The following is a 56,583-nucleotide window of genomic DNA, read 5'->3' as shown; positions in this document are numbered from 1 at the left end:
CATGCTCTCATCCCCCTGTTAAAAAAAACTTTATTGTTGGACCATTGCCTGTACTCTTGACGATTCTTTTTAAAGGTGTCATCTCATTGTGTCTTTCCCCTGCTCAAGGCTCTTCTTTTCTTGACCTGGACTTTTCTTGAACTCCAGTTTTACATTCCTAATTGCTTGCTGAACCATCTACATGAAGAGATTGAGATTTGATAAAAACAGTAGATTTCAGGGAACAGTGAGGGACAGAGTACCTAAAGGGAGAATGGTGTGAGGGAGAAAGTAGAGAGGAAAATAGTTAGGGCTTGGGAATCCCACTGAAGGCCTGGGATGGCCCTGATTGGGTTCGAATTTCTCCCCACTTGTTCTTAACTTAAACAATTTAGAAACAATCCCCGAAATCTTTCCAGAGATGAAATGGGTACACTATAGATGTGTCTAGTAAAAATTCACTTTTAGGAAAAGTAATGGAGTCAGCATCTGAACCAGGAAGTGATGACTAAACTTTATCTCCTGCTCACACACCGATGGGCCACCTATTCAAGGTGGGCTACTGAGTTACCAGGAACATCTCCACACAGACAGTGGCCCAGCAGGGAAAGGGTTGGTGTGACATCAGCTTGGACCTTGGAATATCTTCTAGCAAATACTTGGCTATCATGTCCCACTCATTCTTCCAGGCCTCTTCTGAGAAATCCTCCCTAATCCCTAGTCCATACTGTCAAGGTATTATTTGTACAGGAAAATGCTCATCTTTACTAAAGAACAAAATTCTTGGGGACATGGACTAAGTCTAGTTCATTCTTTTATTCTGAGTTCTTGGCACTATGCTATGCATTTAGTAAATGCTGAATATACATTTGATAGATGTATAAACGTATGAAGCTTTTTGTTATAGCTATTGTGTATATGTCTTTTCTCTTACTTGAAAATATTCACTGTCTCTGGTTTTTCTCTCCCCCTCGTTGTACTTTGAACACTTTTGTGTGTGTGTGTGTGCTCATTGTCAGCTTTTGGAAATATTTAATCGGTTGAATTAGAATCTGAAGGTATTTTGCAAGAAGGTGTTTTATTTCAAGCATGTACCTGATGTCACATGAGGTGATGATACTACCATGAAAAAACGATGCTGCTTCTGCAGTGTAATTTTCAATGGATTAGAAAGGTTTAACATTGATATTTCTCCTATGATTAAAAAAATACTATTTCTTAGTTATTGTGAAGGTAAGCATCTGCCTAGTCCATTCCTGAACGGTGACAGATTCTAGAATAGTGGGATTTACTTTAATGAAGTTCTGTGGAATTCAAGAGACTCAAGCAATGTGTAGTTAATTTTGCTCATCAGAAAAATATTTTTTTAAATGCCATCAATTTGTATAAAACTTCAGAAACACCCAAACTGTTACCTTTTCATATCCTGAGTTTGAAAACTTATTTTGGTTTCACCAAGTAAAATATTCTCTAATAAGAGCATGCTATTAAGTTAGTGTGCATGCCATATTGTTCACTCAGTATGTTTTACTCGATATTTCTAATCAGGATACACAAGTTTTTATTCCTATTTTTAGATATTTTAACTTTTAAAAAAAGTAGCTAAGCCTTTAAATTTGGCAGAAAGTTTCTATTTTAAAAACAATTAAATAGCCCTGGCCAGTATGTCTCAGTTGGTTGAGCATCCTCCTGTGTACCAAATGGTTATAGGTTCAATTCCTGGTCAGGGCACATACCCATAGTGTAGGTTTGGTCCTCGTTGGAGTGTAACCAGTTTATCTCTCACATTGATGTTTTTCTCTCCCTCTTTCTTCATCTCTCTCTTAAAAATAAATAAAAACATATTTTTAAAAATCTATACTAATAAAAGGATAATATGCTAATTAGACCGGGTCAACTGGACATCTTATGGATGTCCGACTTCCTTCCGGACAAAGCCATGGTGGCAGGGGCTGAGGCAGAGGTGGTTAGGGGCGATCAGGCCGGCAGGGGAGCAAGCAGTTAGGGGCGAGATCAGGCCAGTGTGAGGGAGCGAGCAGTTAGGGGGTGATCAGGCTGGCAGGGGAGGACAGTTGGGGGCAATCAAGCCAGCAGGGGAGTGGTTAGGAGGCGATCAGGCTGGCAGGCAGGTGAGTGGTTAGGAGCCAGCAGTTCCAGATTGTGAGAGGGATGTTCAACTGCTGGTTTAGGCCCGATCCTGCAGGCCTAACATCCTCCGCAGTTGGACATCCCCCGAGGGGTCCCAGATTGGAGAGGGTGCAGGCCAGGCTGAGGGACACCCCTCCCCCCTGCATGAATTTCATGCCCCGGGCCTCTAGTGAATAAATAAAAACAATCAAACAAACAAAAAACCCCACCACTAATTAGGTGGTTGCTATGCAATGTTTTTATTTTATTCCTGTTTATTTTATTCCAGTGTTTTAATTTTTAAAATGTTTTAAAGCTTGTCAACTACTTAGCTTTAGTAATCATTTATTTAGCCAATTGGTTGAGTCTAAAACAACGCATTTCTGTTTCTTTCCATTTGGAAAGTGTATAATTTTAGTGCACTTTTATTTCAAAGTCTGAGATAGCAAAGTTAAGAAGCAGATGACAATGATTTTCTAGTAATTTGATGTGTCAGGGTACATAAGCTTCCTGAACCTTAGGTTTATCAACCAGTAAATGGATAAAATAACTCTTACTGTGCAAGCTCACCATCAATAACAAATATGAGAGGTTATTCCTAGTTTCTGGCCTAAGCTACTCTTAATACAACCAATAATTTTGAGTCTACAAGTAGTAAAGTCCAACACCACCTCCAAAAATAACTAACTTATCTCAGCATAATTTAAAAATGACTAGGCTTTTATTTATTTTTAATAGCAACATAATAATTGTTCCTTAATTTTCTCATTGGGTACTTTCAAGGGGGAGAGTTGGGAAGGGAGCAAGAGAGAATATATAGAGAGAAATGAGCCAATTTTATAGGGCCTGTCCCTGAGTTGGAATTCTTCACCTCACCATGGCTTGTTCAGATAAGAGTAGGAAGACATTCTTTCCACAGGGGTCATCAATCCCTAAAAATACACAGAACTTTCACTGTGTCAGTGCAATGACTGAACATAAAAATAAATTCCTTGTTTTTAATAAGACTTATTAGAGAATATCAGTATTATCATCACCATCTTCTTCATCACTCTTACTATTGATCTTACTAATAGTAGCTAATATTAATTGAAATCTTATCTTGAGAGTGCGCCAAATATTCCAGGTGCTGGCTAAGCATTTCTTTTTTGGCATTATCTCATCTAATCCATTTAGCCCACACTCTTTATTATTTATTTTCAACCCATTGATGAGAATGGCAGAGGGGTTAAGTGACTTGCCCAGGGCCTCATAGTAAGTGACAGACCTGGGATTGATTCCCATATCTGTTTGAATAAAGGTCCTGTGCTCATGTAGCCTTTGAATTATAATAGTTCAGCAGCCAGTTCCCCATCCCTATGCCATTTATAGAATGATCAGCAGCACTGGTTTGGTTAAGGGTTCAGATACTTTGACATGTAGTTGGAGTTAGGAGGCAGCGGGGTGGCAGTTCAACCCAAGGCTAGATTAACATTAGAAATAAAACCAACCAACAAACAAAACATACTGGGTAAGTGACTTTTTTAGAATTGTTAGTTCCAGTTCATGGAGTAAACAATGTTCCTAGGTTGTAAAAAAAAAGAACATTCTAGAAATAGGTTTATTAAAATTAGTTGATACTTTGCAGTATTTTAAATGGTTTTGCAGAGCAAGTCAGATAATGGTTCTCTCTCATTTCTTACTAAAAATGAGCATATTACAAATTGCCTAGTTTGGATAATAGAAATATTTTATATTCTGCATACATCTTATAAGAATAATTACATGTGTCACAAAAAGCAATTTTAAGGAGTTCTGTGTTGAAGAATTTTGTTTGACTTCTTTTAAGTAAACTGAAGAAGAATGAAAAAAAAACACCTCTTAAAGTACTTCGGTCACACCTTTATTTTTTTGTAACTTAAATTTGTGTAAGAATAATAATACATAAAAGAAAAAGTCTTTAAAAACACATTTGATTAACATTTCTTTTATAATACAAGTACTGACTATAATGATAAATTACACATACCTATATATCCACATTTTAATTTTTCAATAGCAGAAACATTCCTAACAATTTATCTCTTGAGTATAATTACTGAAGTTGTTTTTGGAGCCATATAGTTTATTTAGTTTCTGAATATGGAATTTCAGACTGCTTCAAACATCAATGGCTGACAGGCCTTGGGAAGAAGGAGTTTGCAGAAGTGCCAACTAGATGTTATTATAAGATACACATTCCCAGGAGCAGCAGCATTAGCAAACAGGCAGGAATAGACTAATGCACGTTATGTTCCAGCATTATCGCTCAGCTGCCAACGCTGATCACAGGGAACAGGTTCTTTTGCAGAAAAGTGCTTTGAAGCATGAAGAATTCTTTGAAGAAGAACAGATGCCCAAAGGCAGTACCCATGCGCATCAACCATAGTACAAAAACAAAAACAAAAAACACCCTAAAGTATAAACCAAGATTTTTACACCGAAGAAACATAGTTATAATTTCTTGCTCTTGAGAGCCATTATTGAAATATGTAAGTTATTTTGGGTCAAGGAAAATCTGCTGATCCCTCCATATACTGACTTCTGTGAGTGCCCATCTTGAGTTCTATTCTCCAAGACAGTGGGACAGATTAAAAGTCTGATGACAAAGTCCGCTGGGTAACATACCGTCTTGGATAAGCCTTGTTTAAATTCCATTCTATGAAATATTATACCCACTAGAATATGAGCTCTATGAGGTGACAGATTTTTTAAAGCATTTTGCTCATTGCTATAGCCCCAGCACCTATGGTACTTGGCACTTAGTAGGTACAAAATAAATATTTTTAATAAATTCATAACAAAATGAATTTCTTTTTTATTCATAACAAAATGCAAGCAGAAAATACTAAAATAAAGATCATGTTAAGGCAATAGTTTGGTCTTAAAGCCATGGGCACTGAAATATGTACTGAACATCTTTCACAGAATTTTGCCCCAACCAGGGCCTTAGCCAAGCAGCAAATTATCTGACCCAGAACATTTTACTCCACACTCTATGTCACTTGCTTATATCATGAGCAATGATATAAAGTGGAAAATGTGAAAGGCCCAAATAATTTACTTTAAGAAAGAAATATAAAGCTCTCTCCTATCACAGCTCATCACTTAATAATGTAACGTCATAGGAACCAGGAACATCTCACCTCACAACTCACATGCCTGTATACTTTACCCCATCATGCCTGGGGTATTCTGGAACAAGGTATGAAACCTTGCTTACTTCAATTTTTTTATTCTCTTGTAACAACATCTGTTGGTCCTTTCACTGCTAGAATTTAAGAGACATTCTGAGGAATTTGACAAGGATCCAAGAAATATCTGCCCTTACCCAGAAACTGGGGAGAGACCTTTATCTCCTGGAGCCAGCCCAGTTCAGATGTAATCGCCTTCAGGAGCCTGACTGACTCCTTCCAAGCTCCCTTAATCATTCTCCTCTCTGATCTCATAATACCTTCCACCTCTTTTTTTCTATGCTTTTATCTTTATTGCTGAAAGTATAATAGAGGTCCCTCCTTTCCCCCCTCACTGACCCCCTCCACCTGCTCCTGCCCCCTCCCCAGGGCTTCAGCCCCTTTAAGAGAACCAAATTGAATAGAGATGATCAGTGAGTAGCCATTCCTCCCACTAAACTGTAAGCTTCCTAAGGGGTCATGTCATTTCTCCTTAGCATTTGTCACCGTGGGGAGCACAGTGCCTAGGATATAGTAGGTGCCAAGTCAATGTTTGCTGAGCTCCCTGCTCCCTATGTTCTGCAATTATCATCTTGAATGCTGTATGTGAAAGTAGAATATTGTTGCTAGAAATGTTCCTCTAATACAATTGAAAGCACTATGTAAAAACCATAATTTGATATTCTGTTTGATAGAGGATGTTATTTCTGCTTTAAGAAACTATTGTCCACAACCCCATGATGCACTAAAATTAGGATCTCTGTTCCAGGTTTCAGAAACCCAAATGGCAAGTCAAATGAGGAATTTATTATAAAGATAACATGTCTCATAGAGGCCACAGACAGGAACAGAATGAGGCTAAACTTTGGGAATACATGTACTAGGGACTCAGACTCTCAGGAAAGTTGAATCTTATATCTCTGGTCTCTCTAATCAGCTTCCTTTGCTTTTCTGATCCACATGAGGAAAAACATGACTGCCCATAGCTTTGAAATGGGAATGACTCCAATTGGCCCAACTTCATTAAGTATTCCCCTTCTACCAGCCAAATGCTGGAAGTGGGGTCAAAAATATGGGCAGGTTGTTGGGCAGACAATCCCATAGGTATGTCTACCACACTTCCAAGTTCTTAGTTTCTAAGGAAAACATCTGGTCAGAATGGACTATCTCAAATTTAATAATGGTAGTCCCTATAAAATATAAAGTTTTTCAAAGCGTAATATTCAAATGTATTTCTCTTAATAATACCTGGTACCAATAGAAAATTCCTGAGTATATATGTGTTTTCTTTGTTTTAAAAATAAATTAATTTTATTATTTGATAATATTGACAATTTATATCCAAGTTCATTTAATATATGCAAAACAATTATAAATACATTTTGAAAAGATACGAAAATCCTCATTTCTTTCTTGACATCAGACCTACCGATTTTCAAAAGACACCATAAACATCTTAGGGTCAAAACAAAATCCCCCAGTCTGAATTGTCTTGAGAGATTCCTTTGGTCAACCAATATCAGTTCAGGAAAGAAGAAACATTTACGCCTTCTTTTTTGTTTTAAATGCTCAAACAAGCATTGTTTCAAGTGTTCTCAGTATCAAAGAAGACTGAGAAAGAGAAAGGGCATGAAATGAGTCCAGAAGACTTGAAAAGAAAACATATACAACATAAATCAGCTGTATACAATCTTGTTGTAAGAATGTCTAAGTCAGGAGAAAAAAATAGAATTAGAGACATCAGTTGTTGACTTAGCTCTCATTGATATTTGAGCTAAGTCTGTATTACATAGAAGCACAGCCTCAGTCTCTCCCCAAACACGATGTGTAATAGAAAGTGATATACAGCTTCACCTTTTCTCCCAATTCCCCACTTCACTTTATGCATGGCGTCTACCCTGTGAATAAAATTTACAAAGATTCTGGAAAAGGAGCTGCTGGGATGACAGGTGCAACAGCCAAAGTGCAGCAATTTGGGGACATCCTCCATCTGTTTTTATAAAAGATCCAGCCTGTCAGTGTTGAAACTTCCATATTCTATGGAATGTTGGTTACATGTAGATTTTGCTTCTTCAGTTGCAAAGAGTCCTTATTAAATTTACTAGGGAGTTAAAGGAGCATTTGGGAAGATGGTGTCAGGTAATAGTTGTATACACGGGATTTCATTGCAACAGCATTCCACTGAGAGCAATCATAGGTACTGCTTATTAGAAGGACAAAAACGAGCATACGGTCACAACCAGCTTCTGCCTGGGCTCTGCTATGCTGCCACTGACCATTATCCTGGGGATAACTAGATCTTCCAGTGCTATTGTTGATACTTCAGTGAACTTAACTGGGGCTTAATGACTGCCAGGCACTTCCTGTCCATAGCTCTACGCATTCTACTAGCTAGGGGGCAAATCTGTTTGCTTTACTAACCTAAAGTTTATTCATGTCTCTAAGCATTTATAAAGGAGCAAAGGAACATAATAAAAGTCAATGCTGCAGAAAGCTTCTGCAGAAAAATAGCCCCAGTATCTCAGAGTCATGACAAAGCACAGTTCAGTAGAAAATGTTGGGTTATCTAGTGAGTTAGGTTGTACCAAGTGTGAGGAGCAAAAATGATGGTTCAGAGCACAAACGTTGAATGGGGTAAATCTTGGTTCCAGTTTCAGCTCCACCAATTCCTAACTCTGAAAATCTGGGTTAGATTATTTAACTTCTTTGGGTCTGTTTCCGTATATGGGAAATAAGGATTGTAATAGATATCTCAGAGATTCTTGCAAGGATTCAAGGAAATAACATATTTCAAACTCCCAGCACATGGTAAGTGTTGGATAAATGGCGGATGTATTAATGCAACATCTAGGATCTAGAGTCCTTCCTACTTCTTTTTCTTATTTAACTGGCAATCCTGGTGACAAATCCTGGATTAAGTGGAAGTATAATAATATTCCCTTCTTAACTGGGTACTTTTTCCCAATTATTAAACGATAATAAAATTTATTATTATAATAAAAACAACAGTAAACAACACAAACTGTTACAAACAAAAGTAAATAACATTATTTAAAATTCATTTTGTTAGCTGTTTTCCTGAGACACATTCTGTCTATTTTCAGTTGAGCATTTTGTAGCTTGCGACCAGCCTGGAGGTACCTTCATAGACTGTAGGAAACAAAAAAGAGCAAGCGTTTAAAAGAAAAATGTACTATGAATACCACCTCCCTTTTTTTTATATGGCCATAATTTTTGTTTTCAATTCATTAGTGTTATCCTGGTAATACGTTCAGAGAACATTGTAATTTCTTGAGAAGCATCTACTGTACCCCATTAATCTGGGAGTTTCTGGGAAAGGAGATTCTTTGTGATGCTGGGAGATCTATGGAAAGTCACTGTCTCTCTCTTGCTTAAAGTGAACAAGAAAGCACGTGTCCCTGATTGCTACTGGCATTGGAGGAAGTAATCAAGGATGAAGCCACCTCTTTATTTTATTTTTTTTAAAATATATTTTATTGATTTTTTTACAGAGAGGAAGGGAGAGGGATAGAGAGTTAGAAACATCGATGAGAGAGAAACATCGATCAGCTGCCTCCTGCACACTCCCTACTGGGGATATGCCCACAACCAAGGTACATGCCCTTGATCGGAATCAAACCTGGGACCCTTCAGTCCACAGGCCGACGCTCTATTCACTGAGCCAAACCAGTTAGGGCAAAGCCACCTCTTTAGACAGTGAGCAGAAAGAGAGAAATCATGTTTCCCTGCGTGGGAGTCTCTGGATTGTCAGTTCATGTGCGCCAAACACTCCTTCGTTTTAAACCAGCTTGGTTGTGTTTGGCACTATCACAGCCAAACCGACCTGGTGACTGTTGTTTGCCCCCTCAGAGCCCTTCTCTGCCTGCTGTGCCCTCCAGGGGGCTGACTCTAGAGATTGCATCACAAGGACTCTCTTGCCTTTCTGGTTCTTCTTGGGTTTAGCGAGTGGAAGGCTACTGCTGAAGATCTGAAGGCAGAAGGAGAGAAAGTTTGGGTGTTTTTCTCCATTTCCTGCCCCCCTCCTTGTTTAGGTTACAGCAGTGGCTATTTCCTTCCATAGCAACAGCTCCTGCCTGGTGGGCCCTCCACCTCTCAGGGCCAAGAGAACACAACTCCAGCCCTCGTGAGCATGGGAGGGGTACAGCCTCCTGCCATTGTGAGATTCTGGAGCCTCCATGTTCCTGTGAGTTTCCTCAACTCTACTCCCACCCCCCACCCCTACCCCAGTCCCTTCATCAAAATCTTTTTATTGGCTCTAGCTGGTTTGGCTCAGTGGACAGAGCATCGGCCTGTGGACTGAAGGGTCCCTAGTTTGATTCCGGTCAAGGGCACATGCCTGGGTTGTGGGCTCAATCTCCAGTAGGAGGCAGCTAATCAATGATTCTCTCTCATTATTGATGTCTCTATTTCTCTCTCCCTCTCCCTTCCTCTCTGAAATCACTAAAAATATATTTTTAAAAATCTCTTTATTGGACCATCCCAGAGGATTTGTGATTCCTACTGGGAAACTAATTGATACAACATTTAAAGAGCACAGGATGTTGTTTGGCATGTGGTAAATGCTCAATAAATGAAGTTATTAATAGAACATTACTATTGTTATTTCCTCTCAATGTGAGATGTCTCTCTACCTGTTCTTTGTGTCCAAAAATGAGGAAGAAAAAAATATAAAATAACTACACAACTATGTAAAATTAGAAAACCGCCCAGCCGGCATGGCTCAGTGGTTGAGCATCCACCTTTGAACCTGGAGACCATGGTTGAGTTTTGGTCAGGGCACATGCTCAGGTTGTGGGCTCGATCTCTAGAAGGGGACGTGCAGGAGGCAGCCGATCAATGATTCTCTCCAGTCATTGATGTTTCTATCTCTCTCCCTCTCCCTTTCTCTCTGCAATCAATAAAAATCTATTTTTAAAAATTAAAAAAACAATTGATCTGGGTACCTTAGAAAAAGTATATGAAAGTCCTCTCCCCACATGCATGCATCTCTGTGATAACATGTGAGAGAAAGATATGAGAACATTTTATTTGACTTCAGAGTCTATGAAAAATTCTATTTATTTTTAGATGTTTTTAAACATAATCAAACTCCAATCAATGATTTATTAGATGCAATTAAAGCCCCATTTTCCCAGATAAATGCCACCTGAATAGTTTCCCATCTACCAAATTTATCACACTCACCATTAAGCAATACTAGTCTCTTGAATATCTTCATTTACAGGAGTTATATCTTTACCAAGATTTGGCATATCTTCTTTCTTTTTCCTTCGAAGGGGACTTGGAAAATGGTGTTAGAAATTAGCATGGGCCTGTTAGTTCATGCGAAGACAAAATTAATCATCAAGAAAGCCTATGATTTTATTTCTACACTTGTTAAGAGTGCATAGGTTCCGTTATTTTCCTTAAATATTTGAGGTTTTCTCTTAAATCATCTCTCTCCCTAGGCTCTGTTGATCGCTACAATAAGCAACAGTGGGATAGAGTATGGCTATAGACAGAAAGAATATGGCACCTGAGTGTTGATGCAGTTTGGTTAGCACAAGAACATTTTCTAAAACAAGTCATTTTACAAAATAGATGGATACAGCATTATTTAGTGTATATATAAGATATAATACACATTGGAAACAAATGTAAGAAAACCAAGAGCACTTTTGGAATGTTAATTAAGTTACCAGATACATTAGAAATCTGGACTGTAATCCTATTTTTTTAAAAGTATAATTCAAAATTAATGTGATAAAATAGGCCACTTCTGAGCTCTGTCCAACAGATACTCTGTCCTGAACCTGGCATTATAAAAGCTCCTTTTGCTATAAAGTAGGTAAAATAAAAAATAAAAAATAGTTTTCAATTTTATAGCTAGAAAGAATCCTACAGATTATCTGGTTTAGTCCTCTAATTTTACAGAAAATACAATTAAAGGCTTCAGATGTTATAAGAAAGTTCTCCAAAGTTTCAAAGATACTCAATGGCAGAGCTGGAACAAAAATAAAAGTCACCCTGGAGCTCTGCTTGTGTTTCTCATCCCTGATGGCTGTGAAGAAAAGGATCATGAGACGCCCTCTTCTGGTCTAGACCGCAGACCAGAAGTAATTGCAGCAGTTTAGGAGGCTGCACTAGTTTCTCAAGACAGAAAGATAGCACTGGAAGGGAAGACTTTTTAGCATACCACCTGGGAGTTCTAGTCTAACAAACCATTTGATGGGTTTCCAAAAGTAACTATCTTAAGTAATATACCAAGCCACACTCTCTCAGACAAAAGCAAGGTGTTTCTTGAGTGCCAAAGTTGTGGCATATAATGAAAAGTAAAAGAGAAGAACAAGAGTGTGATTATCTTTCATAAATTAAATTCATTATTTTGATGTGGGGAAAAATGTTTTGTTCATTTACACTGAGTGGCCAGATTATTATGACCACCCCATCAGTACTTCATTGACACTTCCAAAAAATTGAATATTGAAAACTTCCTAAGCAAATACTCTCAAGGTTTTATTATTATTATTATTATTATTTGCATAACTAATTCACTTCATTGTACTGAGGGGGTGGGTATAATAATCTGGCCGGTCATAATAACCTGGCCACTCAGTGTATTTCAATCTTTCAAAGTTAGTTTGTCATGGTGCAGTTTGAGAAAAGGAGTCTAATTTAGCCCAACAAACTCACATAAAATATGATGAACTTTAGGACTAAATAATAGTTTTCTTTAAATTAGGAAATTTATACAAATTTGATTTTAAACTATAATAATTGTGCTCGGTAAAATGACAAATAGCGTGGGTTTTGTTATAAATAGTTTAAATAAATGATGGCAAACCTGGAAAGTGATTTATTTAAATCAAAGGAAAAACAAAAAAAAAGTTAGGAAGGAGGGAAGGAAGGAAAGAATCAGGAAGATACAGTTTCTCAGATTTATTTTAAATTAAAAATACTTACTGACAGCATGTGCAGACACCAATCACCAAAATGATCAATGTCACCATAACTGCTGTCAAACAAATCACCAGAATCTGTCCTGTGTCTCCTCTCAGGTAAAAAAAGTCAACTCTCTCACATCTCGCCCCAGCATAGCCATCATCACAGCTGTTAAAACAAAACAAGAACACAAGAAGGTGAAAATGGGAGTTTTCTGAATCTCTACTATTTCTTTTATGAAGAAACAAACACTGTTTTCATTCCTTGGAATTAATATGGGACACAATTCCTTTAAAATGTTAAATAGCTGTACACCACTATGTTCATGAGCAATTTCTCTTTTCTTTGCTTTGCTGAAAATCTGTCATCAGTTGAACAATATTAACACAATGTATAACATAAATAAATAGGGATGTTGACAATTAACTAAACTTTAGTTTGGAATTTTAGATTTTGCATTTGAATAAAGAAAATGATGAAATTCCCTCCACAACATTCCCAAGCTCTTAAATACCTACATGACAACGGTTTCCCATTTCATCGCAGGGTAATAGGAACAATTTCAGTGTGCCCAGGTTCTCTTAATATAATTTATTTAAAAATTATATTGTTTCATATAATCAAAAATGGTAATGTGCATGAAAGTTCATAGAAATCTACCTACATATAGAAGTTCCATAAATATTATTCAACAGAATTCCTCTCTCTCTGTGACTTCCACCCATCAGTTCTAGTTCTATTGCTTGCATGCGTCACAGATTAGGTACTGCTCTTCTATTGCTCTTCTAGTCACCAACTATACTCCAAATAGGTCATTATCCTCTCTGGTTCCTGGTTTCTGGTTCCTTTATCTGATCTTCTAAGGCCACATTCTCAGATCTGGTCATAATTCCCTCTACTCTCTTCCAAATGGCCTCTCTTTCTCCATGGCCTAATAAAGTGCAGTGACCAGAAATCAACAAGTTTTCCCAGTGGAGTTATCACTCCCCTCATTCTCTCAGCTCTCTATCAATACAGTCCTAGGATTCACCTGACCTCAGCGGAGGCCCCAAGTCTGAGTTACAGTTAGGGGTGTATTTGACCACGCCAAGGCTTGTCTGAGCAACACTCAAGAAGCTCCAGGCTCAGTGATTTGGAGACTATTCCTGGTATTCTCTGAAGAGTGCCTGTGCTTCAAAGGTATTTAAGAAGTTTGAGGACATTTGAAACTGAAATTATATGTTGTAACATCAATTACTTTCCCCCTTTTCTCCTTAGACTCATTCAAAATGCAGAGATGTTGGTCATAATTATATACATCTGAAAAGGGGGAAATTATGCTTCTTGAAAAGACTTCTGTACAACCTCTTTTTGTTTTATTTGCTTTGCTTGATTTAGTTTTAATTTTGTAAAAAGAGATGAATTGCCAGGCTGTTCTATGATTTATGTTTGACCAAAAAGTCAAGGCAGTTAATTCCCACAAATAAGGAGATTCCCTAAATGCCAAGATTGCAGCTGATACAATGCTACAAAAATTAAACAAAACAAAACAAAAAAACAAGCTTGGCTGGAGTGGCTCAGTTGGTTGAGCATCATCCTATGCACTGAAAGGTTGCTGGTTCCATTCTTGGTCAAGGCACACACCTGGGTTGCAGGTTCCATCCTCATTTGGATGATCATAGAAAGCAACCAATGGGTTAATCTCTCTCTCTCTCTCTTTCTCTCTCTCTCTCCCCCTTCCCTCCCCTCCCCCCTTCCTCTCTGTGAGGATGTCCTCAGGTGAAGATTGAAAACAACAACACAAAAACAAGCGCAATCTCAACCCTGAGTTGAAAGGTGAGGCTCAATGCAGGCACAGGAGAAAGACAATGCCATCTACTGCACAAGGACCCCAGGACCTATGAGAGAAAACTGCTTCCTTCAAGAGAATTGGGTATCTTTGTTGCAAGGTTAAAATCATGGAAAGAAAGCTTAGAAATATCTCAAAACATCAAAAAAATCTCTTGTACATGGGCCTGGAACTGGGGGGTAAAATCACTTTTAATTGCATATGTGGGATGAAGGTTTTTAAGAGTCTTTTTTTAAAGGTCATAATTAAAATCTTACAAATATAGTCTCTTCTAATTAGCTTAAATGTTTCTCTAACAAATTCACTAAAGGTGGCATTTTTAAACAAAAACTTTGCCTGTAAAATACACAGCAATTACTTAATGCTCTTTAGAATGCTTTTCTAATTATGAACTTCAGATCCTGCGGTGTAATCACACTTTGGTTGAATTTCTCAGTGAGCAGTAGCCCTCCCTAAAAGTTATAACCCAGTGAACCATGCTAGAAGGTGAAACCTTCACCAGTGATAGTGGCTCTCATGTTATTTCACTTCTCATCAAACCAATAATAACCTACGTGCTGGTGTTCATTTTAATAGGTGAAAACGAGGCAAAGGGTACAAGATTCCAGTAGATGTTTATTAAATGCTGAATAACTAAACAAATGAGATTTAATAACCATGAAATAAAATTTTAAATAATTTTTAAAGATGCCCATGACCCTTGAGGACTCTGCAAAGTCAGATTGGGAATCACTTTTCTGGAATAATCACCAGACACAAATCTAAGAGATTTAGAAGTATTAACTCAATTGATTCTTTTTTTAAACACATTTTTTATTGATTTCAGAAGGAAGAGAGAGGGAGGGAGAGAGGCAGAAACATCAATGACGAGAGATAATCCTGGATTGGCTGCCTCTGGCATGTGCCCTGACTGGGAATCGAACCTCAATCTCCTAGTTCATAGGTCAATGCTCAACCACTGAGCCACACTGGCCGGGCTCAATTGATTCTTAAAAACAACCTTTGCAGTAGTTGTTATTATTAACCCATTTTACAGACGGAGTAACTCAGCTATAGAGAAATTGAGCGAGTGGGGCTGGGGCTCAAATGCAGGAAGTTGCCTACCAAGTTAATGCCCAACCCCATGTAATTCTGCTTAAATGAAATGTGCTGCATAAATAAATAAAAATTATGTATCTGGAAACAAATTATCTCCATTCCAAGAATCTCCAGAAGAGACTGATAGAGGGTTGAAGTTCTTTGAAGTTCTTTGAAGCACTGTGGTATTTATGTAAAAACAGGAATCCACAAACGCCTGTGAGCTCAAGCAAAAGGAGATATTTCTGGTTCCCAGAATAGCATAGGCACCAGGGGCCGGACAGTTTTGCCTGAATCCATGTAAGTTACCCAAAAGGTCAGGCCTAGGTTCAATATTTCTCACTCATCTCATGGTACAATTTATGAAACATTTACTCTGTGCTAGGTACCATAATACATATTTTTATTAAGGTTTATTTTGCTTAGTTCTCAACACTTCAGAGGGAGATATTATTATTCCATCTTACAGATGATAAAACTGAGAATTGGGAAAGATAACTGATCCATTGTTAAACTTGCTTATTATTGATGGAAACAAAATTTTAACTTAGGTCTATTTGATTCCAAAATCTGTGTCCTGCCCCATATGCTTTTCCATCTCCTATTGATTCAGTATCATTTTACCCCTAAGAAGGTGTTCCTGGTTCAGATTAAGGCCTTGGTTTGTGTTTTTTTATATGTTTTTAATATTGATTTTTTTAGAGAGAGAGGAAGGGCGAAGGATATATAGAGAGAAAGATGAATCAGCTACTTCCTGCATGCCCCCTACTGGGCATTACCCCTAAGAAGGTGTTCCTGGTTCAGATTAAGGCCTTGGTTTGTGTGTTTTTTTATATGTTTTTTAAATTGATTTTTTTAGAGAGAGAGGAAGGGCAAAGGATATATAGAGAGAGAAAGATGAATCAGCTACTTCCTGCATGCCCCCTACTGGGCATTGAAGCCACAATAAGGGCATGTACTCTGACCAGGAATTGAGTAGGTGACCTCCTGGTTGTGGGTCAATGCTCAACGACTGAGCCACATCACCCGGGCAAGGCCTTGGTTTTGACACTTAGCAGAGCATTAGATGGATTATGATAGAGGGACTCAGTCACTAATTCATCAGTCATTTCTTCAGCACCTAGTAAAATCTAGGTGTGATGCTTGGCACTGGAACACAAAAAGCAATAAGCCATGAGCCCTGCCTTCTAGGTGTTCACAGTCACAGAAGTGACATTTACAGAAACCATTTATGCTCCAGGGGGAAAGAGTTTTTATAGAAGTGGGACTAGATCCCAGAGAAAGGGCATCTAGCCAACACCTGAATGTGTCTGAGAAGAGGGAAGATAATGCAGGGGTCCAGGAAGAGCTGATGTTTGAGTTGCATGTAAAACACCAGTGAGAATGAACTTTGCAGATTCTGAGAAGAGCTTGTGTGATATACATGCAAAGGAATGCAGGATTGTAGAGGAACATTTGACTCTATCATGGAGATGTGGTTAGGAAGTTAAAGCGGGATCAGAGGAGCTTTGGAGGCTGAGGAAATGAGTGGGCAGAAGAGAGCATGCTGTGTGTTGATTGATCTTAGGGAGCAGATTACCCACTGTGGTTTTCATTTTAGAAGGCAGCAATACTACAGAGCAATAAATGTACAGACATAGAGATCAGTTAGAAAAATGTAGTGCATTAATGAGCATTAATATTTAAAAGACTCAATATATTCTCCCAAACCAATGAGCAATTAAATGGAATTGAAAAAAAAATCAGCACTTCCCCAACACACACACACACACACACACACACACACACACACACACATTTTTCTTATTCCCTTTCCCCTCTAATTATTATCCTTATATATTTATTTTTTAAATTAAATTTAAATATAATTAAATTTTGAAGAAGTCCATGACTCAAACATTTCACTAAATTAGGGATTAGAATTACTGTCCTGAGATAATGATTAAAAACAAACAAACACAAAAACTATGCTGGGGGAAATGCACAGAATATAAATATTCTATGAATTTTAGGTCAAAATTATACTTAAGAAATCACATTGCTACCCTATGAGGTAAGCTCTAAGAGCATTTTAGAGGGACATCTCTTTAGAAGAAAATGAATATTTAAATTATGCAAAAATGTTTCTTGTGCCTGAGTAAATTAAAATTTAGACTCTTAATGTACTAACAGGTGAAGATTTTTCTCCCAATTCCCTGTCCTATTAAACAAGCTTTGGAAATCTATATTTATGCATAAGATGGGTTTCTTTGCACTTAATTGACACCTGCAAAAGTAACTTTTAATTTGGCAGAAACTCTTTCATATTTAAATGAATTACAAACCACATAACTAATGCCAGAAAATGTTGTTTCCATTCAAAACACATGGGAGATAAATTGAGCTTTTAAAAGCACCCTTTAAAAAATTATCTTTATTGTTGAAAGTATTACAGATATTCCCCCCCGTTGACTGCCTCCACCCCACTTCCGGCCCCTCCCTGGGACTTTACTGCACTATTGTCTATCCATGGGTTATGCATGTATGCATATAAGTTCTTTGGTTAATTTCTTCCTGCCCTTGTGTGAGGCTCATGTGATAACCACTACACCACAGACACAAGATGGGTTAAGGGTAAGGAATTATAAGAAGTACACAGGAGGATGTCACCAAAACAGAAGCAAGTCCCATGGAGATCCCTGGATTCAAATAGTGCTAACCATTACACCATGGGGCCATAGAAGCAACCCAGGTGCCCATCAGTAGATGAGTGAGTAAAAACGCTGTGGTTCATATATACAATGGAATACTACTTGGCCATAAAAAAGAATGGAATCTTACCATTTGCAATAGTATGTATGGACCTAGAGGCCATTATGCTAAGTGAAATAAGTCAGTCAGAGGAAGACAAATACCATATGATTTCACTTGTTTTTGGAAACTAAAGAATAATACAAATGAGCAAACAAAACAGAAACAGAGTCATAGATACAGAGAACAGACGGATGGTTGCCAGAGGGAAAGGTTGGGGGGTGGAGGGGGAAGATGAAGACATTCAGAAGGACAGGTTGGTGGCTACAAAGTAGCCAGAAGGGTGTAAATCTCAGCATAGAAAATATAGTCAACAATATTGTCACAGTATGTAAGGTGCCGGTGGGTACTTGATATAGGGGGAACACTTTGTAAAGTATATGATTATATAACCACTATGCTGGATACCTCAAACTAACACATAATAAATTGAATATAAAATAAATTGAAAAATAATAATAATAAAAACTATAGTGAAAGAGAAAAAAAACATTCTCAACACTGGACAGAAACAGTCTTGCTTGTCTAAGTCAGTAGAGGACGCGGCCCTGCCTGCAAGCAAATCAGGACCCTCTGATGTGCACCAGTTTCTCCATAAGCACCTGTGGAAGGAGCCCCTGAACAAGTGGCTGGGGTGGGACCAGGGGTCTCTGTGCTGGCAGATGGCTTGATTAGCTCAGACTTGCCAGAGCTGCGGAGCTCCCGGCCAGCACCATCCCGCGCCCCTTTGCTTGCAGGCTCAGGGCGCTCCACTTACAGGCAGGAGGGTGTCTGCAGGGCCCCCACGAAGCGACATTTCCCATTGATGCAGTAATGCTCATATTTCTTGGGGCATGGAGAGAAGTAGTCATTCCACTTTGATTGTGTGGTGGTAGCTAAAAAATAAGAAAAACTTCAATAAGTCACTCACCTTAAAAACACATTTCTAAGTAGTAGTATACTCTTATCTTTACTGCCAGGTTTTCTGTAGAATATACTCCCATTTCTCTTTCCTCCTCTCTACACTGGGATAAAAGTTACACTTCTGTGGCTCCAAAATAACGCTAGAGATTGTATAATGGGAACTGTGGTGGGAACATTTCATATTTTAATTAGATTTCTGAACATTCTGCCTCTCAGAAACATTGGTGTTGTTTAAAGGGTAGAGCATAGTTGTGGTAAGAGAAAAGGTTACTCTTTTCATGAAGATTATCAGAGCCGAGGGGCTGGTGGCATTGAAGAGAGAAGTATGCTTTTCTTTTCCTTTTTAAAGTTGTTTTAATTTAAACACTTACAAAGCACTTATTGAAAACCAGATGCTGGTCTGTATACTTTGTTTTTATGAATGCATTTAATTCTCATAACATTCTTAGAAGTAAACAGCATCCTAATGTCCTATTTATTAATGAGCAAACCTCCTATTTATTAATGAGAGGCTAAGGCACCTTCCAGAATCACACAACTAGGACTAAGCAGGCCTGGGGAGAAACATGGGCCATCTTGCCCCACAGTCCATGCTCTTGACCCCTCCACTCAGCACTCCATTGAGCCAGCTGTTCACGGGTGGCTGTCATCTGCTCTGCACCTGAGGCCCCCAGAAGTCATGCTTCCCGAGTGGGAGATTCTCTCTCTCAATTGACCCCTGGAAGGATGCTCATGGCCTGAAGAAGGAGGAAGATTCTGAAAGCTTCCCATCCAGGATTTCAATCCTGCACTGCCCTGACCTTCTTGCCTCACCTTTAGGGTAGTGATTGCCTAATTATTCACCTGGGACAGTAATATGTAACCATTTTCTCATCATGGAAAGTTTCAATAAATAAACATTGTCAAGAGGAACAGTACAGAAATGCTAACTGGCTGTGTGGATTCACAGCAGACATGTGCTCACACCCAGAGAGAGCAGCTAACTAGCCAGGCCCAGCCCAGGGTCGGATTCCCATATTCATGTCATGACCAGCAGCTTGCAGGAGTCAGACACCTGTGGAGCCAGAAAGACCACAGTGTTCGCTTCTGGAGGGCCTTTCACACTAGGTTTGGTGTGGCACCTGCCACCCCAATGACATCAAACAATCCTTTTATTATTAGCAAAGACTGCTAAACTTCTTCCTTCATGTTATGTAATGAGCACATATAATTGCTCAGGGCCACCAGAGGGGAGTCGCAAAGAGCTCTGATGATCTACACACAGCAAATGCCTGCGATGCCAGGTCACAGTTTTAGTGGGTGGCAGAATGTTGCTGAGGAACTGGCTGACCTGGTTTTGTTTGGTGGCTTAATTACCTGCCATGCTCACTGCTGGTCTGTGCCAGATATTTCTGTCATGCGTGCCAATCAATGGGGTTCTTACTGAAATTTCTGCCAGAAATAAGTGCAAATTGGCTCAAAGGCAAAGATCTGTGTATTTTGGCAAATAAATTGATTAGTCAACTTCCATTCATCAAGTACTTTCTATCTCCAGAGCCTATAGTAGACATTGGAAAACATCAAAGAAATAAGGGATATCCTATCTCCCTCTCATAATAAACCAAATTTAAGACAAGAATAAGCAAACAACAAGCAAGAGCAACCATAGTAACTGCATAAACAGTTGTGGTCCACTGGAAGCAGTGGAAAGAACACTGGATAGGGAGGAAGGGACTTGGTGTTTCATTTTCAGCTCTGCCTTTCACTAGCCACATGGGTCTGGGAAAGCAAATACAGCTGCCTGAGCCTGAGCTTCCTCATCGGCAAACCGAAAATGATAACATCTACCTTGTTCAGAGGCTCAAAGAAAATACATGTGGAATTCCTAGCAGAGTGCCTGGACTATAAGGCCCTCAGTAAATGGCTCGATTGTAGAATCTTGGCAATTCTTAGAAAAATCTTGTATCAGTACAAAGGTGCTTATTTAATTAAGGGAACATTTCTGGGACATGTAGATTTTTTTATTTAGGAGGAGGTGAGTAAGCAAGTGAGGTACGGAGAATGTCAAGGTCAAAAGGTCAGGGTCAAGAATATGCAAGCTCATGCAAGGGGAAGATTTAATAGGAACCATGGAAGGGGCATGAAGGGGAGCAGACAAAGATGGCTGTGAATAGAAGTTAGAGAACTCAAATTGTCAGAAGTGTTTGCACTGAAATTTAAGGCAGGAGAGAGCTGAAGAAGGTTCTTATGCAATAAATTCAATGGTACATGTAAAAGCTAAATGGGAAGCCTTTTATAAATGTATTAGACAGGAGAGTGCAGACTGGATCTGAGTAGAAAGATACCAGTGCAAGCAGTCAACCAAGGCACAGCTGAGCCACACAGACATACGTGATGCAGGCCTGCCGCAGGTAACAGAGGGCAAGGAGAAGAATTTAAGAAGCAATAACACTTAGTGACAGATCTGCTGTGCTCCAGAAAGGTCTTTTCTACTTTGCAAAACACACCTGGCTTTAAATGTAAGCTGTATCGTCCTGTGCTCTGACCTCGACTGAGTCACTTAGTCGTTGTGCATCTTTAAACATAGTCAGAGTCTCATAAGCACCATACAGACCAGGATCCCCCAAACCTTCTTAACAGCAGCTGCTGGATGCAGTGATTTGATCAGCCTCGGTTCATCCAGCAACACGCACCTGTGCCAGGGAAATGGTTGCCAGGCCCTGTTTTCATACCTCACAGAGCTCTCTTCCTTGCCAAATAAGCTTGCTCTTAAATATTCACAGCATTATTTGGATTTAAAAACAGCTCCATGCCATCAGGCAGAAAATATTCAGTGATTTCTCTATGGAACTTTAAAACCTGGAAGAAAAATAACTCACACATACTGCTCCCCTCCCCCCTGAAGCCAGAGAGATTCTCTCTTTCTCTCTCTTGGAAATTAAAGGCTGACCAGCGTTGCCCCTTTGGAAATGCATCTACAATCCCAGTTGCTTTCATCAAAGTTCACGAAGGTCACATTTGAAAGTTGAACAATTGTGAAATCTCACATTTTCTGCCTATCATGAGACCTGATGAGATAGGTGGGGAATGGCAAAATTATACCATTCCAGTCCAGGAATGTGTCTCAAGAAGAAGAAAAAGTCAATCCTATGACAAAAGTAAAATTAGTCCCATGTACTGGGTTTCTCTTTTGAGAATTGAATGGCATGGTTTTGAACATGTCACGGGCTTAAAGCCTCCCTTGATTCTGGGTATGGAGGAATTAATTGATCTTTATTCCTCCCACTTTCCTCTTTTCCAACCCACATGCCAAAAACCAAAACATTCCTCTGGGAGTGAGTCTGTCTCACAAAATTCCACTGGAAAACTACATCCACTGGTGAGCCAGGTTGCAGCAGTCTCTTAACTGGATGGGCACAGGTAATATATCTCAATCTTTTCAGGAGACACCACATCCCTAAGATTCTAATGTCAATTAAATGAGAAATCGCAAGGGTTACTGCAGGTCAGTGTATGTCAAAATCTGATTCTAGGAGTTAGCAAAAGGGATCAGAAGTAAGAACCTCTTTCTGTGATTACATGGGCAGATAGACAAGAAGTGTATCTTCCGTGGGGGATATGGATAATTAGATGAGATGTAATGGATTCTGTTTAGCCAAACTCAAGTGTAGGAATATAGCAGACACCCAAATCACTTTGTTTAAATATGGATTTTCCCTCAATTTGATAGATGCTTTGATTAAGCAGCATTGTGCCTTGGTCTTTCTGTACATGATTCTTTCTCTCAAGCCAAAACAGGTTTTGTAATATCTTGGTGATGAAAACTCTTCAGATTTGAAACATTAGTTCTATTTTTCATAAAACCTTCACTTACTTATTCCAATAGTGCTTAGTACAAATCTAAGTAATGATTTTGTAATGATATTAATATCAGCAGCTCTTCTGAAAACAACTCTAAAAGTAAGGTAAAATTATTATTACAATGTCTTTTGTAATTGTCATTACAATGTTCATAACCTCATAGTATATGTGACCCCTATTTTGACACATAGTTAAATGTCTGTGTGGGGGACTTAAAACGGGCTGTTCAATACGGAGGTAGATGTCCTACAAGTGTTTACAAGGAGAGAGGAAGAAAAACAAATACCTAGGAATTCATCTTCCCACTCAGAGACCTGACCTCAAGATGGAAACACCCAGGGCACAGAAGAGTTTAAGGGGTCCCAGCAGAGTTTAGAGAAACGTTTCTTCTTTGTCTGTGAAGGAGAGCCCAAGGCTTCAAACTTGTGTCCTTGGCTTCCAGGCATCTTCCCAGTGGGAGTTTCATAATATTACAACTTTTTAAAGCCAAAAGGTGAGGGAGAAAGTTATATATTTTTAGTTATTTTTTCTTATCTTTGTAATGATCTCCCTGAGGAGGGGAATGTAAAATCATGATGCCCTTCAAGTGCAAAATTTGACATTTACTGTAATTGAGGAATCCCATTTGTCTTACATCCAATGCCATTTCCTAAAGTGTGAAAAAAGTTTGCTCCAAGACAAGAAGAATAGAAAATAGATCTCAGATGTGCTGTCACCCCTCCTGTGCTGCCAGAATATGCTTGTACAGAGGGCTAATCGGACCCTATAGCATGTCTTTTAACCTGAGGGCTGTGCTAACCATTCTGACCTGACAGGAGTGGGCCATCACTTAGAGCTGCCCTTTTTCTTTCTATACCTCTCAAGGAAGAAAAAACAAATCTAGTGTTGAAGTGAGAGTGTATTTGCATATATTTAAAATTATTCATAGGTGGGAGGCAAATGAAAAGAACAATGGACAGGAGAAATACTTGTATTTCTTTTTGTTTTTTGAGTGCAGACTATGGAATTCTTATGCTTATGATGCCTCCTTTGCTCATTCTCCTTTGCTGGTTCTTTCTCAGCTCTTCCATCCTCTAAATTTTGCAATGCATTGGGCTTCAATGCTCTTTCACCTTTTCTCCTTTCCTCACTTCCTCCCTCAGTGTTTCTTGGCTTGAAACACCTTTAAGCTAACAATTCCCAAATTTATGTTTCCATCCCAGATCTCTTTTCTCAATGCCAACTGCCCAACTAACATCTCCACTTGGATATCTGACTGGCATTGCAACTTAACACTTCCAAAATGGAACACCTGGTTTCCCTCTTCAAATCAGGTCTTTGCTCATGTCAGTAAATCTGTATCTACATTCTTTTTGTTATTCAGGCCAACAATTTTGGGGTTATCTTGACTTCTTTCTCTTTTACTCTACATCTAATTCATCAGAAAATTCAACTGGTTGAATTTGCAGAATTGTCCCTTTATCTCCAATAACCTGATCTAAGCCCAATGTCATCTCTAGGCTTAAAGTAGTCTCCATGGCAACCATCTGTAGGTAGTCTTCCTGTTTTTGTCCCTTTAACTGTCTAATCTGCATACACAGAAACCAGATGGATGATATTAAAACTCACTCAGAGTAAAAGTTGAAGGTTTTAACCTTCTCCACAAGACTCTATATTACACTACCCATTACTTATTTTTCCCATAACCTCTCTGATTTCATCTTTGACCATTGTGTTCATTGCTACATTCTTGGTATTTGGAACGGAGCCTACTGCATAATAGTTGCCTATAAGTATTGGTGGAATGCATAAATTCCTCACTCAAAATAGAAAGTGGTAAACTAAACATGGGATGCTTAAACTCATAAAGTCATTTAGAAGTAAGAACTGCTCCCAAAGATCATCTGATTCACTTCTTCATTTTACAGGTTAAAAACCGAGTCTTTGAAAGCTTAAGTGATTTGCCCAAGGTCACATGGTTAGTCAATAGAGACAATTTGCTCCTGTTCCTCATTAATTCCTTTCTCAAAAACTTTTGTCCTTATTTAGACTTTAAGCTATTATTTTTCAAACTTTCCTTCATTCCTATATTCAGCATTCTGATTTTCCCACATGATTTTAGCAGTTTAGCATGGTGATTAACAACACATTCTAGAGCAGTGGTTCTCAACCCTCTGGCCCTTTAAATACAGTTCCTCATGTTGTGACCCAACCATAAAATTATTTTCATTGCTACTTCATAACTGTAATGTTGCTACTGTTATGAATTGTAATGTAAATATCTGATATGCAGGATGGTCTTAGGCGACCCCTGTGAAAGGGTCGTTCGACCGACAAAGGGGTCGCAACCCACAGGTTGAGAACTGCTGTTCTAGATCTAGTCTCCCTGAATTCATGTTACATGAGGAGGAGCAAAATTTTGCTGTCCCAAAATACGGCTCTTGTGATATTGATTTTAAGCTGGTAATTAAGGGAAATACAGACTCAGGAAGAACTTTTGATCCTCCCTCTTTATCGCCTAAAAGGAATTTTGATAGAGGACGTGTTCCAGGAAGGGAGATGTATGTCATCACAGTTTAAACATAGTTTAATATGGATTAGTGAGTGATAGACAGGGAAGAGCCCAACAGGCCTGCTTGATCCAAGTCCTCTCTGTGTCCTGCTGAGAAAGATGGCCCAGCAAACATTTGTTTACTAAGCATTTGCTTTTCTATATTCATGCGAATTGCCTTCCTTCCCTTTGAAGTCCCAAACCTCAACATTTTTCTTTTCCTTAGCTCCAGAATAGCGTATAAGCCTCAATTGCCATAGCAATTAAATTTGGTTATTTTCTCCTGTTAATCTGTCTCTTGGAAATTTGGTTATTAGCCCAGACAGAAGACATTAAAAAGGTGGGAGGAAAATTAATTTTTTGACCTCTACACAGACTACTCTGCTTACTGTGTAACCTTAAACAAACTAAATATCTTCTCCATACTAAACAAAGAATTGATGAACTAAAAAGGCAACCTATAGCTGCTATGGAAAATAGTATGTAGTTTCCTCAGAAAATTAAAAATACATCAAACATATGATCCAGCAATCCAGCTTCTGGATATTAATCCAAAAGAATTAAAATCAGTATAACAAACTGATATCTGTACTCCCATATTTATGGCAGCATTATTCACGATGGTTAAGATGTAAAAACAACCTAAATATCCATGAACAGATGAATGAATGAAGAAATTGTGTTATATACATAAAATGGGATATCATTCAATATCTTATTTATTTATTTTTAAAATAAGTTTTTATTGATTTTAGAGAGAGAAAAACATTGATGTGAGAAACATTGATTAGTTGCCTCCGTAAGCACCCCAACCAGGGATCAAACCTGCAACTTGGGCATGTGCCTTGACCAGGAATCAAACCAGTAACCCTTCAGTGCAGGGGATGATGCCCAACCAACTGAGCCACACCAGGAAGGACTCAGTATTTTTTTTAAGGAAATCCTTCAATATGCAACAACATGGGTAAGCCTGGAGTACATTATGCTAAGTGAAATAAACCAGTCACGAAAGGGCAAATATTACATGATTCCACTGATGTCTGGTATCTAAATGACTAAATCTATGGAAGCAGAGACTAGAATGGTGATTTCCAGGGACTAGGGAAAGGGGGAAATAAGGAATTTGTGTCCATGGATTAAAATTTCAGTTATACAAGATGAGTCATTTCTAGATATCTGCTATACAATATTATGCCTATAGTTAACAATACTGTATTGTACATTTAAAAATTTGTAAAAGGGTAGATCTCATGTTAAATGTTCTTCCTACAATAAAAAAAATAGAAAATACATTTAGGATATGATGAAGCAGGTTGTTTAACACTGTCAATCATCAAGTTATGGAATAATCTCCCAAAGGAAATGTGAAAATGCCATCATTTAAACCATTTGAAACCTGACTGAAGAAAAGCACACACACACAGAAAGTGACCTTGTTCTTCTCCCTACATGGGTGACAGGACCACACAAGCAGGAACTAAGACACGGGTGGATTCCACAGACATTCTCCAGACCGCCCACTAGTGTGAGGAAGAAAGAAGAAGATAGGGCTGGAATTGATGACTCACATCAGGATGACGTGCTCAGCATGTTCCTGGCTCAGTTACAACTTCCTGAAGTCGCCACACTCTCAGAAGTTTCCAGGGAACAGGAGGTCCATCTCCATTCTACCCTACATTTGGAATTGGCCTGTGTTTTGTTTTGTTTTGTTTTAAATCAGAAACAACCAGTGTAGAAGACCAGACCACACAATCTATAAAGGGCAGACAGAACCTTAGACCAGGGGTCAGCAAACTATGGTCCAAGGGTTAAATCTGGCCCACAGCCTATTTCTCTAAATAAAGTTTTATTGGAACACATCCAAGGCCACTCATTTGCATAGTGTCTATGGCTGCTTCCACAGTAAAAGTGCAGAATTGAGTAGTTGCAACAATGACTCATGGTCCACAAAGCCTAAGATAATTATTATCTGGCCTTTTATAGGCTTGACCCCTGCCTTAGACTAATAATTTTAAGAGTAGTAATTCAAGCATTTTCAGGGGGAAATATGTAAAAGTTATTGCTTTCTTCACATCTTTTAAGTTGTGGAATAGGAAAAAAAATAATTTGAATAGAATATGGGAACTTTTTATGAATCTAGTCTAAGATAGCACATGCCAGAGCCTGGAGCACACATCTGTGACACTAAAGTAGTGTCATGATTAATAATGAAAGCACTAGCTCTGACTAGGTCACTCAGCTGGTTGGAGTGTCCTCCCATGCACCAAAAGGTTGTGGGTTACATTCCATGTCAGGACACCTATCTAGGTTGAGGGTTTGGTATGTGTGCGGGAGGCAACTGATCAATGTTTCTTTTACATCAATGTCTCTCAGTGGTTGGAGTGTCGTCCCGTACACCAAGAAGGTTGCAGGTTTCATTCCCTGTCAGGTCAGAGCACATACCTAGGTTGCAGGTTCAATCCCCGGTTGAGGTGGGAACAGGAGGCAACCAGTCGATGTTTCTCTCTCCCTTGCTCTCTCTAAAAATCAGTGAAAACATATCCTTGGGTGAGGATTCAAAAAAAAAAAAAAAAAAATGAAAGCACTAGGATCACAAAGGCCCGAACGTGAATCCTGGATTTACTCTTTGCCAGCTGTGTAACCTTTGCCAAATTACTTAGTATTATCCAGCTCATAGGGCTCTTGAGAGAAGTGAATGAATTACTTTAGGTAAAGCACTTAGCACAGTACCTGCTATATTAGTATGTGCTAAAAAAAACAACAACAACTACCTAGTTTATGATTACTATGTAATCAGCAGTACCTGCTATATTAGTATGTGCTAAAAAAAACAACTACCTAGTTTTATGATTACTATGTAATCAAAAAACTAAACTTAACAAGATTGAAGATGAAGATGATGAAATACAAATGCATTGCTGGTTAAGTATTACCTGCACAGTCTTCTCTGGCATCTCCACAGAGAAGGCCATCATTCTCAGGACTTCTGGTTGAGTTCCCATCTGCCACAACACAGTGGAGGATCACTAGACCTTCAAGTTCAAAACAGAACCAAAACAAACATGAAGACTTGAATATTTCCTCAATGTGAAATACTCTATCAAAATTATGACCCATTTATAAAAATAACAAGCCTGTGGCTTCCATTTCTAATTCATTATCCCACAGGGAGGGATGTGTACCCAAGTCAGCATGTCTCATTCTTTTAAGCTCAGTGCAGAAGACAGAATTTTCAAGCCAGCATAACTATGCACCTTAAGTAAGGAAACTTGACCATAATTTGTGATAGAAACTTATCATATAAATGGAAAATAGAGTTCTTAGCCACTGGATGAATTAATAAATGGGTTTCCAGGGAGAATGGGTGATGAACCATATGGCAATGTACTTTCTCCATTCCACACAGACCAAATGTTTCTCAAGTATTAACTATTGAGTTCCTTCCTCTTGGAAAGATGTGACCTAGACATGCAATTTATAGGAATTATTTTAAAACTTTGTTTACATAAAACAAATTGATAATTGTTGAAACTGAGTGGTGGGTATATCAAGAGTCACTATGCTGTTCTCTCTACTTTTATATATATATTTGAAAATGTCTAAAATAAGAACTTGAGCGGGCTTTCAGTAAAGGTGGCAGTGTAGATAAACATGGTACTTGCATCCTCCCACAATCACATCAAAAATACAACTAAACTACAAAACAACAATCATTCAGAACCACCTAAAATCTAGTTGAACGGAAGTCCTATAACTAAGGATACAAAGAAGCCATATTAAGAATGGTAGGAAGAAAAAAAATGAATTGTAGGGGGGCCAGGGCATAAAATGAGCTAGTCCCACTCACACATGTGGTGGATAAAAATTGAGAAGGATATCTCAGCTGTGGCGTTACCCCCTGAGGAGCGAGGGATCCCAGCTGCACAACCAGGTCCCAGCCCAGGGTTCCAGTGCTGGGAAAAGAAGTGCCAGTAACTTCTGGCTGTAAAAAACAGCAGGGATAGTGGCTGAGTGAGAAGGCATTCCTCTGAAAGGGCCCACCCATGAACTTACTCAGACTTACTCACTCTGAGCTGCAGGTACAGCAACTTGAAAGGAACCAGGGACATACTGTGATGAAATGAATTGTCTGGCATCTAGGTGTTGACAAAGGTCATTGCTCTTTTTTTGAGACACTCCCCACAGAGCCAGAAGGTAGGTGCCATATCTGAGTCTCCATCAACCTGACTATCACTATTCACCCGCCATTGTAATTCCAAGACCCTGTCCCACCAACTGGCACACCCAAGCTGATTCCAGTGGTTTTTCCATATAAATGGCCTGTCTTGGCTCATTCTTAGGACTCTTGAGAGATTTTTAAATCTCTCACACAAGCAGCAGCATCTGATCTCAGCACGCTCTGTACTCTCTGTAAGTAGCCTCAGGCCTGGCACTAGCAGCAGCCAGCCTTAGTTCTCAGGTTAGCCTTTCCTGAGCACCTCCAAGCCCAGCACAAATAACAGCCATCTGCATATTGCTCAGTAGCTTGTGCCAGGTGGCCCCAGGCAGGACAGATGGTTGCTGACCTTGGCCTACACCTCCTGGAAGGCCCTGGAGCCAGCACACCCAGTGGACAGCTTCAGACCACATCAAAGCACCACTATCCAACCAGCTCCACAAGCGACATACTCAAGGAGTACACTCAGCATGCACCAGACCCCTGCTGAAGTAAGTTCTGCTCCATGGGGTGGGCCCCTGCACAGCTGATCCTCCACGCTGGTCATAGCCAGTCCTTGCAGCTGATTGGCCTAGGGATAAATCCATCCCATTTATGTACCAACAGCAATCAAGGCTCAACTATAACAGGTGGGTGTACATAGACACACCTCAAGTACCCAGTTCTGGTGAATAGTGGAGGGTAGTGATGGAGCATCTAGGACAATTTCAAGTGTATCAACATTTACATCATGGGGCTGCAGGAAAGACAAGAGAGAGCAAGAAATTGATAACATATTTAATAAAATAATGAAGGAAAACTTCCCTAACTTGGTGAAGGAAATAGACCTACAAGTCCAGGAAACACAGAGAGTCTCAACAAGATGAACCAAAAGATACCCACACCAAGATATATCATAATTAAAATGTAAAACATTAAAGACAAAGAGAGGATCTTAAAAGCAGCAATAGAAAAGCAGTTAGTTACCTATAAGGGAGCTCCTATAAGAATGTCAGCTGATTTCTTAACAGAAACATTGCAGGTCAGAAAGGACTGGCAAAAAACATTAAAAGTTATAAAAAGCAAGGACCTACAGCCAAGATTGTTCTCCCCAGCAAAGCAATCATTTAGGACATATAAAGAGATTCCAAGATATAAAGAAGCTGAATGAGTTCATCACCACCAAACCAGTATTACATGCAGTGTTAAAGGGTCTTCTTTAAGAAGAAGAAAAGAAAAGAAATATATAAAAATATGAACAATAAAATGTCAATAAATACATATCTATCAACAATTGAGTCTAAAAAAGCAAAATAAACAAACAAGAAGAACAGAAACAGACTCATAGATACAAAGAACATTTTTATATTTTCCAGATGTGAGGGGGATTGGGGGGTTGAATGAAAAAGGTGGAAGGGATTAAGAAGCACAAATTGGTAGTAACAGAAAGTCATGAGGATATAAAATATAGCATAGGGCATATAGTCAATAATATTCTAACAAATATGTATGATGCCAGATGGGTACGAGATTTATCAGGATAATGAATTAGTAAGATACATAATGTCTAATCACTAGGGTATATACCTGAAATGAATATAATATTGTATGTCCACTGTAGTTAACAATTCATATCAAACCTGGATTTTTCTGCTTCCACTGAAAAAGCAGAAAGTCTGGCAACATAGCTCTGAAACTCCTTCATGGCAAAACTGGCTGGAGCTAAGTAGTAGGTGACACCTTTAAATGCCACAGACTCCATCAGGATTTCCACACTCGTTTATTTGAACTGCCTAGACCTGGACAGGAATTTCAGCTTGTAAACTGTATGAAATGACTCAGAAATTAGATAAATGCTCACAAAAACATCTAATCAATCCTGAAGGCTGCTTCAAAGAGGGTACTCCTGTTCCATCAAAAATTCAATACATATATTAAGCACTATGTGTTTGGCACAGCTGCAAGACACTGAAGGTTTAAAGATAACAAATTATCACTAACCTCAAGGAGCTCACATTCTGATAATGAAGAAAGACACACAAATCTTTAAAGTGTAATAAGCACAACAGCAGAGGTAATAGAGGAATAACACAGGATGGAGAATAACCTCTGCCCAGCAGCAAAGACTTCACAGAGAGGGTGAGGATTTATGGTGAGTTTTTCATGAGGGAATAACTATTTTTTAGCATCAGTTAATAACTTCTATAAAATAAAAATTGTGTAAGCAAGATAACATAATTATAGTATAGTTATCTGTCTCAATAGTGGATAATCTTCACATGGCAATAATAATGTAAATACTGATAACTTAACAAAAAATTGTCATAAAATCAGGGCCAGTAACTTGCCCACATACACCATTGTGAGAAAACTCGTTGTGATTAATCAGTGTCTATGCTGTGCCAATTCTTAAATGTTTTGATTACCACCCCATTAGTAACTATACTGGAAGTATGCGAGAAGAGAAACCTAACAGGTAAAGTCTAAACTAGACAAATCAAGAAATAGCATTACAAGTAAATTATTTAGCAAGACATAGGTGAACATAGAAGAAATACCTAAAAGAGTTGAAAATGGCTGCTTCTCAGGTGGAGAGGCAGGAAGGCATGGTACAACGATCTGCTGTTGCTGCTATACACTTCTCAGCACTATATAATTTTTTAAAATCCATGTATATTTATTACACTATTAAAAATAAAGTGAATTTTTAAGAAAGGAATAAAATTATAATTAGCTAGGAGATAGATGATAGATAGATAGATAGATAGATAGATGATAGATAGATTTCAGAGAGGAAGGGAGAGGGGGAGATAGATAGAAACATCAATGATGAGAGAGAATCATTGATCAGCTGCCTCCTGTACACCCCCTACTGGGCATGTGCCCTGACCAGGAATTGAATCATGACCTCCTGGTTCGTAGGTAAATGCTCAACCACTGAGCAATGCCAGCCGGGCCGTACATTCTAACCAAAAGGTACAATTTGTAAAAAGTCTTGGCAAAAATAATACGACATATCCAGCTTGTCTGGAGGGTGGGTGGGGATTGTGATTGAACAGGAGGCTGGAGAGCAAGGAGGAAGCACATGGCCTAAGAGTCAAGTTAATTAGTGTGAATTGTTATGTAGCTAAAATGGGTCGTTGAACATATTGAAAATCTTTTCTTTTTTTTAGTTTGAAAAGGTTACTTTAATGATACAGGTGAATCAGACACACCTAACTCAAAGTGGTGTCACTGGGTATGGAGAAGAAGAAATGATTATGAGAGATATTCACAAATTAAATGATAAAGGATTTGGTGACTAATAGGATAGGGTGGGAACTGACAAAAAGGGAGCCAGAGTTTGTGGCTTGAGTGACTGTCTGGATTGTCACAGATATAAGGAATGCAAAGAAGACAAACAGGTTGAGGATATAACTGATTTGAAATATAAATCCCATTGTTGATGGTGTTAGGAGGTGATTAGGTCATGAGGATAGAGCCTTCATGAATGGGATCAGTGCCCTTATAATAGAGACTCTTTGCTGCTTTGGCCATATGAGCACAGAGAGAAGATATCTGTCTATAAATAAAAAAGCAGGCCCTCTCCCTACCCTGAATCTGCTAGTGCCTCCATTTTGAAATTTGTAACCTCCAGAACCATGAGAAATGTTTGTTGCTTACCCAGTCTATGGTATCTTAAATAATAAAAGCCTAATATGCTAAGTGTCCGGTCATCCGTTCAACCAATCAAAACGTAATATGCTAATGATATACTAAGGCCGCTCAACCGCTTGCTATGATATGCACTGACCACAAGGGGGCAGACACTCCAACTGGTAGGTTAGCTTTTGCTGGGGTTCAGCCAATTAGGACTGAGCGAAATGGGCCGGATATGCCCTGGAGCACTCTCGTAGTCCCTCCCTGGCTGGCCAACCTCCTGCATACCTCCCCAGCCCCGATAGTGCACCAGTGGGGTCCCTTGGCCTGGCCTGTGTCCTTTCGAAATCCAGGACTCCTTGAGGGATGTTGGAGAGCTAGTTTCAGCCCTATTCCGCAGGCCAGGCCGAGGGACCCTACTAGTGCATGAATTCGTGCACCGGGCCTCCAGTTTTGTTATAATGGCAAAAGTGGCTGAGAGGAGATAGGAATAGAGAGAGAATTTCTACTTTGCACACTCTGAGACTTGAAATAACTGTAGCTTATCTAGGAGATAGTAAATGGATATTAGACCTGGAACTCTAGAAAGAAGGCAAAACTACAGATTCTACATTTGGGAGTCATGGAAAAGAAACTGGTATTTCATGCCATGAAAGTGGGGTTCTCAGAAAGATTTATGTGAGAAGGGAAATATGATTAAGGACAGAATCCTGAAGAACATCAATATGATACAGGGGCAGAAAGAGAAACATCTTCAAGTAACTGGGAAGGAGAAGCCACAGAAGTAAGAAGAGAGAGTTTTCCTACAAGAATTTGATCAACAGTGCAAAAAAGATTGATGGGGAATTACAGATAAGAGCTTAAAAAGACAAACATTGGATTTGCAACCAAAAAGCACTAGTAATATGTTGCTAGAGAAATAGTAGTGGCATGAAGAAGATGCAAATAATTACAGATCACGCTTCAAAGATGTGGAACTGAAGAAGGGAGTGAGAAGACTAGTCAGTATATACAGGAAAACAATTTTTTCTTGTTGTTGTTTCAAATGTGAGAGAAAATGGACAAAAAGAAGCCAAAGGCATAGAAGGAAGGCAAAGGATGAATTACCAGTAGATGCAGAAAACCTTGGAAAGTTTAGCAGAAAAGCAGGGACTCTTTAATTACAGAAGTCCCCTCTTATCTGCAGGAAATGTTCCAAGGCCCCCTGTGAATGCCTGAAGCCTCAGATAGTACTGAACCCTCTATTTTTTATGTTTTCTCCCACATATAGATAAAATCCAATTTAGATAGGCACAGTAAGAGATCAGTGACAATAAAAATAAAACAGCTACCACAATACACTGTAATAAAAGTTACATGGCATTATTAAGTAAAATGAGGCTTACTTGAACACAAGCACCGCCATATTTGGTCAGTCCATTTAATAATTGAGATGCTACTAAGTGATCAGTGGGGGGGAAGTGTGCACAGTGTGGACATGCTAGACAAGGGGATGATGCACTGCTCCGGGCAGGACAAAGACGGAGGGCAAGAGATGTGATCATGCTACTCAGAATGGCAAGCAATGAAAAGTCTTTAGAGAATAGAGCTTAAATGTATTTTATATTTTGGATATCTCACCGCATTGTTCAAAGAAATCCAAGTTCTGTTTTAAAATGAATGGGGAACATCCAAAGGGTTTCTCAGTTTTCACACTATTGATATTTTGGGCTGGCTAAGTCTTTGTTGCAGGAGGCTGTGCATTGTGGGGTCATTGGCAGTGTCCCTGGCTTTTACCCTCTAAATGCCAGTAGCACCCCTCCTTTTACTCCTAAGTTGTCACAACCAAAAATGTCTCCACACATTGCCAAATATCCCTGGGAAGAAAATTTTCTGTGGTTGAGAACAATTATAATTCTTTCCAAATTCTTTCAGTATTTTTTATCCAATATATAGCTTTCATTTTGCATCTACTGCTTTAAGTCAATTGCACATCCTCAAAGTCTCAAATTTTGACTTCTTAGGGAAAAAAATTTCTTAGGGAAAGTACCATTATATTGTGGAAAGATTACCAAACTCATTATAATTCACTATGTGTTTTTGAGTTCACTAAAAAACTATCCTGACCTTTTCCTGAAGAAAAATTAAAATCATAGGTTCCCTGCCCTTTCCATAATGTAATAAATGTAAATAAAACAAAAAATATAGTAAAATAGCTTATAAAGGAACATACACTATTATAATAATCATTATCTTTATCAGAGAAAGTATGGGTTATATTTTAAAGAAAACATGGTACATAGATATGGAAAACATAAGATTTTCATTCAAGAGAGTCACTAATTATATATATATATATTTAGTAAGAATATTAGCAGCATTAAGATCTTTTACCCACTAACTCTCAACTCCCCTAATATCATTTCTTGAGAGAATTAATCGATCCCATCTTTAATATTTCAGTATAGAGACTTCACTCTCTTCAAAAGCATCCAATTTCAGCGAGACCATTCCTCCATTCTATCAATCACAGTCATTCATTCATTCAAAAATTTATTAAACAGCTATTTCTAAAGCTCTACAAAGGCATCTTGATATTGACCTGGTTTTTGCCTTTCTATAATTTTATTCTGCACATTAGAATCAAGTTTTTCTGAAAGAATTTCTTTTCTTCAGGCTAAATGCCCTAGTTCCTTCAACTGCATTTTACCTGACATCATCAAGACCTTCATAAGCTTTGTCACTGCCCCTCAATGCAAGGTCAGAATAAGGTCATTTCACATGATCTGGCAAAAACAGAATAGAGTGGGGCGTTTAGCCTTCACATTGTGGGCACCATATTTCTAATAATGTAGTCCCAAAGAGTCAGCCTTTTTCAGTTGTCCCCCTAAATACTGGGGGTTCATTTGGGTTATATTAAAATGAAGTTAGAATGTTTTTGTACTGCTGGGAAGCACTGTATTGATAGGATTATTTGTTCTGTTTTGTGTCATTTTTATTTTTTTCCTAAAAATAAGATTTTATACTTGGCCCTTTTAAATGTTACTGTGTTAGATTTCACTATTATTCAAATATTTTACAATCTTTTTGCTTTCTTATTATTTCATTCAATCTTTCCTCGCTGCTTCACACGACCTGAAGAATTTCTCAGATGCATTAAAGCAAAGAAACATAATAAAATAAAATAATGTTAGATTAGCTTGTTTGCTAAGTGACTGAACATTGAGTCCCTATTTCCAGGGTTACTTTTAAAATATCAACTCCACTCATAAAATTAAAGACAAAAAGGAAAAGAAACCCTTTCCTTCTTTAGTGAGTCAAAGCTCCATTTACGGTTATGCACTTTGAGATTCTCAAATTAAAAATTACTGAATGTATTAAAAGTATTATCCCTGTCAGCCAGCATGGGGGATGAAGTCATTGGGAACAATGCAGGCATTGAAAGAGACACAGCATGACAAGGAGCATGACCCACTGTCTCAAAGTTACTGCTGATGCTGAGGTAAGTCGTATACCAGCTGGGTCAACTATTTAAAAACATCAAATGTGACCAACCTAAACAGTCATGTACGTTGTATTTGCCTCATCTCTGAGCTGAATTTTCCATTCTTAGAGCCAAGAGCATTTTATCCAGGGTTGGGCAAAAGTAGGTTTACAGTTGTTTATATGGAAAATAATACAATAATGAATCCATAATGATACAGGAATACACTGTAAACCTACTTTTGCCCCACCCTATATTTCAAAAATAAATATAAAATTATCACAAAATGTCAATTAATCTATATTCTGATAATTTTGGACATCTTTTTTGGATATCCTCTCGTCTACTTGTGTCTAATAAACCCAGTGATTTCCTATGATATCCTATCAATCTTATTTTAGGATTTGAACCTCACTCCACCCCCATTAGAAAACCTAACTGTAAATTAAAGGATAATGTATCAAGCTATGAATATAAGCAGAAGTTGGAAGAGTATTTCAGAGGCAAACACATTTTCATTTATTTTAAAGGGAAGCAGTATAGATTAATGGCACAAGGATACATTTCAAGACAAATGGAAATGGATTTGAATCCTGATGTACCTTTTAATTACGAGCTTTATAATTATGATTAAGTTATTCAACATTGAACTTCAGGGTTTCCACCCATAAACTGAGGCTCACAATATATAATTTACATGGTAAAGATTTAGCTATGCGCTTAAAGGAATGAAAAAAATAAATTATGAATTAGTAACCTTGGTAATATCTGGCACACTGTAGTCACTCAACAAAATAGCAGCTATTGGAGACCTGAAGTAAAAAAAGAATTCTAATTAGTCTCATAAAACATTCTCCCTCTTATAAATGGCTATTGAAAAATTTCTACATTTATGGTGTGATTTGCCTTCTGTATAAAACACATTTATGAAATAAACTACATAAGATAAATATAGCTACCTATACAGTACACACTAAGCAATGTGCTTATATGCATGTACTCAGTGAGGCAAAACCATTTGTTGGTCTTTCCACATGCTGTTTCTTTCCAGTGATTTTTAAAAAGAGATTTGAAGTGAATGCGCCTCAACTGATTGGTAGAACTATGGTGTCTTCTACATGTGCAGTTCTTTGTACTCTTAGTACAGTTCTGTCAGTGACTCAGCACACTGCTTATGCCAGATGAGATTATTGATTCAATCAGTTGGTTAAGTGATTCAGTGCCACAAATAGACTAGAGGCCCGATGCACAAAATTCATGCAAAAGTAGGCCTTCGCAGCCCCGATGCCTATGCCCTTGCAGCCCTGGCTTTATCCAGAAGGTCCAGACGGACAGTCATTCTGCTGTTCGGCACTTGGTCGATTTGAATATTACACTTTTATTATTATAGATAAAGTCAGATCTTAGACGATACTATTTCAAAACCCGGTATATTATAAATCATCTCTCTGGCTTTGGAAAAATAGTTAATAAGGTTTTTAAAGTTTAAATCAACATTCTAGGCAATTTTCCCACTGTATCTTTATTGTCAAGAATAAAAACAGAACCTTGAATATGTATTATAGACAGAGAATTTTCCAAATTCAAAAAGAGATCCCATCTAACATAAAGTTGACAAAATATCAGGGGGTAGAAATGATGTTTAACACTGGGCTTGTGGTTGGCTGAGACAAAAACTGTGAAATAGGTGAATTTGATATTGGTGTTCTTCTCCATCTTTTTCTGTAATTATCATTTTCGTTGCCCTCCTATAAACTAGCATCCTTATACTACTTCAATATTCCCCCAAGTAGAATATAATTCTTTAATATATTACCATTTCTAAATGTATTTGATTTTAAAACAGACCTGCAAAGGGAAAAAAATGACTTAACTCAAAAGAGATACATGAGAATCAAGTGTCCCAACCTGAATCTTTTAGAAAGCAGAGACTGAGATACAGATTAAGGGATTATCACTTTATCTGGGAGGTACAAGCTCTGGGCCATGAGAATGAGAGAAAAGGAAATAAACTAAAAAGAAGGAGGCAAAACAAAGCAATTTGTGTACCCATCATGCAGGGTGCAGCTCCAAAGTGAAACCCAGAGACACAAATTTGCTCAGACGACATGTTCATTCATACAGGAGCTAGGCTAAGCATTCGAAAAGGAACTGTGTCTTCAATGAGTCCACAGAAAAAGAATGAAGGAAGAATTTGTCTGTTCCAATCACTTTCATCATTCATTTCCTATTGGACAAAATGTCCCCCACTGAGTGCTAACTTCCTCAATCTCTGGTCCCTTGGTGAGTGAGAAGCCAGAACTCATGTCTTGGGAGATGATGTTGTACAAAAAGGGGGGTGACCTGGTATAGGTGGGGAGCAGAGCAAGAGACAAAGAAGGTACTTGAAGGGGTTTTAAGAGGTGCACAATGTTTGTGTCCCAATACAGTGAGGGATAGCAGGACATCTCATGGAGAGCCATGTTCTAGGACTGGGAAGGATTTTTCCAAGGTCTCTCAAATCGCGGCACCCGGAGAACAGCCTAATCTGTGAAACTGAGAGACAGGCTTTTGGATTTCCAGGACCAAGAAGGGAAGCAGAGATGAGGGCAGAGAAATAAGAAGAGGATCTTCATAAACAGTTTATGTCCATTCAAAATTAGGAAAGTGAAATATGAACTCCTTTCTCCTCCAATGTAAAATTCTATTCCAAATAGTAGAAACAATATCTTGCTGTTTAAGATGGAGAATGATGGATCACACTTTTTCTTAACTCATCAAAGTACTCCACAATCATATTTTTAAAGCCCGGAGAGGAAAGTAAGTTAACAACCTGTCATATATAAACTGACTCATATATCTGAAAACTGTCAACACCACAATAAATGCCTTTGCCAGTAAATCATGCTCTTTTTTCCACCATGATTGTTATTAAATCTGTGACAACAATGACTAAATTGAATGGGACCCCATAATAACCTATAGCTAGTTTCTCAGAAATCATTATTGTCAAAACTTGACTTTTTGATTCCTACTCCTTTATGACAGGAACAGATCAGACAATCAGACATTGTAATACTTTAAATCAGAAGCTCAAGGTCTCACTGAATTTCCACAATAGTTCAAAGAGAGGAGGCAAAAAAGAGCCAAGAAAAAGAACAATTTGATCCCAGGGAGGATTATCCAAGTGCAAAGTGAGGAGGAAGAGTGCAGCTGGCCTTTGGATCTAGCGATAACACAGCCTTTGACCCACGAGGAAGCAGCCATCGGACTCTAATGGTACAGAAGAGAACATAGAGTTTGAAGTAGCTGCTTACCCAACCTGAAAACTACACACAAACCCACCTAGAATTTAGGTCCATAAACCTATTTAGGTTAATCAACCCAACTTAGCATTAATCATTATTATCTTTATTAATGAAATCATTTTTAGAGACCAGAAATAAATAAATAAATAAATAAATAAATAAATAAATGTCAGGTAGTATCTTTAAAGTACCAGATATACAAAAAATAAATGCTATTGGAATTACCAAAAGAGGCAATGTGTTAAGTGAAGAAATCATAGGGAAATGTTTCATAGAAGGTGGGAACTAAACAGGACTAAAGGCAATGACATAGAAATGAGTTTGGTATGTTTGGGACACAATGAGTAAACTTGTTCAGCTGGAACAAAAAATATACAAACAAGCATTTTAAAAAAGGAACTTCTTGATGTGTATGGTGGGAACATGAAATAATTCGATTGATTTTCTTGTGTGACCTATGAAAGTAAGACTCATTAAGAAATGGTCACACCACATATTTCCAGTTGAAGCTTTGTAATGTCTGTTCACCACATTTTGAAAGATAGATTCCCAATTAAGAATTTGAGTGGTCTAGAAACCCATTCAATAAGTATTTAATAGTGGTGAATGCTGTTGAATAGAAATTAGTAAGAAAGAATGGGGTGTGTTTCCTTTGGTATGCTTTGCTAAGGCAAATGAGAAAGAGCTTATTATTCTTGTCTGTAGTTTTATCTGGAATATAAATCTCACTTCCAGTCACTCTTTTAACCCTAAATTACAGGATAATTGTGATTTAGTTTTGTCCTAGCTGGTTTAGCTCAGTGGGTAGAGCATCAATCGGCCTGTGGACTGAAGGGTCCCGGGTTCAATTCCAGTCAAGGGCACATGCTTGGGTTTCTGGCTCAATCCCTGGTATTAGATGGGCAAGAGGTGGCTGATCAATGATTCTCTCTCATCATTGATGTTTCTATCTCTCTCTCCCTCTCCCTTCCTCTCTGAAATCAATAATATATATTGATATAAAACAATAATATATATAAAAGAATGTAGTTTTGAAGGCAAAAACTGAGCCCGTGGCATAGGATCAGTACTACACCCAAGATAAGGATCATGAGAAGGCATGTTCACTGTATCCAGTTTTGAAGGGAAAATCTCAAGTAATTTTCTTCTAATTAAAAAAAGAATTCTTCACCATTTGTTTCCCAGGTCTCCAAGTGCCCTACCTTTTTGTTCCTTCCCAGAGAAATCTACTGACAATTTCTTAGTTTGAAATTCTACCTACCAACCTCCAAAGCATTTCCAAAGTACAGTAACATCATCCTGAGTTCTTAGAGACATAAGAACCCTTGGTAGTTATTTGGTCCACCTCCCATCTCACCTAGGAATCACCTCTGTACAACTTCCTATAAGTGCCATTCAGACCACAAACATGTGGGAAGCTCGTCATATCCCAAGTCAGTGGTTTCCATTTTTTCAAAGTTCTACTTGGGAGGAAATTCTGCCTAAATTAAGGCGAGAGCTCTGCTTTCTGGAATTAATTAATCCAAGTTATGCTCTCTGATTTAAACTGAGGAAATCTTTTAGCTAGGTAATTGTCCAAACTGGCTAGTCATTAGAATCTCCTGTAAGACCTTTAACACACATACACACACATCCTATCTAATAAAGAGGGAATATGCTAATTGACCCTCACACCATCACAAAGATGGCAGCACCAACAGCCAATAAGGAGAAATATGCGAATTAACTGCCCCTCCCTCAAAGATGGTGGTGCCCACAGCCAATAAGGAGGGAATATGCTAACTGACTGCCCCGCCCTCAAAGATGGTGGCACCCACAGCCACAAGATGGCCAGCTGGGGAGGGGAGTTAGGGGTGACTGGGCTGGCAGGGGAAGGCAGTTGGGATGATTGGACCAGCAGGTGAGGGCAGTGTATATATATATACACTAGTAGCCCAGTGCATGATATCACACACAGTAGGCTGTCCGCCGCTTCTGCAGGAGTCAGTGGGAGCCGCACCACTTCTGCAGGAGCTGGGAGGGACCCATGCCGCTTCCACGGGAGGCAAGAGCAAGCCGCCAGTGCCCATGGGAGGCAGGAGGGACCCGCACTGCTTCGGGAGGCTGGAGGGAGCAGCCACCGCCCATGGGAGCGGGGGTGGGATGGGGGGGTGGGGAGAGGGACCTAGAGGTGCTCCATGCGCACTCAGCCTCAGTTGTTACTGTGACACCGTAATGGACAATTTGTATATTACCTCTTTATATATATATTAAACTTTATTTTGAAAGACAGGTTTCCCCCACTATCTAAAAGTAGAATATTCCTATGAAACCGTTCGTAAGCTAAAATGGCATAAAGTAAAGAAGCAATTACCTTAGAGCAAACACATCTTGCTAATGGATGCACAAAAGAAATAGAAATAAAGCACAGATGCTCACAGACATTGTAAAATTTTATAGCCACTTGATCCTGAGATGCTGAGTGTAGTTCCTGGGTAAAAAGCTTGGGGAAAAGCAAGGGACACCTGTAAATTTAGATTTACAGGAAACTGCAAAGTATAGAGCATTCCCATAGTACACTCTCACTCACTCCCATTTCCTTTGATGTTATCATTTTGCATTATTGAGGTACATTTATCAAAACTAAGATTCAACACTGATCCATTAATATTGACTAAACCCAAGGCTTTATTCTGATTTCACCAACTTTCCATTAATGTCCTTTTTCTGTGTCAAGATTCTTAGCAACCTCTGGTCTGTGACAGGTTCTCAGCTCCACCTTCAAGAGGGGCAGTATCTACATATATTATTTGCAATTATTCTGTTGAGGAAAATGTTTTTTCTTCTCTTGGAAATTCTTTAAACAGTTATATTTAAAGGAACATATTAACCAGACTTTAGTAGGTCTGGGGAGAGGCCTGATAACCTTTACTTTTTACATTCCTTGGGAGAACAATCAGATTTGGAGTCCAAAATAGTTCACATCTCCACAGGAACACACACACACACACACACACACACACACACACACACACACACACCAGCTTTCATTCACATGTGCCATAAACTCCTTGTCTCTCTCGGGTTAACAGTCTCAGAGACAGTTTTACTTGTTCCTTCTCCTTCCTAACCCACACATGACTTGTCATTCTATCCTATCAATTTTTGCTTAGAAATATTTATTGAGTTTATTCCTTTGTCTTCATTGCCTGGTCCAGACTTTCTGGGCTAGTTAACAGTAGCTTTCTCTTTACTTGCCTCTTATTGTATTAGTTCTCTTTTTCTGATCTACTCTGCACACTAAAACCAATATTTAAACCACTGCATACTCTGGATTATTTCCCTTCTGAAAAATGCCACAATAGCTACCCAATATCAATTAGTATTGTACTCCCAAGAAGAGGTCCTCTGGCATGAGTTAGCAGTCCTCTGACATAACATTATTAAGTTAAATAAGGCTAAATGAATTAATAAACCTGTGGTTTTCCAAAGAGGGAAATGTTACATTAGTAACTCAACCAACTCAGTCAAATTGAAATAAGGCAATAAGGCTGAACACAAACATTGTTCAAATTTTTGTCACTGTTTTGGAATTAATGTTTCTAGTCTACAAGTCAGGTAAATAATATACTACATATTCTCAAAAAAATGTAAATAATAAGTAAAAGTATTTCATAGCTATTTGACTTAGCTTTGCTGATAATCAAAGTAGCTTATTACCTAATTGATGTGACCTAAGATTAAATACTCCATCTCTGTCAACCATCTAAAAACTTATCTTATTTAGCAATTAGAAATTCATTTGAGCTACCAAGATTCCCTTTTCAAGATACAAATATGCCTGGGAAAGCTAGCAGCCATTAGCAGTAAGAGCATACCCATTTCCATCAGATGGCTTTCCTCTTAAGTTGTAGTCTGAAGCACTCCTGACCAACTGGACTTCAGATTCTTTGTGGACCCAGGGGTCTGTCCAAGCCATTTGGAAGTGCATCATGATCATGGCTTCAGCCTAAACTACACACAGCCCTGATTCCGGCTTGTCTGGACCCTCCTAGAAAGACACTGATCCTTACGGAGATGCTTACGAGCATGATTCATGGGTATTCATGTCTACATCCTGGCATGAGCTGACTACAATTAAAGGGTGATATATTTCCCTCCAGCCTCTCTGTGGACTTAAGGGGCACAGGAGTACTGGGGTGAACAATCCCCACAGAGATGAGGCAGTGCCAGAAGCTTGTGCCCCTGGGAGAGACATAAGTATCCTCTGTCCTCTGCACCTTCCATTTTGGCACAGGCATTGGCAGGCCAAGCTTCAGCAGGGGCATCATGGGGTATGCCTGCAGTATTGGGCTCTCCCAGAATTATTTGGGCATTTCCACACCACAAGAGAGAATCATGTAATGGCAAAAACTGATTTTGTAACAGTTGTTAATATGCAAATGTGGCCTGTGAAACCTGAGGTTTTTCAAGTGGAAAAAAAACACATGCAAAAACTCCAATTCTCTTTTAAGTCAAAATCATGTCTGAAGAGGCAAATCCTAAAATCTTCCAGTGTTTGGGGCTTCAGTTACATCATTTGTACAATGGGAATTTTACCTGCTGCCACCTTCTGCTTTATAACTTCAAAGCTAGATATTACAATCATGAATACATTCATGTTTTCTAGCAGAACTTAAAACCAACTTGAAAATATTAACATTTTAGATTTTAATAAGGAGAACATATTTTTTACCTTAAAACACACTCATTTTTTTCAAAAGAAAAGTTTTTCCCCTTTTTCATTGGTTATAATTTCAGTGTTAGTGTTACATAGCAAGTGGATGTGAGGGAGAAACTAAAAAAAAAAAAGAAGAATTGCAGAGAATGACTCAATTTTTTTTTAAGATAAAAAACCCACTTTAAAGAAAGTTATTGCCCCTTTACCATATTTCTCCAAGAATCAAGCATCCATGATTATCTCTGTGATGATAACGTTTGCCTGAAACAGAGACCCCATTACATAGGAAATGGAAGTTAAGTGATATTGTAAAAAGATTTTCTCTTAAATTTCCCCATGAAAGTGTTGGTTACAGATCACTGCAATGTCAAGTTGGTAAGAACTTTAGTCTCATCTAAAGCAACTGCTTCATTTTGCAAATGAGAAAATCAAGGCCCAGAAATTTATAACTTGCAGGCATCTCTGAGTCATGGAATAGCAGAGTAGAACCAGGTCTCATGCCTGCTCATTGCCAGTTCTCAAGGTACTTTTCACTCACACACACACACACACACACACACACACACTGGCTAGTGCATCACACAGTACATTGCTCACATTCCTTTCAAAAAGTAAGTACAATAACATGTGACTTAAAAGTACAGTGAGCAAGAGAGAAAAAGGACCACTTTCTGTGAACGCTGATGCCAACAAAAGACAGCCTTTGGCATTTTGCAGCGAGTGGAGCTTTAGGGGATCTAAAGAGTTCAATTCCCTAAGCCAAACATTCAACAGGGCAGTTGTACATTTAGATTTCTCTGAGTGTACAATAACACTAGGTTAGGGTTTTTCTGCTTTTTAACAGGGTTTGAGAAAAAAGATAAAGCACTGTGTGATAGTAAAGGGGGAAGAATATCCATTAATCTGGAATAATAATTTCTACCATAACATTTCGCTGGGCACATCACCCTAATTTAAGGCCTGAATTAGCTCATGCCTGGATCACAGCTGTGAGACAATCAGGTCTCTGGCCCCCAGCACCTCTGCCCCTGCTCCCACACTACACCCCACTGACCAGTTTACCTCCTTGAATCTTTGTTTGCATTATATCATTCCGTATTCAAGACCTGTGATGGTGTGTGTTTAACTGTTTATTGATTCATGTCCAAATATTTTAATGTAGCTTTTTTTGGCTCTTCGTCATCCGTCTGCCTCTCATAAATTCTACTTTCTGGCATGCTGACTGACTCTCTCTCCAGGAAAACAATCTTATTTCCATCACCAGCCCTTGTATATCATTGGCATCCTTTCTCTACTATTTCAAATGCTACCCAAGCTTCAAGGCACCCACTCGTGTCCTCCATGCAGCTGTTCCCCACTACCCCGCCCTCCACTGTTGAAGCTCTGGTGGAGGTAGCTCTCCCTTCCTGGTTTCATGAATTTTTCTCTTATTGTGTCATATCTGTTAGTCGTGTATCCCCAATTCAACAGAACATCTTTTAGAGCAGAAATCATGCCTTCGAAATTACATCTTGGAGTTTCTTGAGCCCTCATCCCTCTCCCATTTCCATATACTCTCGCCTTACTGACTGGAGCAGATGCTCAGTAAATACTTTGAGTGTTGGACAGTCCATATGAGTTGTAAGGAGAAAGTTCCACCTTCATCCAGAACTGGCATCGCATCAGCACTGGTCCTGGGCGTAACTCTCAGACCCATTGCTCTTCTTGGAGGCTCCACATCACTCCACCACTAACCTGTTCCTGACTTCTTCCTCCTCTGCAGGATTTGTTAAATCAGTTCCTTCTCTCTAACCATGGTCTGTCCACTTCCAGCCAAGGTCACAAACCTTTTTAGCCACCTCTCTGACTCTAAGGAACAGCCACATGAAAGTTTCCATTTAGGTTCCATTTCTTTTCCCTCCGTAAGAGAAATCCCAGCCCTTCCTAGGCTTGAAGCTGTAGACACTTTAGCTGTGAAGACTCTCCTCTCCCACATAAATGCCCCAAGCCCAGGTGTCCCTGCCCCACATCCCAGCTAAGCCTGCAAAATACTAGTTTTCCTTCTCTCCACCCCCCTCAAAATGACCGTGATGTCGATGGGATGCCCTAAAGTGGTGGGTTTTCATGCTACCTTATCACACGGGATGGCCAAGGGAGCCTGGTTTCCAGCTGCATACACCTCCCCCAGCACCTGAAGTTCCAGGTTCCTGTCTGCCAGCACCGACTCCCAAGGCAGTGGGGACAGCCTCCAGGGGTTTCTGGGCATCCTGGAACTCCTCCCACCGGCCTCTGCCCTCTCTTCCCTCACACCACGTGACCACACCCAGTGGGCCTTAACCTAACAACCCAGATTAAACCTTTGAAATGAAGAAAAGTTTTCCCTCCTGCAATTTCTCCTTAAAATAAAGAATATACAGTCACATGCTGCCTAAGGAGGTTTGGCCAACAACGGACCACATCTAGGATTGTTGGTCCCCAAAGACTATAATGAAGCTGAAAAATTCCTATCACCCAATGACTTCGTAGCCAGCATGATGTCATAGAGCAACACATTACTCACCGGTGTATGGTGATGCTGGCGTAAGCAAACCTAGTGTGCTGCGAGTCTTATAAATGTATAGCAATACAATTATGTACAGTACAGATCACTTGAAGATGATGAGAAGTGACTGTTACTAGTTTATGTATTACCTATGCTACACTTTTTATTGTTATTTTAGACTGCATCTTTCTACTCCTTAAAAACAAGTGTCCTGTAAAGCAGTATGCTTTGTTACACTAGCAGCAGTCTCATACATCTTTGTTTACCAAGTGCCTTGATTGCATGCTTTTCTCTTGTGCTTGATTTAATTTCATGTTGCTTTGTACAGTAACACGTATAGGCTTGGGACCTAGGAGCACTAGGCTATACCATAGGGCCTGGTGTGCATTAGGCTATACCTTCTGAGTTAGTGGAAGTACACTCCATGGTGTTCACACGATGGTGAAATCCCCTAACAACTCCTTAGAATGCGCATCCCGGTCTAAGCAGCACCTGACTACATCCCCAGTAAAGCACCTGTGCGTTTCATGGACAGCGCCCTAGGGGGAACACGTCATTTCCTTTTTCTTTGCTGCCCCATCAGCAACAGGAGATCGGCTCTCAGAAGTTGCCTTTTCTCCTCCAGCTCCCCCCACTGCTCCAGCAAGAAACAGGTGTAAGAATTCAATCCCAAGCCTAGGCCAGCTCGAGTCTCCCCAGGAGTAATCTCTCTCTTACCTCTGGCACACACACCAAGGAAAGACCCATCCACCTTGCCCTGCACTCCCAGCCCGCATCTTAAGCCAAGGAATTCTCTTTCCAACTACTCCCGGGATATCTTTCTCTTCCTCCCCAATGCTCCTGCTTTTCCTCCCACCAATTCTCACTCATGAGCACGGAGCCCCCTACGGAGCCCCCCCAAGGTTTTGAGGGCACCCTGCCTAGCAACCCCGGTCCTCCGCTCTGCGCCCACAGCTGCAGCACCAGCCGCTGGGCCCGGGATCCCTTCCGCCCTCTCGCAGCCCCGCGCGCCCAGGGACAGCCCCAGCAGGTGCCCCATTGCCAGGCCCTTAAAACGTCGCACTCTCCCAGCGGCCCAAGTTCCCTGACCTGCCCCTGTCAGCCCCACGCCGCCCTGGGTCCAGATGCCAGCTCAGATCAGAGTTCGCTCTCCCTGCGACTCCACCCCGGCTTTCCTCCTGGGTCTCCAGCACCCAGTGCGGCCACTTACCCAGGGCCAGGAGCAGCGGCAGGGAGCCGGCGCCGCTGCCCGGGGCGGTCAGCTCCATCAACCCCGCGCTGCAGGGCGGGCAGCCCCTAGACGAGCCTCCCGCCTCCTCCTGCGTCCCTTTTCCAGGCCACGGGGCGTCCGAGGAGGTGCCTGGAAACTAATCCTGGAGCCAGAAGGAAACGAAACTACTCTTCAGGCTGGAACCCTGGCTACAGGGCAGGCAAACACCCAGGGCGGCGGCCTCCGAATCCCTGAGAGTCGCTGGGAGGAGGGAGCCTCCTATTTATTTCTGCTCTTTCTGCACACACCCCACCAGCCAGGCGCAGGACGGCGAGGTGGTAGTCTCCAGGTTGTTCCCACCCAAATTGCCCCACACCCACACTGAGATTCATATTGGGGCTGCCCTGGGGCCAGCTCAGCCGCTCCACCTGCTGGGTCGCGCCTGACTGTCCCTGTCCCTCCGCCTGGGGGAGTAAACAGGTAGCCAGGGAGCAGGGAGAGAATGCACGCCGCCGGTAAGTCAGATGTGTCCTACAGGCCTGCAGGCAGCCCAGGGAGAAGCCTGCTAGACTCTGAGGGAGAAGCAGAGAGTCAAATGTGCTCTGGAATTCCAACTTTCCTGCAGCCAATTGCCGGTCTCTTGGAGGGACTAGCGCCAAGCAGTGCTGTGGTTAACCTCAGGCATTTGACAATTTACAAGCCCTCTATTTGCATGTATCATTTGTTGGCTATCTGGGAGTTTGGACTCCCCAAGAGCTACTTTAGAAATGTCATTTATATCTTTATTTATTCATTGATCCATTGTATTTTTACTTATTTATTTAATTCATTCACTCTACTGGATCTGTAAAAATAAGAAGAATGCTTTTTTGCCTGTCTCTATTTCATCACACCTCCTCTTTTATGGAGAAGTGGAATCTGATCCAAGCATTTTCTGGAACACAAAGGCATCCTCATAGCTTTCAAAGACAGAAAGCAGCACCCAGTCTTACCTTTTGAGGTTAATAAATTTGCCTCCAAAATAACTAAAGGGTACAGCTGTGTTCAGTCTGATCTATATTCCTCTCGCAAGGTCAGTGTGTGGAAGCGTGGCCCCTCAGTCGAGAAGTTCTATTTCTTGGACATCCACAAGGCCCATATGTAAACTGCATTTACATATGAAATGCAGTTCAGAGGTCTGGTCCTTCCTCCCCATTGCTTAAATTATACAAATTATGATACATTTTTTCCACACCATTTTAGTGCCCCAAGCAGCCCATATGTCCAGAGGAACAAAAATCAACTGTTAATTTTCGGAATCCCATGCTAGCCTCCACATGGCAGTTCATAAAGTCTTGATAGAGAGGTCATGGGATAGACTATTAATGTACCCAGCTAAAAGGAGAGGAGCACATTAAGCCAAGGATTTGGTACCATCTCTTTCCTCTTCCTTTCTGATAGTCTCTTCTTCCCTGAGGACCAGGGCCCTATGTTAAGGCCTCTTTCACACTGAGATGACACCTGAGCCAGCAATTGTCATGCTATCCTTCAACAGAGCATTACTTTATTTTTATTTTCCATTGACACTAATAAACAACAAAGCACACCTAAGTAAAAAAAAAAATACTAAATCTTTGTTCGGTATTGTAAAGTGCCAGGACTTGGTGTAAGTATTCATCATTCATGCCATTCAAATGGTAAATTAACTTTTTCAGGCCACTAGAGTATGAAATAGTGTAATTCAATATATTAAATAGGCCAGATAAATCAATAACCTTCCCTAAGGGCTTTATTTACCACTGCTGGAAGCCGATCCACCCTGGCTGCTTGAGGCAGTCTCTGCAGGGATGTTTCAAGTAACCTTGAAATGGAGATGAGAAATGCCCTAGCCTTTGGAATGGAATGGATGGGATTAAGATCAAATAGGATAAATGCAGATGTAAGAGGACAAGAGGGGAAGGAACCTGGCTAGGAGAAGAAAGGTTGTTTCCCCAGGTGAGGATTTTTATCAGTAAACCCTTTAACTGAGTGTCAGAGGGGTGGTTGGTCGCTTTGATCTTTGCTTGGAGTGACCTCCTTCAGTTACTTCCTTGTAGCTTAGTGGAACAATAGAGTAACCTTTGAATGGAGTTGGGAAGCCCCCTAGCCTTTTGTATAGAATGGATAGGATTGGGACCAAATAGTATATATACAGATGTTAGATGACAATAAAAGGAAGAGGAACCTGGCTATAATGATCACCTGAACACTGCCTTCGTGTCATTCATTCTTCGCCGACTCCGTCCACACCTTTGGGAACCCCTGGACCCACTGGGGCTGGACCCCAGCACACTACCAGAAATAAAATAAGTACCCTGGAGAATATGCCTTCCAAATTTCCTGACACTGGAGGTTCAATCTCTTCAAGGTCAAGAAACATCTTTCCTTCCTCCCTTCCTTCCTTCCTTCCTATTCCTCCCATCCTTCTCCTCCTCCTCCTACTTCTTCCTCCTCCCCCCTCTCTTTTTCATTTATTCATAAAGGAAGGTAAATCTGGGATCAAAGCATAAACTTTGGAAGAGTAGAAGGTAAAAATTCACCTCTCTGGGACCTCATCCACATACTGAGGCGTGTCTCAATGCTTTACATTGTGAGGTGGGCGGTTGCTAAGAGACATTGGTCAAAGCTACACTGGAATCACAAGGTAGAACTTGTATCCCCAACCTAGAGATTGCTTGAATGGTGTCTTGCATGTTCCAACTTTAGGCAGGTAAAACCAGCCCTCTCAAATCTGGTATGAAGCTTAAGTGAATTCCTTTGGAGGGCCTGTAGCATCAGTCTTTTCTCTTCCTACACAGAGCAGTCTTCAGCAGGAACACCCCTGCCCCACCCCTCTGGGCAGGACAATATTTGGTTCTTTGTGGAGCACAACACAAACAGAAACACATGTGGTGGTAGAAAGGAACATGTGTTCCGTGTTCTCCAAATTATTACTGTAAGGCACTTGGTAGTATAGGAAGACTTACTCTTGGTAATTTACATTATTTAGTTCAATAAGAATGGATGAATGAAAAGAAATATGAATGATGAAAAACTCTCAAAATATGTTTTTACAATAATGATAAATATTATGCATTATAAATTATTAAAAAGTAGTAGTACAATATATGTGGAGAGCTTTCAAATATTCTATTTGAAGTTATTGAATTATGTCTAAGGAAAAACCAGTAAAAAATCATTGCTCAAAAGCTGTAGTTAAGGAATTTTATTTTACAATGCAGTTTTTCTGGGGAAGGGGATTATTATTTTTTTCTTACCTATTTTATTATACCTTTCTTTTCAGTCTTTTAGAGATTTTTTTTTTTCATGTATGCCTCAATCCATTTGGCTTGCTATCTTTTTTTTTTAAGTAACAGCTCAATATAAGTTTAATAAATCTCAGATATAATCTTTTCTGTAATATTATATCTATTAGTTTCAGCTCACTCTTATGATCTTTTTCTTTGACCATATTCATACATACTCCAAAAATAATTTTTGAATTTTTTTTTTTAATATGAGCTTTTGTTCTGGTCCTAGTTGTAGACTAAGTAGAAAAGCACTTAAGTGACATAACTTTAATGTTGTGATATGACAAGGCCCAAACATCCATACCTAATGCACCTACCACAGTGGTTTTATCCTCTCCTACATGGTTCCAGATTCCCATCAATATAGACGATCCTCTGGGCGGGACAACACAGGTGGAATATTATGTAAAATTGGTTTTGGAGTCTGCTCAATCTGTTTAAATTGGAGCTGTATTACAGAAAACCTGGGTCACAAACTACTCACGTTTCTGAGCCTCAGTTTTCTCATCTATAAAATGTGATGGGAATGAATTGCACAGCTTTCATGATTTGCAAGGCTGTATATCTCTAAGGCAAAAATCTTGCACATTAAAAATTATTCAGTGTATTATAGTTGTTATCTATATGTATAACAGTCTAAGCGACCGAACGACTGAACAACTGAACAACCGGTTGCTATGATGTGCGGATGCTCAACGCAGAAGCTGCCCCCTGGTGTCAGTGCATTCCCACAGCAGGAGCGCCACTCAGCTGACAGACAGGTGCCAGATGCAGGGCTCACAGCTGGCCACCGCAGCCCAGAGACTGCAGCAAGCCTATCCAGTGGCGGTGGCAGCAGGCACAGTGGGGTTGGGATGAGCTGGAGCAGCAGGCAGGAGCCACAGATGGCGTTGGACTACCGGCTTCGGCCCAACCGCTGCAAGCTATGCGAAGGGACCCTACTGGTGCACCAATCCATGCACCCGGCCTCTAGTATTATTATAACAAGAGAGACTCATTAGAGGTGGTTGTCATGGAGACTACTTCCAGCCTACAGTGGATGTTGGGCTTAGACCAGGGTAATGGAAATGGAGGGACCATTATCCATATATTTGAAATACAACCAATTAGATTTTCTGATGAATTGGATGTAGGTAAAAGAGAAGTCAAGATGACCTCAAGATTTTTGACCTGAATAACAAAAATAATGTAGACACCATTTACTGACATGAGTATATGAGTAAATGAGGAAAAAGGCCAGATTTGAGGAGGAATCAGGTCTTCCATTTTGGAAGTGTTAAGTTGAAGTGCCAGTTAGACATGCAGGTGGCCATGTTAGTTGGAGAGTTAGCATTGAGAAAAGAGGTCTGTGGTGGAAACAAATTTGGAAATTGTTACCTTAAAGGTCTTTCAAGCCAGGAAACACTAAGGGAGGATGTGGGGAGAGGAGAAGAGATGAGAGAACATCGAGGCCCAATGCATTGCAAAATTTAGAGGTTGTAGAAGCTGAGAAAGAACCAGCAAAGGAGAATGAGCAAAAGAGGCATCATAGGCATAAGAATTCCATAGTCTGCACTCCTGAAAAATGAAAAAAGAAATACAAGTTTTCCTCCTGTCTTTTGTTCTTTCCATTTGCCTCCCAGATACGAATAATTTTAAATATATGCAAATACACTTTCACTTCCACACTAGATTTGTTTTTTCTTCCTTGAGAGGTATAGAAAGAAAAAGGGCAGCTCTAAGTGATGGCCCACTCCTGTCAGGTCAGAATGGTTAGCACCCTCAGCAGGTTAAAAGACATGCTATAGGGTCCGATTAGCCCTCTGTACAAGCATATTCTGGCAGCACAGGAGGGGTGACAGCACATCTGAGATCTATTTTCTATGCTTCTTGTCTTGGAGCAAACTTTCACACTTCTATAGGAAATGGCATTGGATGTAAGACAAATGGGATTCCTCAATTACAATAAATGTCAAATTTTGCACTTGAAGGGCATCATGAATTTACATTCCCCTCCTCAGGAAAATCATTACAAAAAAAATAACTAAAAATATATAACTTTCTCCCTTACCTTTTGGCTTTAAAAAGTTGTAATATTATGAAACTCCCACTGGGAAGATGCCTGGAAGCCAAGGACACAAGTTTGAAGCCTTGGGCTCTCCTTCACAGACAAAGAAGAAACGTTTCTCTAAACTCTGCTGGGACCCCTTAAACTCTTCTGTGCCCTGGGTGTTTCCATCTTGAGGTCAGGTCTCTGAGTGGGAAGATGAATTCCTAGGTATTTGTTTTTCTTCCTCTCTCCTTGTAAACACTTGTAGGACATCTACCTCCGTATTGAACAGCCCGTTTTAAGTCCCCCACACAGACATTTAACTATGTGTCAAAATAGGGGTCACATATACTATGAGGTTATGAACATTGTAATGACAATTACAAAAGACATTGTAATAATAATTTTACCTTACTTTTAGAGTTGTTTTCAGAAGAGCTGCTGATATTAATATCATTACAAAATCATTACTTAGATTTGTACTAAGCACTATTGGAATAAGTAAGTGAAGGTTTTATGAAAAATAGAACTAATGTTTCAAATCTGAAGAGTTTTCATCACCAAGATATTACAAAACCTGTTTTGGCTTGAGAGAAAGAATCATGTACAGAAAGACCAAGGCACAATGCTGCTTAATCAAAGCATCTATCAAATTGAGGGAAAATCCATATTTAAACAAAGTAATTTGGGTGTCTGCTGTACTCCTACACTTAAGTTTAGCTCAAGAGAATCCATTACATCTCATGTAGCTATTCCTATCACCCAAGGAAGATACTATCTATCTGCCCACATAGTCGAAGAAAGAGGTTCTTACTTCTGATCCCTTTTGCTAACTCCTAGAATCAGATTTTGACATACACTGACCTGCAGTAACCCTTGCGATTTCTCATTTAATTGACATTAGAATCTTAGGGATGTGGTGTCTCATGAAAAGATTGAGATATATTACCTGTGCCCATCCAGTTAAGAGACTGCTGCAACCTGGCTCACCAGTGGATGTAGTTTTCCAGAGGAATTTTGTGAGACAGACTCACCCAGAAGAATGTTTTGGTTTTTGGCATGTGGGTTGGAAAAGAGGAAGGTGGGAGGACAAAAGATCAATTAATTCCTCCATACCCAGAATCAAGGGAGGCTTTAAGCCCATGAAATGTTCAAAACCATGCCATTTAATTCTCAAAAGAGAAACCCAGTACATGGGACTAATTTTACTTTTGTCATAGGATTGACTTTTTCTTCTTCTTGAGACACATTCCTGGACTGGAATGGTATAATTTTGCCATTCCCCACCTATCTCATCAGGTCTCATGATAGGCAGAAAATGTGAGATTTCACAATTGTTCAACTTTCAAATGTGACCTTCGTGAACTTTAGATGAAAGCAACTGGGATTGTAGATGCAGTTCCAACAAGGTGATGCTGATCGGCCTTTCATTTCCAAGATAGAGGAAGAGAGGATCTCTCTGGCTTTTGGAGGATCAAATGTGACCTTCGTGAACTTTGATGAAAGCAACTGAGATTGTAGATGCATTTCCAACAAGGTGATGCTGATCAGCCTTTCATTTCCAAGAGAGAGGAAGAGAGGATCTCTCTGGTTTTGAGGCAGGGGCAGTATGTGTGAGTTATTTTTCTTCCAGGTTTTAAAGTTCCATAGAGAAATCACTGGATGTTTTCTGCTTGATAGCATGAAAATGTTTCTAAATCCAAATAATTCTGTGAATATTTAAGAGCAAGGTTATTTGGCAAAAAAGTAAGCTCTGTGGAGTTATCAAAACAGGGCCTGGCAACCATTTCCCTGGCACAGGTGCGTGTTGCTGGATGAAACGAGGCTGATCAAATCACTGCATCCAGCAGCTGCTGGTCAAGGCACTCTTTGGGATTCTGGTCTGTGTGGTGTTTATGAGAATACTGGCTATGTTTAAGGGAGCACAGCTTACATTTAAAGCCAGGTGTGTTTTTCAAAGTAGAAATGACCTTTCTGGAGCACAGCAGATCTGTCACAAAGTATTATTGCTTCTTAAATTCTTCTCCTTGCCCTCCATTCCCTGGCTATAGGCCCACATCACATATGTCGGCGTGGCTCAGCTGTGCCTTGGTTTTTTCCTAATCCTGGCATCTTCCTACTCTGATCCGCTCTGCACTCTCCTACCTAATCTACACTAATAAAAGAGAAAGATGCAAATTGACCTTACCTTTGCAATGCCCACCAGCCAATCAGGAGTGAGTATCCAAATTAACCCAACAAAGATGGTGGGTTAATTTGCATACACAGGTGCCGAGTGCCCCAGCTACTATGGGCATCTGGGCAGCATGGGAAGGCAGACAGGCAGCTCCAGGCCTCTGGGCAGCGTGGGAAGGTGGAAAGGCGGCTCCTGCCAGAACGAAGGCAGTGGCGGCAGTCAGGGGAAGGAAGGCCCATTCTTGCACGGATCTTCAGGCCTCTAGTACATTTATAAAACACTTCCCAGTTTAGCTTTTACATGTACCATTGAATTTAATGCATAAGTACCATCGTAAGCTCTCTCCTGCCGTAAAGTTCAGTGTAAGCACTTCAGCCTACTGACAATTTGAGGTTTCTAACTTCTATTCACAGCCATCCTTATCTGCTCCTCCTCATGCCCCTTCCATTGTTCCAATTAAATTTTTCCTCTGCATAAGGCTTGCGTGTTTTTGACTTTGAGCTTTAGCTCTTGACATTCTCCTAGCCTCAACAGCTTACTAGCCTCCTCCTAAATAAAAAATAAAAAAATCTATGTTTTCCAGAAAATTTTCCTTAATTAAATAAGACCTTTGAACTAATACCAGATTTCTCTTAGAATTGCCAAGATTTCCAAGATTCTATAATTGAGCCATTTACTGAGGGCCTTATAGTCCAGGCACTCTGCTAGGAATTCCACATGTATTTTCTTTGAGCCTCTGAACAAGGTAGATGTTATCATTTTCGGTTTGCCGATGAGGAAGCTCAGGCTCAGGCAGCTGTATTTGCTTTCCCAGACCCATGTGGCTAGTGAAAGGCAGAGCTGAAAATG

At 39.7% G+C, this 56,583-nt stretch overlaps 1 protein-coding gene across 1 annotated transcript; it reads right to left on the bottom strand.

Annotated features, from left to right (window-relative positions):
* Nucleotides 1–5,638: 5,638 nt before the first annotated feature.
* On the bottom strand, nt 5,639–48,654 carry BTC (betacellulin). Its single transcript, XM_005856618.2, has 6 exons — nt 48,222–48,654; nt 28,141–28,239; nt 18,692–18,809; nt 12,261–12,407; nt 10,503–10,598; nt 5,639–8,447 (listed from the first exon to the last, which is right to left on the bottom strand). The coding sequence occupies exons 1-5, from the start codon at nt 48,277–48,279 to the stop codon at nt 10,505–10,507; spliced, it is 516 nt and encodes a 171-aa protein (XP_005856680.1). The 5' UTR covers nt 48,280–48,654; the 3' UTR covers nt 5,639–8,447; nt 10,503–10,504.
* Between the last annotated feature and the right edge of the window lie 7,929 nt (nt 48,655–56,583).

This window comes from Myotis brandtii, unplaced genomic scaffold, assembly GCF_000412655.1.
Source record: "Myotis brandtii unplaced genomic scaffold, ASM41265v1 scaffold1038, whole genome shotgun sequence".
In the NCBI taxonomy this organism is placed as follows: domain Eukaryota; kingdom Metazoa; phylum Chordata; class Mammalia; order Chiroptera; family Vespertilionidae; genus Myotis; species Myotis brandtii.
The sequence above is the reverse complement of the archived record's forward strand: the minus strand, read 5'-3'. Positions and strand labels throughout refer to the sequence as shown.

Excerpts from the sequence above, each read along its gene's own strand:
- BTC (XM_005856618.2), bottom strand. The coding sequence starts at position 48,279 with ATGGAGCTGACCGCCCCGGGCAGCGGCGCCGGCTCCCTGCCGCTGCTC. Across the intron at positions 28,240-48,221 it reads GCCGCTGCTCCTGGCCCTGG|GTCTAGTGATCCTCCACTGT; the intron begins GTAAGTGGCCGC and ends TTGAACTTGAAG. Across the intron at positions 12,408-18,691 it reads CTGCAGACACCCTCCTGCCT|CTGTGATGATGGCTATGCTG; the intron begins GTAAGTGGAGCG and ends TTGTTTTAACAG.